This window comes from Solanum lycopersicum, chromosome 4 (genome assembly GCF_036512215.1).
Source record: "Solanum lycopersicum chromosome 4, SLM_r2.1".
Lineage (NCBI taxonomy): Eukaryota > Viridiplantae > Streptophyta > Magnoliopsida > Solanales > Solanaceae > Solanum > Solanum lycopersicum.
In genome coordinates this window covers 15746053-15818141 of record NC_090803.1, presented here as the reverse complement: position 1 = coordinate 15818141, position 72089 = coordinate 15746053, and the positions used below count along the sequence as shown (strand labels likewise).

General features: G+C 35.0%; 1 protein-coding gene across 1 annotated transcript; it reads right to left on the bottom strand.

The window, feature by feature from the left end:
* Positions 1–32569: 32569 nt before the first annotated feature.
* LOC101266411 (lysine-specific demethylase ELF6) lies at positions 32570–56374 on the bottom strand. The gene is made up of 7 exons (XM_010321302.4): positions 55034–56374; positions 49665–49743; positions 49452–49519; positions 42599–42749; positions 41508–42052; positions 34957–35247; positions 32570–34825 (listed from the first exon to the last, which is right to left on the bottom strand). Exons 1-7 carry the CDS (start codon positions 56019–56021, stop codon positions 32880–32882), a joined length of 4068 nt encoding a protein of 1355 aa, XP_010319604.2. The 5' UTR covers positions 56022–56374; the 3' UTR covers positions 32570–32879.
* Positions 56375–72089: the final 15715 nt, after the last annotated feature.

The window sequence follows — 72089 nt, the reverse complement described above, 5'->3', positions numbered from 1 at the left end:
CATCACTATACCAGATTATCAGACACCTAGTTCGACTTGAAGATTTAGGGTAATGCAATGGTGTAACTCTATTTCATGTTTAGAGCCACACAATTATCAGTTACTACGCCTAGTCATGCAACATTTTCCAGTTTTATCAGGATATCATTTTAGCCATCATGCTTCAGAGTTAAACTATGTACAAAAGATATAACGTGCCGATTCAACAGAAAAAGTAATCAGTCTTTCGGGGAAAAAGAACACAAGCAAGAAAACCCCAAAAGAGGATAGTGAGTTGGGCTACTCAGACTTCACCCTAACACTCACTTCCCATTTACCCCACCCCCAACAAAAAAGCATGCAATTGTCCCCAATGCATAAAAAATCTAAATATCAGAGTGGTAGGTGAAGCAAACCTGTGGTGCAAAGCGCCGTCGATTCAACAAGCTAGTGGGTCCGGTTCCCCGGAACCCACATCCTCTGAAATCTGGTCACCCTCAGTGGTGTCCTCAGCAACACCCGCACCACCAGTAGTGCCTCCTGCTGTCTCTATAGTGCGGGAGCTAGATGCCCCAGCCGCTATCTGCGATGCTCTGATTTTATGTGCCTCCGCCTCAGCAAGTGAGGTCCGTCGTGTTGTACTTAGTCTATGTATATATAAAGAACCCTGAAGGAGGGGTCTCTGACCATCATGACGGTTGAGCAGGACGGACCGTCGTCGGTACGACGCTTCATCGTAAGAGTCCGTAGTAAGACACTTGGAAACTGTTGGGAGATCCTTAGCAGAGGGGTCTCTGACCATCATGATGGTCGTGCAGGATGGACCGTCGTGGGTATGACAGTCCGTCGTAGGACACTTAGAAAATTTTGAGAGACCCTTAGAAGCAGGGTCTCTGACAACCAGAACGGTTGTGCAGGACGGACCGTCGTGAAGACAACGGTCCGTCACAGGCGTTGTTGGGACAGGGTGCTAGGGCTTTTGGAATGGACCCTACGACGGTCCGTCGTGTGTGAGACGGTCCGTCATCAGGGTCTCGTTCTGAGTAGTAGTGATAGAGCTGGGGGTACCCTATGCATCCCCGATGAACCCACATGGTCTTGTAGTGTTGTGGACCTATATGTGTCTATCCCAACTACCTAGGAAGCTACCAATGCAAAATCACCTATGCCTAGGGTTATCAACATGGCAAATTCGAACATTTTGAGCCTAGGTTTTGACATAATCATATAAAGGAAACAATATACGACTAAGAACTAAGCTAATACTAACTACTAAACCAAAATGCAAGATAAATGAGTATAAATTTAGAGACACATACCTTGGAAATGGAGAAAAAAACAAATGGAGAATGATTCAGTTGGCAAGGTAGACACCGACAGCAACAACACCGACTAGTAGATGATAATTATAAGGCTTAGGAGGATTTTTGGGGGCAATGATCAGTGGGGGGAAATGTGGAAGTTGAAAAGAGAGGGGAGATGAGAGGAATAAGGAAGTAATGGGGTGAAATATGGAGGGGTGGGGAGTATAAACGATCAGATTTTGAAAAGGGTCCAGTCGGGTCGGGTCGGGTCGGGTAGAATTCATTAATCACGTGATGGTTCCCCGACGACGGTCTGTCGCATTTGTGATGACCCGTCGTAGGTTCCTTCGTGTGTGCCCTAATTTCAAAATGATAGAAAAACGTACCTGGTGTGACGGATGCATACGACGGTCCATTGCATGCGTAACGATCCGTCGATGTATCCGTCAGTGGCTACTGCGGAGTAGTTTTCTGCAGAATTTCTTGGTGATGTGCCTGCAAATTTAAAACCCATAGAAAAATGCTACTACTATTAACAAGATGATAAGTATTGGGTTGCCTCCCAACAAGCACCTGATTTAATGTCGCGGCACGACTGGGGCCACTTGATTACTCAGACTTCATCAAGATGGTATGCCTCGATCACTTCATTCGCCGATTCAACATGCCCGAGATAGATTTTTATGCGCTGTCCATTCACCTTGAACCGCACACCCTCCTTAGTTTCCAACTCAACTGCTTCATGAGGGAATAGTTGGGTAACTATGTAAGGACCAGTCCATTTGGACTTGAGTTTGCCTGGAAACAAGCGCAATATGGAATTGAATAAAAGCACCAAATCCCCAACCATAAACTCTCGTTTTTCAATTTTGTTGTCATGATACTTCTTCATCTTTTCTTTATATAGGGCTGAGCTTTCATAGGCTTTCAAGCGAAATTCATCAAGTTCATTCAACCCATTTAACCGTTGCTCTGCAGCTTCGCTCCAATCCATTTTTAACTTCTTCATAGCCCACATAGCTTTATGCTCTAACTCAACCGGAAGATGACAAGCTTTCCCATATACAAGTTGGTATGGAGACATACCTATGGGAGTCTTATATGCTGTCCGGTAGGCCCAAAGAGCATCATCAAGCCTCTTTGACCAATCCGTTCTACTAGCATTCACTGTTTTGGACAATATCTGTTTGATCTCCCGATTCGATACTTTAACTTGCCCGCTAGTTTGAGGGTGGTAAGGAGTGGCAACATTATGGCGAACCCCGTATTTCTCCAATAACCCCTTGAACAATCTGTTGCAGAAGTCGGAGCCCCCATCACTAATAATGGCCCTTGGGGTGCCAAAACGGGAGAATATATTCTTTTTCAAGAATGCAGTGACACTCTTCCCTTCATTGTTTGCGAGGGCTATGGCTTCGAACCATTTAGATACATAATCAACTACTACTAGAATGTACTTCATCCCATGAGAACTCACGAAAGGGCCCATAAAGTCAATACCCCACATATCAAATAACTCAATCACAAGAATGGGGTTTAGAGGGAGCTCTTGCTTTCTTGAAATACCACCATCTCGTTGACATTTGTCACATGCTTTAGCAAACCCATGAGCATCTTGATGAAGAGTTTGCCAATAGTAACCACATTGCAACATCTTGTGAGCGGTTCGGATACCACTGTGATGTCCGCCAACAGGTGAAGAATGGCATTCCTCCAACACACTCAACATTTCACATTCTGGCACACAACGCTGAATAAGCCCGTCGGCACAACTCCTATACAAGTATGGTTCATCCCAAAAGAACTTCTTCACATCGTACATGAACCTTTTCCTTTGATGAAAGGACAAGTCTGATGGAACAATATCACTAGCCAGATAGTTCAAAATCTACGAACAATGGAATCAAGTCTTGTGAAGCAGCCAATACATGTTCATCGGGGAAAGTATCATCAATGTCAGTCTTATCCCCTAACTCTCTCATAGCTTCATCCTCTAGACGAGACAAATGATCAGCAACTTGATTTTTAGTCCCTTTTCTATCCAGCATTTCAAAGTCAAATTCTTGCAGCAGTAATACCCAACGAATCAGCCTTGGTTTCGCATCCTTCTTCGCCATCAAATATCTCAATGCTGAATGGTCAGTATGCACTATAACTCTAGTACCTAGTAAATAGGAGCGAAATTTCTCAAAAGCAAAGACTACTGCAAGGAGTTCTTGCTCAGTCACTGTGTAGTTCTTCTGAGCTTCATTTAGGGCTTTACTAGCATAGTAAATTGGGTGAAGGATTTTGTTTCTTCTCTGACCCAATACTACACCAAGAGCCACCCCACTAGCATCGCACATTACCTCAAATGGTTCCAATCCGGAGAAATAATGATAGGCGCAGACACTAACTTTTCTTTTAGCTCACCGAATGCTTTAAGACAGGATTCATCAAAACAAAATTTACAATCTTTCTCCAGCAATTTGCACAATGGGTGTGCAATCTTTGAAAAGTCTTTGATGAATCTCCGGTAAAAACCTACATGCCCAAGAAAGCTTCTCACACCTTTCACAGAGATCGGCGGGGGAAGTCTCTTTATTACCTCAACTTTAGCTCGATCAACCTCTATGCCATTTTCTGAAATGCGATGACCCAACACAATACCCTCTTTCACCATGAAATGACACTTTTCCCAGTTTAGTACCAAATTGCAGTCTTCACATCTCTTAAGAACCTCAGATAAATTGGTCAAACATCGCTCGAATGAATCACCAACCACAGAAAAATCATCCATAAAAACTTCTATAGTATCCTCCACCATGTCAGAAAATATTGATATCATACATCTCTGAAAGGTTACGGATGCATTGCACAACCCAAACGACATTCTTCTGAACGCAAAAGTCCCATATGGACAAGTGAAAGTGGTTTTCTCTTGATCTTCTGGTGCAATAGAAATCTGATTATACCTCGAATACCCATCAAGAAAACAATACCACCCTTTTCCGGCAAGTTTATCCAACATCTGATCCATGAAGGGCATAGGAAAATGGTCTTTTTCGGTCCATGAGTTCAGTTTATGGTAATCCATACACACCCTCCATCCAGTAACTGGTCTCATTGGAACAAGTTCATTTTTTCGTTGGGGACCACAGTCATTCCCCCTTTCTTAGGTACACACTGAACCGGGCATACCCAACTACTATCGGCGATTGGATAGATTACTCCGGCATCCAACCACTTGATAATTTCCTTCTTCACAACCTCTTGCATAGGAGGATTCAAGCATCTCTGGTGCTCAATACTCGGCTTATGATCAGGCATGATTTGGATTTTATGAGAGCAAATACCAGGAGGGATCCCAATAATGTCCGCAATGGTCCACCCAATAGCTCTTTTGAACCTTTTTAGTACCTTCACCAAACTCTGAACCTGTTGTTCATCCAGGTCTGATGCAATGATTACCGGCAAAGTGTCACACTTTCCTAAGAATTCATACCTGAGATAAGGTGGGAGAGCTTTTAGTTCTAATTTTGGAGCTTCCTCTATAGATGGTTTAGCGGGTGGGGACTCGCGATTCTTCATATCAAGCTCAAATTTCTTCGGTTTAAACCGAATATCACCTCGGTCAAGAGCCGCGACTAATGACTCATACTCTTCAATGCAATCTCTATCAAAGTTCATTATCACTGCCGCTAATGCTTCTACACCTAGACGTTCTTCTATTTGTGTCTCAAATGTCTCACCCATGTTGTAGGATATAGTAGATGCCGATTGGAGCTCACCACTCTGACTCATGGACCTACAAATATTAAATATCACTTCCTCATTGTTCAACCGAAATTTCATCTACCCCTTTTCCATGTCTACTAAGGCTCTTCCCGTAGCTAGGAATGGCCTCCCAAGGATAATAGGCACTTCAAAATCAACCTCACAATCAAGAATAAACAAATCGGCCGAAAAGATGAATGACTCCACTTTTACTAGCACATCATGAAGTATCCCTATGGGCCATTTTACTTTTCGATCAGCCATCAGTAGCCGCATCACAGTGGGCTTTGGGTCACCCAAACCCAACTTCTTGTAAATCGAGAGGGGCATGAGATTTATGCTTGCCCCCAGATCACATAATGCTTTCGCAAAATGTAATAGCCCAATTGTACAAGGAATAGTGAACGCACCCGGATCTTCTTTCTTTTGGACCAGAGATCTTGTAGCAATAACACTACAATGCTGCATTCTATCATCATCCTCAAAAGTAACCAATCTTTTCTTTGTGACCAAATCTTTCATAAACTTGGCGTAACCGGGCATTTGTTCTAAAGATTCTACCAAAGGGACATTGATAGAAAGTTGCTTCAACATTGTTATAAAACACCGATATTTGCCATCCTCGGTCTTTTTCACTAATCTTTGAGGAAATGGGGGTGGTGGCCTAGGCATGGGAGTTACCTTTTTAGGCACTTCAGCATCTTTTGCAATGTTATCCTCTAAATCAGCATCAACATTTACCACTTTATCAGTATCTTTTGTCACCTCATTCTCATTAGATGGCATAGGTGGGTCAATGGTTTGGTTGCCACCGCGAGTAGTAATTGCCATACAATGTCCATCATTCTTCGGATTTTGGACAGTGTTGCTAGGAAGAGTGCCCGATTGCCGTGTGTTCACAGTTGCAGATAATTGGGCTAATTATAACTCAAGTTGCTTAATCGTCTGTATCAACTTCTTGCCCAATATCCGCTAAATCATTCCTCAACTCTTTATTGTGCTCATCACTAGCATCGAACCTCCTCATCATTTTATGCAACATATCCTCAACTCGCGACATACTACCTCCACCATCCGTAGGAGTAACTTCACGATTTTGAGGAGGAACATAGGGTCCATTCCTGTCGTTTCTATTACCATAGTTACCCCTGTTGAAGTTGTTGTCGCAATTGGAGTTTCCATCTCGGACATAATGACCCTCACGATTGTAGTTACCATAGTTCTGACCTTGGTTCCCTTGACCTTGGCGCCAATTCTCCTGATTAGAGCCTTGGGCACTTGGTCGGAAACCCCCCATTTGTTCATTTACTGCATAGGAATCCTCCTCATAATAACACTCATCGATTGGAGGTGGTGGTTTAGCCAAGTAGTTGACTGCATTAATCTTTTCTGCACCCCAGTGACATGTTTTAGTACCAACCCAAGCTCAGTTCTCATCTGAGCCATTTCTTCACGAATATCATCTGTGGCTGGGTTGTGAGTGGACTGCACTGCGAAGGTCTTTCTCCCTTTATCGGACTTCCTAGTACTCCAAGCTTTGTTGTTACGGGAGATTTTCTCTAATTTCTCAGCAATCTCAGCATAAGGGCATTCTCTATAAGATCCACCTGCTATAGTGTCCAACACCGCTTTATTGTTATCATCCTGTCCCCGATAGAAGTATTCCTTCAGTGACTCATCATCAATACGGTGATTTGGAACACTTCTCAAGAATGAGGTGAATCTATCTCAAGAACTACTAACTGACTCTCCTGGTAGTGCCACAAAGTTATTCACCCTGTCTTTGTGGTTTAATTTCTTGGAGACCGGATAGAAGCGTGCTAAGAAGACATCCCGTAGTTGGTTCCAAGTGAAGATGGAGTTGTATGGGAGCTCAGTAAACCACATAGCAGCCTCTCCCGTCAGTGAGAGAGGAAACACTCTGAGACCTATTACATCTAGATCCAAATCAGGCATCCCACAAAAACTTTTACACACTGCCCTTACCTTAGCTATATGGGCATGTGGGTCCTCAGAAGGTAGCCCTGAAAACAAACCTCTGGCAGTGAGCATTTGCATCAGGCTACTAATTACCACAAAAGTGTGGCCTGTGGGTAGAGGGGGCAAGACAAGTGGCCCATCAGAGTCTGCTATGTTATCATACCCTCTGTAGTATGCTTGGGGCCGTGGAACGGGATTTTGTGCTCTCTGCTGATGTTCACCCGGAGCGTCGGGTAACATCTGACCATGAACATCCATTGGATCTGGGATGTTATGGTTTGGATCCTCATCATTTATTCCCAAGTTTCGATTCATATTGCGCAGTGAGCGCTCTAGCTCGTGATCGTAGGGAAACAAGGGTTCTCTTCCTCTCCGTGTATTGGCATACAAGGAGGATAGTTCTGAAAGGAAATCAAAAACAATAAAATAGAGTAAAATCAAGAAAATATCAACTAAACTTTAGTAATAAGCTCAAGTTAATCTAAAAGCTAAATTCCCCGGCAGCGGCGCCAAAATTTGATACGCTCAAACTTACTTCTCAAATGAGAAGTAAAGAGGTTGCGTCAAGTAAATAAACCAACTAGTGAGGTTGGGATCGTTCCCACGAGGAAAATAGTCTATACTTAACTTCAACTTGTTATTACTATTGTTCGGTTGATGACTTCCTTAGAAAGTAAAAACATAAAAAGGGGGGTTCTATCTCTAAATAATTGAAAATAAACAACGAACTTGAAAGAGACACTTAACCGCTTTTAATTTTGGGTTTTAATCAATTAATCAAAGTAACTAGGGTTTACGTGTTCCCCACAGGTTCATAACTTGATAATTCTAACTATAACAATTCTTTCCTAGTATCTTGCATACAAAGTGATAAGTTATGTATTTCTAAATCCTTGGTCCGGCATCTAGAAAATCTCACTCCGCACCTTGGTCCGGCTACTTGTGTTGCTTTCCTAACCCTTATCTTTACGTCATATTAAGCATCGTATTCGATATTTGACTAAGTTATTACCTCGTACCAATCAATACTAGCCTATTAGATAGTATACACTAAATCTATGTTGATAATTCTTTTCCTATTATCTACCTCCTTTGTCCGGCAAGTAGCATTAAGGCGAGTTCTAACATTGATGATCCGTTAAAAAGACTTCTAAGCGAAAGAATTATTAATACATGCAAGACACTATTCTAGAATTGTTATTTTAGCTAGGGTTTATCTCATTATTTGCCTATGGTTCCCACAACCCTAGTTATGGAGTTTAGTTCCTCATAGACATAAACACAATATTCAAATATATTAAATAAGAATTCATGTACTTCAATGAGAAAGAATAAAGTCCGAAAATTTGCTTGATTAATCACCAAAAATCACTTGTAAGAATCTCCAAGAATCAAACACTAATACACAAAGTCTAATAATATGATGTCTAATCTCCCAGAGTCTAACCTCAAAAATGAGGTTATTCGAACTATTTATAAAAAATAAAAACCTAATTAAACAAGGATTCTAATTACTGGAAATCTGCCAAAACGCGGCTGGGTCGACGGACCACGCGACGGACCGTCGTTGTCACAACGGACCGTCGTGGACTCCGTCATCCCATACTTGGTGCAATTTCTTCTGCTGCTTTCTTCATTCCCCTCGACGGAAAGTGTGACGGACAGTCATAGGCACAACGGTCCGTCGAGGGTCTTCGTTTCAAAATACTTCAACTCTTGGAATCTGGGTACTGGGATCACTTCTCTGATCTTCACGACGAACTTGCAGGACGGACCGTCATAGCCATGACGGACCGTCACAAGCTTCGTAATCCCACACTTGGTCAGATTTCCCCATCTTCCTTCAGCAGCTTCTCTACGCTGCCACCTACGGACCGTCATAAGCTCCATAGGTGGTCTCTTCTACATTTTTTCGCTCAAAATCTCCGCTTTTAGCTTTGGACAGATTTCCTGCAAAACAAAGAGAAACTTATATCAAAATTAGCACAAAAAAGGCTTTCAGACACACTAAACTTAAGGAAAAAGTATTAATTATACCGTGAAACCCCGGTATATCAGGGGTCATCATGAATTCTTCAAGGAATAGATCCAATACTAATAATACATTACCCTAGGCATTCCATGAAGGAATTAGAATAGATAAAACAAGTCTAACAATCAATACATTAATAAATTTCTATCAATTCATAAGCCAGATCCGAGATTTGATAAATTTGGGGAAAGAACATGATCTACATGAAATTCCATCAATTAACATCAATTACCCAATCATATACACTTAATTAGTCATAGGCAATCACAATTAATCATAATCAACCATCAATTTGAAGTTTAGAAGAAAACCCATTAGAATAGAAAAACCTTAGAATTGGGTGATTAAGAAATCAACTTTGAAAGGACCTCTTTAGAAAAGGAATCTTAAGAGTGAAGAACCTATACTTTAATGAAGATTAATCCACGAAATTGAAGTGAAGTCCTAGAGAAATTGATCTTCTTATTCAAGCTTTCTTCTTCCTTCAATGGAGGATGAATAGAGAAAGAAACTAGAGAGAGGTGAGAGCTTTTGGGTTTTGATTTGGGAATTTGATTTGAGTGGGGAAAATGTGAGGGAAAACTTATTGGAAATCAATATATAGACCCTCCATGAAATATCCAGAAGACCTCTCACTTAAGTTGACCTTTTCATGATGTCAAACTTCAAATCCAAATTTCAGATTTTCGTCGGGAAACAAGTCCATGATGTGGAGCTGTTCCCGCATGATTTTCTAAATTAATTTTTAAGACAGTGAAGTCCGCTACCTTTACGCTACGCATACTTGAGTTTTTGCCGAAATCCTCCCAAGTACGCGACGCGAACTCACTCCCCCTATGTGTAGACAGCTTGCTTGGCCAAGTTTGGTGTCCCTTCGAGGACCCCTAGGGCAACCCTTGAGGGGTCGTACCTAGACGTTTTAACTCTATGTACTAGGTTTTACCTATTCAAAGTTATTTTATAAGTTTTAAACATCATACAACACCTCTAAATCTTTTAGAAACTTAATGAAGTTTCACTAGTTAAATTAGACTAGCTTCCGGAAATTATGGATGTTTCTAGATGTCTTGACTCCAAAACTTCCTAAATGGTTTATTAACATTATTTTAGGCTTTATGACAGGTTACTAGCCTTAGATAAACATGTGAGGCTCTATTTAAGGTCATTGACTTTCAGAGTGTTGCATCTAGATCCCTAAATATGCCATTTTTCAACAATAAAAAAAGGTTATGGGATGCCAAAATGGAGTGATAGTATCAATCATTTAGCTTATGTTGACGATACTATTATTTTTTGTAGTATTGAAAAGAAATCTCTTATGTTATTGGTACAACTTCCAAAGGGGTATGAGAATCAGTTTGAGTAGAAAATTAACAAGGATTAAAGTAATTTCTTTGTATTACGCAAGACTTCAAGGCTATTAATTTAGGAGATGAGAAAAGACATAAAGTAACCATTAAAGTTGTCCCGAATTTTTAAGAAGACACTTTAACTTTGTAACTATCCTGTTACCCCACTAAACAATTATGAATCGGTATTATTATGTCATTTTTTGATCAGCCCCAAATTTTAAGAAGCAAGTGTGTTCACACACCAATCAAAACATAACACGTGTTAATTTAATTAAAATATATTATTTTTCATTTTAAGTTTTTTCTTTATCTTTCTTTTTTGTTTCTTTCTTTCTTACTTTTTGGATTTTAATTTTGATTTATTTTAAATTTCGTTTCATCTTCCATCTTTCTTCATTTTATTCTTTTTTCCTTGACCTCTCAACCCTCATGTCAAATTGAATCTCACTCTCACTCTCACTTTTATTTTCTTTTGTTTTGTTTTTCTTCTTCTCCGGTCAAATCTGTTCATAATATTATTTATACTTTACTAAATTATTGATAAGAAAATTAATTATTTTTCTAAATAATTTATAATTTAGAAGTATCATTAACTACTCATCTATATATCCAAAATTAGAATCATAATTTTTTTAAAAAATAATTTCTGAAAATTGAAAGAACTTAATTGAAATCGGATATAAAAAAAATTAGATGATACTCCCTAGTCATCTCGTTAATTTAGCACATTTTCATATAATTTCAAAACTAGAAATGATAATTTTGAAAAAGATTATAGTTCTTTGAAATTTGAAAAAGTTTAATTATAATTTTGATTTAAAAAACTAAATAATACCTACTAATCATCTTGAAATCTAACGTGCTTATAAAATTGTTCAAATGTAATATAATGTTTAGATATAGCTTTAAATTAAAGATACAGTTAAACTAATAGCAGTAAAAGGGGAGATGAAATTGTGATAAAAAGTGACATTTAAAATTAGGAGTTCCAATTAAGATGAAAATGATTTTTTGAAGAAGAAGGAATAAAGAAAAAGAAAAAAATAATAAGGAGAAAAAGTTAAAATAATAAGAAAACAAGAAAATGTATTTTATAGCAAAATACTTGCAAAATAAAATTATATTTGTTTTTTTGTTTGTTCACGCTCTTTAAGAGAGTGCATACACTCTCCATGCCAGATGGACAATAAATGATGTAATAATATCAGTTCAGAATTGTTTGGGGGTAATAGGACGCTTGTATAGTTTAGGTATTTTTTTTGAAAATACGAAACAACTTCAGGTGTCATTTTATGTCATTTTTCTTAGGAGATTGAAGATTTCACTGGTTTTAGCAGAGGTAGTTTCCATTAATGTATCTAGGGTGTCCAATTGGACATGCTAAGAAAAGAAAAATGAATTTTATTGAGTTAGTGAAGAGGGTGCAAAATAAGTTACAAACATGGAAAGGTAAGATATTGTCCTTTTGAGGAAAACATGTACAAATTACTTATATCCTTTAAAGAATTCCAATATACCTACTATATGTCGTTGTCCCTCCTAAATGTGTGATTCATGACCTCCATAGAGTATTTGGAATATTTTTATAGAATTTCAAGGAGGAAGGAAATAATGAACATTGGGTAGCCTGGTGTGAGGCCTGTTGCTCAAAGAATGAAGTGGTTTGGGATTTAGGTCTGTTTTTGATGTATCAAAAACCCTTTTGCAAAATTATGGTGGAATTTTGGGACAAGAAAATCACTATGGGAAAACTACACGTGGAAAAAATATTGTAAGAGACATAGGCCACAATTGAGAAATGGAAGGGGGATCACAAACATGAAAATACATTCTACAAGCAAGAGATTAGTTTGGCTAGTAAATATGACGGTAACCAAGATGTGATAGTGCTAGCACACGGCATGATAATTGGACTCAATTGGGTGTTTTGTGTTATGTGCTACTTGTTACTCATGTTATAAATAAAGGTATTGAGGAGGTTAAGTCCTTAATGGTGGGTAATAGTTGGAATATTCCTCTGTTGAATCAATTTCCCTAAGGAGGTTATTAGTCACATCCTTGAAAAAGTTAGAGTGGTGCAAATTAATGCGGGATGGGATAACCCATGTTGGAAGTTATCTAGAAATGGAAAATTCACGATGGAAACTACATGGGATCCAGTAAGATCTGAAAATGTAAAAGAAAGAAATATTCTCAAATATTTGGGTCAAGATCTTACCATTTACAATTGCCTTTCTAATGTGGAGTGTGTGTAAAAGTAAATCCGGTGATTATACAAATGAGGGTTGTGAAAAGTGTTACATGTTGTAGTTGTAGCACATACGCTATGGAGACATTTTAAAGCTTATTTTGTGATTGTCCTAATACTCAAATAGTATGGAAGTCTATGACATCTGCATTTGGTGTTCAAGGACCATTTCAACAATTAAGGGACAATATTGATAAGTGTGGCATGCAGAGTGTGCTCCTAAACTAAAGATTGTCTTTAGAATCATACCTGCCATGGTGATGTGGAACATATGGAAGAGAAAGAGTGTGATATATCATGGAGGGAGGATATATATTCACTACATGTTGTCAGAAATTATTAGGAACATTTATTTGTTCACTATTAATAAGTATCCTTGGCTAATGGATATTCCTAAGATTTGACCTTGCATTGTCCAATACTTAGGGGAGTATAGTCCACTTCTAATCACAAAAAGTTGTTAGTTCAAATGTCCCTATGAGGGAAACTTACAAATGCAAATCTGATGGAGAGTGTGACGGCTACCCAGGTCCTATATCCAGTGCCTTTTGTGTGAGGAGTGACAGTGGAGAATTCGTATATGCTAGGGGAAGGGGATGTATTTCTAGCTGAAGTAATCGCAATGAGATTTGGGCTTGAACATTGTATAAATCAAAAATCACTGCCTGTAACACTAGAGAAAGATAGATTCATTAACTCTTAAGGACATCATTATTAGAGTATGGGGAATTCCTTGGACCATGTCAATGGAGGTGAACAAGATCAATATGCTGAGATAAAAGGTCCCAAATCAAGTGGAGGTGACACATGATCTAAAATAGGGGAACAAAGTTGTAGATTTTTTTTTCCAGACATAGTTTTCTATTTTACAGGTACAAATCATATTGCATATACTAGTTTCAAGCAGGTTCCTATTGCAGAAAGAGCAATCATACAAATGGAAAAACTTAGGATCCCAAACTTGCGCATAAGAAATTTTTTTTTTAAAAAAAGCAGGGTATAGATAAAGCAACAAGTAGTTGAATAGCTAGTATATGATAAGCCTCATCACTGAATAGTAGTATTAGCTTTATTGGGAGATCAATTTATTAAACGGTGAGTTAAATTAGATCAGATGAAATTATCAAGTGTTTAAGGGATTAGGGGTAGCGGTTCTCACTGATACAAAGCTTTGTGGTCATATAAAGCTATGCTAAAGGAGTCCTCAACGAGTTAGTGCCATAGCACTTGTGAAAATTTTTAGTGTCTTCAATGTCTTTTACTCAAGCTAGATTCCTCTTGAACAATGAGGTTAACAAGATCTGGAGTTACAACTGCCTTCTCCTTTTGGATCATCGCCGAACCATAGCCCGAGCTTGTGACGAAGACAGAGAATTCAAAGGGTGGTCTTTCCAGTTCCTTGGGTTTCTAGAGAAAATTAAGCGAAAGGTGTTAAATAAGTCTCGTTTTTGTTTTTAGTGACAAATTGATCAAGAGCCGGTCAAATTCTTTTCAAAATGTAATTAATAAACTATGGGATCAAATTAATATGTTCAAAACTTTCTAATCTTTTAAAAAAATACAAAAAGCACACTTTTATAATTCAAACTAAATCATTTAAAAAGAAAAATCTTTTCATCTTCGCTCCTCTCTTCTCACTCTTCTTTTTTTCATCTTCTTCCTTAGAAATTCGAAAATCCATCGTTAATTTTCCTCTACAATTGTTACTCTTCCTCTCTAGTCCTCCATTACTCTCTCATCTTTCTGATTTATAATCGTGTTCGACTAAAAATGGGTAAGTTATTTTTTGAAATACTTCAAATTTTCGAAGTATTTTTCTTGGATTAATGAACAATAAAATGTTTTGTAGGTGTAAAATCTGAATAATCGACTTAATGTTGTGTATTATTTATTATTTTGAAAAAAAATCAGCCAACTCAAAAAATCCTTATTTTGAGGTAATGTATCTGTAATGTTATCATTAAGTGAAAAGTCAATTTTTATTGCTGATGTTCTTGGCTATTTTGTTAATATGATTTTAGTAATATAGTGTTGTTCAGGTGTCCAAAATATATTTAGCGTATGTTGCCACATTTTAATGATATGTTCGTCATCTATTGCCACATATGATTCAAATGTTGCAATAATCTGTATAGATGTATCAACATATGATGTATATGTCACTACATAAGATGTATATGTTGCGCAACAGCAGGTATATATGTGGAAACATAATATTAATTTATCGCAACAAACTATCCATCGGTTGCAACATACTGCTATTATTATTTTATAATAAATTGTAAATTGATATGTTGGTCATCTGTTGCCACCTAAGATTCAGATGTTGCAATAATCTGTACAGATGTATCAACATATGATGCATCTGTTGCTACATAAGATGTATATGTTGCGCAAAAGCAGGTACATATGTGGCAACATAATGTTAATTTATTGCAACAGACTATCCATCGGTAGCAACATACTACTATTATTATTTTATAATGAATTGTAAAATCTCCATATTCTTTTACTTACCTTGTAGATGAAATCATACAAGAAGCTTCATTCATGACAACAACTCAATCTTCTAACATGAAATGCTCTTTTTGTCTATGCGAAAAATGCGAGCAACAACATGATTATTTTATAGATCGTGTTAAAAACTCACTGATATTTTTAAGAAAATGTCTCATAATATTGATGTGCAAAGATCCAAGAAAACATCACAACCTTTGAAATGTAGGAGGTTGAAAAAATCTATTTCTCAAACACTTTCTATGATTATTGAGAAGAAAGAAAAGGAGAAGAATGCAAAGGAGGAGAAGGAAAAGGAGAAGAATGCAAAGGGGGAGAAGGAGAAGAAGGCAAAGAAGGAAAAGGAGAGGGAGAAGAAGGCAAATGAAGAGAAGGAGAAGGAGAAGGAGAAGAAGGAAAAGCAGGAGAAGGAGAAGGAAAAAAAGAAGAAGGCAAATTAAGATAAGGAGAAGGAGAAGAAGGCAAAATAGGAGAAAGAGAAGGAGAAGAAGAAGGCAAAGGAGATGGAGAAGCATAAGGAGAAGGAGAAGGAGAAGCAGAAAGAAAAAGCGAAAGTGAAAAAGAAAGGGAAGAAATTCGAAGTTGTCAGTTGTGATGTGAAGCGACAATATCCATTTGAAGGTTTTAACATTTACGGCAATGGTCCAACTAAACTAATGTCATCCTTCTCGCAATGGATAAACGAGGGTCTTACAAGCATCATGCAAAAAAGTAAGTAAAGTAAGGTTGTTCAACTATTATTGGAATTTCTTCATGTTGTCCAACAAATAATAATTTATAATATTAAGGTATAATAATTGCAGAGGAAACAAAGAGGATCACTACTTAGCCAACTGCTCAAAACTTGAATTTGACTAGCTTGATTTAGTGGTTGCATTTTCAATGAATAAGGGCTGGTTCTACGTAATGTCTCAACCCAATAGGTGCTGGAATAATGAGGTAAATTAATTCCCACTTTTATATGTATTGTTTAGTACATTAATATATACAATTAAATTGATACACTTGTTTCATCTATGTGTGCAGTATGTGGATGTCATATTTTACTGTTTGCGTAAGAAGTCGAAGCAGCAGATTCATTCTAAACATCAATATACCACCACTAGTTTTTTTAAAAAAACATACATTGACAATTCTAGTGAATATGAGGATAAAATCATTGACATAATGAAAGGGTATGCTATACATTCAAAAATGCCTTGGCACTTGACCGATGATGCTTAGGTCCCTATAAATAGTAATGCGGAATTCCATTGGGTCTTGGCAGTCGTTGCATTGAAGGAATGTTTCATAAAACTGTATGATTCCATGTCCTCAAATAGGTCTAATAGAAAACTATCCTCCGAGATTCAAAAGATGGCTACAATGTTGCCAAAGTACCTTGAGTTGAGTGGATTTTTTGAGCAAAATAAGCGAATCAACTGGTCAGTTATTAAAAGTTACCAAGGAAAGAACAAATCTCACCCATTCGAAGTCAATCATGTTACTAGTATACCCCAACACGAAAGCAGTAGTCTGCAAGTATCACAATATCATTTTTATTTCGACTATCGAAATGTGATGTTATTATATTTTCTGATTGATTATATACCATGCAGAAATTGTGGAATTTTTTTGTTGCATATGCTGAGTATTTGAGTGATGGATTACAAGTACCATTATGTGGAATTAGTGTTGACACCCTTCGCTTGAGATATGTTTCACTCCTATGAAATTATGGAATTGTAAAGGCTCGAAATGGTTATGTTAGTGACAATGAAGACCTAGAGATGCGTAGAACTTAAAAAAAGCTAAGATCGATGAAAATGTTGTGTTTACAACCATTGATTAGATAGGTGGTTATGTATTAAAATGTTTTTTATGATTATTTCGATTTTGTTCAAACAAATGTCAATTATGATGGAAAGGATCAAAATTATATGTGGCAGCAGAGCGAATCATCTGTAGAAACTGATAGTATATGTGTCGTAACATATGTAATTTCTGTAGTAATAAACACGACACGATTATATGTGGAAACAGATCGTATATATGTAGCAACATATAATATATATGTGGCAACATATTAAAAAATTAAACGACTTTAATTTTCATTTTTCTGTCCCCTATCCTCCTCTCTCCTCTTTTCTATAAATGTGTCATTGCGTATTCCAAGATTTATTTATTTATTATACTAACAATTAATTTCAGTTTTCTCCTCTCCTCTCCCTTTGCCAGTACAGTACACTTCTCCTTCTGTTCCTTCTTTCGCAGATCATCTTCTACAGGGCGGTGTTGTGTTGTCTTCATAATTTCAACTTTATATTTGATATATATCTTATAACGTAATATTTAATTAGGATTTGAAATGCATTTGCTTGCTTATCTCCTTATTATCCTGTTTTGACTTGTGGTAAAAGATACAAATATAATGGCTCCTGTCAAAAGAAAACTTGATATTGATACATCTGACCAAACAAAGATCCAGAAGAAGGCTAGGTCTAAAATTGCTAGGAAGAGGAATGAAAATACTACACTTTTAAAAAATCTTGCAAGTGAAGCAGTTTCTTCTTCTCAAACAGAAGTAGAATTATCTCAAAAGGAATATGAACAAAGACAAGTAGCGGAGGAAGAATATGGAAAACAAGAAGGAATTGAGGAACAAAGGAAAATAAATAAAGTTTAGGAAGAAGAAGGGAAAATACAGAAGTAGTAGTTGTGGCACAACAAGAAAAAATAAATAAAGTTGATGACGAAGAACAAGAACTTCATGAAGAGTTCAATGCTAGTGGTGATGATGAGAATAAAATCATCAATGCAGACACTTTTTCTGTGCATCTGCTGCATGATGCTGATGGTGACAACATTATTAGGTTAGCCCTGGAAGACCTTTCGTCGAATTCAGGGATATCCTCAAGAAATCAATTGGAAGATTTTTTTTCAGAAATAGCTTTTTTGGTTATTTTCTTGATTTACCCATTGATCCACTTCCACGTTTTCAAATGACCATTGTGTATGAACTTCTGAAAAGAAGGTTCATTTTTTAAATCCCAATAAAAAGAATGAGATTCTAAGTAATTATTGTGGCATGCCAGTTTTCTTTGGCATAAGAGAGTTTTCCATAGTAACAGGGATAAAATGTCATCCTCCTGTTAAGCCTATCCCTGAATACATTGTTAAAATATAACCACGAAGAAATAAAGTAGTTAAGGAAGTAAAAGAAGCAGGACAACAGTCACTGCCAATTGAAGATTAGGACTTGATGTCCCTTGTTGGCAAAACTTTAAAATTCTTACTTATTAAGTTTTTTTGGAACGAGAGGATACACCAAGGAAGCATAAGGAGTCATTATGCTTACTTTGATTTACACATAATATACTTTTGCCGAAGGATCCAAGCAATAACATACTTTTAAAGTATGTCAACTTCTGTCAGGATATTGAAGCTTTCAAGAACTACCCATGGGGTCATAAGAGCTTTCATCTAACTGTCGACTACATGTTGAGGCCTTTAAGAGAAAAGACCAGTAACTTGTTTGGGTTTCCATGGGCTTTCATATTAAAATTGAATGTTTTTAATTTTTTTATATTATATTAAGTAATAATTCAACATTTGATTATTGACGGATTTTTCTTTTTTACAGGCCTGGAATTTTAAGTCATTGCTTATTTGACCTATCAAGTAATTGCAGAAAAAGAGAGATCATCCCCTAAGATGATGAGATGGTAGATGGCAAGAACAAAAACTACCAAAGAAGGTCATATTCCAAATCTTTTTAACCCTTCTTTTTGTTGATGGCAAGAACAAAAATTACCAAAGAAGGGCATATTCTAGATCTTTTTAACCCTTCTTTTGATGCAGTAAGTTATTATTAGTATATTGCGGCCATGTGTGGATACATTTGTGTCACATGTTGCTACAGATGATTTATTTGTTGCTACATGTGACACAAATATTTCTACAAACGAATCATGTGTTGTGACATGTGCCATAAATGTTGCTACAGATGACTCGTCTGTTGCGACATATGCCACAAATGTTGCTATAGACGAGTCATGCATTGCGACTTGTGACACATGTTGCTAAAGATGATTCATCTGTAGCAACAGTTGTAGCACATGTCGCAACCCATGATTCCTCTGTAGCAACATTTGTGTCACATGCTGCTACAGACGAGTCATGTGTTGCAACATGTGACACATGTTGCTATAGATGAATCATCTGTAGCAATATTTGTAACACATGTTACTACAGATGAATCATCTGTAGCAATATTTATGAAATATATTGCGATAGACACTTCATCTGTAGAAACATTTGTAACAGATGTTGCGATAGACAATCATCTGTACCAACAAATAATTCTTACTGATGACTCATTTTTACAATTTTAGGTTGTCCATCCATGGATTACACCAACAAAAGAGGAATTACAAATGTCATATCTAATAACTCTAGGGTTGGTTGAAACCATTTTTGATCCTGTTGAGGATAGAGTTAAAATGGTGTTGGCTGGAGCAACAATTATCAGAAGAGAGAGAGTTCCTAATGAAGTCAATAATGAATTAGTAGTTTTTTATGGTACTGCTGCTGCTGATGGTGCTGGTGTTGGTGCTGCTGCTGCTGGTAGTGCAAGACAACACGAAGGGGCTACCTCTTGTAGAAGATGTTGTGGCTTTCTCTGTGAGAAGTGTAAGAAACATGATGAAGATTTTATCATGTATCTACAAAAATTGAGTGAAGCTGTCAATGAATTAAAAAAAAAGAGGGGTGTGAAGGATATTGTATCAAAGAATGTGCGACATGCATATACTCCAAAGGCCAAGCGGAGAAAATAATAATTTGCCAAGGCAATGCAAAATTTGAAGAGGAAGATGTTTGGAGAAATTCCAAGAGCCGTAATGGAGGAAGTGGTGACGGAGTATAAAAAATGCGTCCTTCTGTAGCTGAAAAAGAAGCAGTAATTAAGGTGACCAGTGCAAAGGATATTCGAATGGAATACGACATGCATATTTTTATCGGTCAAGATTTTTGGAACATGACAAGCCTAACAATTTGGTGAGAAGATTGGTAATCCTAATTTTTATATTATTAACTATTTCTTATGTCTTTTCAGTGACTACTCTTCCTAACTATTTAATATTATTTTTTATTTCAGTATATTGACGAAATACTTAACCTCATGTGTCAGAGGCATTGGAAATACCCGGACTACTATGATTCCAGAGATAGAATCCTTGATCTCAACTTATATACGAACTTACTACATAGATATAATCAAATGAGCGATGAGGCAACAATGTCAGGTGGTAAAAGCATGAGTCAGTTACTAGATGACTTTGTATGGGATGATGATATGATTTACTATGTCAGGGGTATTAGGCCAACTCCTGGAGGCATGGATTGGATTGATGCAAAAAGGATTTTGACAGTCATGAACACGTCGGGTAACCATTCGTGACTCTCGAAATTCTCTTGCACAAGGGATTGATCAATGTTTATGACTTCAACGTGATGGTTACGAAACATGAAAATTTTTTAACATTCATACAAGCAGAGTGGAATAATGAATCATTTGTCAGATCAATGAAGAGATGTAGCATATGTTGCTTCATATGATTATGACACAACATGTGGCATATGTTGCTACATATGATTATCTGTAGCAACATTTGACTCATATGTTTCTACAAATGATTTTATGTAGCAACATTTGAGTCATATGTTGCTAGAACTGATTATATGTAGCAACATTTAAGTCATATATTTCTACAGATAATTTTGTTTAGCAAGAATTGAGTCATATGTTTCTACAACTGATTATATGTAGCAACATTCGTCTGTCACAACATGTGGCATATGTTGCTACATACGATTATATGTAGCAATATTTGACTCATATGTTTCTACAGATGATTTTATGTAGCAACATTTGAGTCATATGTTGCTACAACTGATTATATGTAGCAACATTTAAGTTATATATTTCTACAGATGATTTTGTTTAGCAAGAATTGAGTCATATGTTTCTATAGATGATTTTATGTAGCAAAATTTGAGTCATATGTTTCTCTACAGATGATTTTATATAGCAAGATTTGAGTCATGTGTTACTACAACTGATATATGTAGCAACATTTGAATCATATGTTGCTACAAATGATTATATGTAGCAATATTTGAGTCATATGTTGCTACTGCTGAAGCATATATTGCAACATTCGTCCGTCATGACTACATAATAATTTTTTATTTGATCAGGAGTGCAACACTTTGTCTATTTAATTCCACAACTATGATAATTGTATTGGTTGTACACAACTACATAATAATTTTGTATCCTCTACAATATTCTTCTTGGTATTGCTTAAAAATACAAGAAAAAAAACAAAGAACACCAACATTAGCTTCCAGATGCTACAACCTTTGGTCTTTTTTTTATCCTTCATCCCCCATTCGGTACTTCTTTTGATATGACTTTCATCAAAAGTGTCCAACTCCTTCATTTTGTTTGCAATCGAGAATAACGAACTTGGATCGTATATCTACATTTTCACGATGCCTCCATCTAAAGAAGATGCGTGAATTCTCCTAAAATACCACAAAGAAATAAATTTTAACTAAAAAATAAAGAAATCTGAAATCTCCAAATATTTTAGAAATAAACATACATGCACGATATCGTGGACAAGACCAAAATCTACGATGTGGATTGTCTTTTGATCATGAAGTTTGCATTGAAAGTAGACTCTCAATCTTTCCAGTACATTTTAATATTCAACATAGTATCATTTTCATCATCACAAATTCGACTTAGTATAGCATTTGACATCATACTATGGGAGTACCGAAATTTGATTTAATCAAAGGCGAATCAAATATAGAATAGTGTGATTGACAGAAAATCAAATAAGATCATTACATTTGATGGGAAGCGATAGGTACTATCTAGGACATCCAAGGAGAGAGAGAGTGAAAAAAGGCACCAAAACTAAAGCGGCAAAGATGAAAAATTTGAAAACCCTATTCTTGAAATGAAAATGAAAACGTATTCTAGAATGGGTTCGGCCTATTTTACTTTTTGTTAAAAAGAATGGGCTTTGTCTATCATTGGGTCACTTTTAAAAAATATGAATTTGTTATAATTATATGTTGCGAATTTAACAACAAAAACTTCATATGTTGCTGCATATGAATAATCAAGGAGACACTAATAGACGATTTGATCGATTTAGGAAAGCAAAAACTAAAATTTGAACCAAATTTTAGTGATTTAGAACATAAATAATCAATAATAAAAAGGTATAACATTTGGAACAACAATTTAGAAGGGTGTTATATAACTATCATATGGATTTACTAGGTCAATGTATGATGAACGAGTGAAATGATTGTCTTTATAAATGTAATTGCTATAATCCAAAGGAGAGTGTTGTTAATGACCATAATTTGTTACTTAGACATGTTGTAGGACTATATATTGGTGTTACATATCGAATTACGTGACAATTTTTTGAATTAATTCCCAAAAGAGTCATTTGTTATAATTATATGTTGCAACAGTTTGGTTATATGTTGCGAATTTAACAACAAAAACTTCATATGTTGCTACAGATGAAAAATCAATGAGACACTAATAGACGATTTGACGATTTAGGAAAGCAAAAATGGAAATTTGAATCAAATTTTAGTGATTTAGAATATAAATAATCAATATTAATAAGGTATAACATTTGGAACAACGATTTAGAAGGGTGTTATATACCTATCATATGGATTTACTAGGACAATGTATGATGAACTAGTGAGATGATAGTCTTTATAAATATAATTGCAATAATTCAATGGAGAGTGTTGTTAACGACCATAATTTGTTACTCAGATATGTTGTAGGACTATATATTGGTGTTACATATCGAATTACGTGACAATTTTATTGAATTAAGCCCCAAAAGAGTCATTTGTTATAATTATATGTTGCAACAATTTGGTTATATGTTGCGAATTTAAAAACAGAAACTGCATATGTTGCTACAAATGAAAAATCAATGAGACATTAATAGACGATTAGATTGATTTAGGAAAGCAAAAATGGAAATTTGAACCAAATTTTAGTGACTAGAACACAAATAATCAATAATAATAAGGTATAACAGTTGGAACAATGATTTATAAGTGTGTTGTATAAATATCATATGGATTTACTAGGACAATGTATGATGAACTGGTGAGAGAGTTATCCTTATAAATACAATTGCTATAATCCAATGGAGAGTGTTGTTAACGATCATAATTTATTACTTAGACATGTTGTAGGACTATATATTGGTGTTACATATCGAATTACGTGACAATTTAATTGAATTAAGATCCAAATGAGTCACGTGTTATAATTAAATATTGCAACAGTTTGATTATATGTTTCGAATTTAACAACAGAAACTGCATATGTTGCTACATATGAAAAATCAAGGAGACACTAATAGACAATTTGATCGATTTGGGAAAGGAAAATGGAAATTTGAATCAAAATTTAGTGATTTAGAACATAAATAATAAAAAAAAATAAGGTATAACATTTGAAACAACAATTTAGAAGGGTATTATATAACTATCATATGGATTTACTAGGACAATGTATGATGAACTAGTAAGATGATTGTCTTTATAAATATAATTGCTATAATTCAATGGATAGTGTTGTTAACGACTATAATTTGTTACTTAGATGTTTTGTAGGACTATATATTGGTGTTACATATCCAATTACATGACAATTATATTGAATTAAACCCCAAAAGAGTCATTTGTTGTAATTATATGTTGCAACAATTCGGTTATATGCTGCGAATTTAACAACAGAAACTGCATATGTTGCTATAGATGAAAAATTAAGGAGACACTTATAGACGATTTGATCGATTTAGGAAAGGAAAAATAGAAATTGGAACCAAATTTTAGTGATTTAGAACATAAATAATCAATAATAAGCTATAACATTTGGAACAACAATTTAGAAGGGTGTTATACAACTATCATATGGATTTACTAGGACAATGTATGATGAACTAGTGAGATTATTGTATTTATAAATATAATTGCTATATTCCAATGGACAATGTTGTTAATGACCATAAGTTTCTATTTAGACATGTTGTAGGACTATATATTGGTGCTACATATCGAATTACATGACAATTTAATTGAATTAAGCCCCAAAATAGTCATTTGTTATAATTATATGTTGCAACAGTTTGATTGTTTGTTGCGAATTTAACAACAGAGACTGCATATGTTGCTACAGATGAAAAATCAAGGAGACACTAATTAGACGATTTTATCGATTTAGGAAAACAAAAATGGAAATTTGTTAGAACATAAATAATCAATATTAATAAGGTATAACATTTGGAACAACGATTTAAAAGGGTGTTATATAACTATCATTAGATTTACTAGTACAATGTATGATGAACTAGTGAGAAGAGTATTGTTAACAACCATAATTTGTTACTTATGCATGTTGTAGGATGATATATTTGTGTTACATATCAAATTACGTGATAATTTAATTGAATTAAGATCCAAAAGAGTCATTTGTTATAATTATATATTGCAACAGGTCGATTATATGTTGCGAATTTAACAACAGAACCTGCATATGTTGCTACAGATGAAAAATCAAGGAGACACTAATAGACGATTTGATCTATTTAGGAAAGGAAAATAGAAATTTGAACCAAATATATAATATAATATGTTGCAACATATATAATTTCAAAATAAATACAAAAAATAATAAAATCAACATCGTCTTCCACACAAATTAAATTAAATTATTCCCACATAGTAGTATGCGGAAGAAATTTAACTAGATACTCTAGTTCTAAATCACAAATACACAATTCACAATGAATATCGTCTTCACTTCATTTCCTCTGGGCCAACCAATCCTGCGGGCATTTTGTTGGCGTTGATGCACAGTGCAACAAATGGGATTGATTTAAAATGCACCGCAAATGGTGTCGACATCTTCTCACTATTAATGACATGTTTTTTATGGTGGCAATGTACATCAAGCGTTCTCTCATGGAAATACCGCCTTCAAAGATTGAAATTACGGCAATCACATACTCTGCACCACAATTTCCATCTTCTACTATTTTTTTAACCATTCTCAGTGCAGTTGGATCATTACGGTTGAAAAAATCAAACTATAAAAGAAACAACACATTAAGATTACAAAATAAATTGATGCAAGGTGAAAAAGAAGTAAAAACAGTAAAATTACCATCCTTTTTCTGTATAAGGCTTTTAAGTTCTCCGATGCTATGCAAATATTCATGAAAGACACGACATGTTGATTCATGTTCATGTAGCTTAAGTGGGAAAGCTGGCCAATGTAACCTTCTGATATACAGAACGTTCATTACTAACTTCATTGAGGAACCTAGAACAAATTTAACACTAACTAAATCTTCCAAGAGTAGGAAGCAACCCTTTCAATGATAGGAATTACTAGTTCAGTCGGGAGGGATTCCAAGAGGTTTAAACTAGTTGAAGCCATTTTTGAGAACGAAGAAGAGGACAACTTTTGACTTATCTCTTTCTTCTTGTGTTCTTATAAAGGCCAACAATTTTGAAATGTTGCAAGACATGACGTTTCAACAGAGTGAACTGAAGTGTCGTAATTATTAAACAAAAGTTATTATCTAATATCTCACTCCCACGTAATCATTAAGTTAAAAGTATATTGGGACAGAAGATTATATGTAGCAACATTTGAGTCATATGTTGCTATAGCGGATTCGCCTGTAGCAACTTTTGTTGCATATGTTGCCACATCTAATATATATAAAAACACTCTCTCATGTAATCATTATTTAAAAGTATATGTTGCTACAGATGATTATATGTAGCAACATTCGTCTGTCACAACATGTGGTATATGTTGCTATAGCTGATTCATCTGTAGCAACATTTATTGCATATCTTGTCACATCTAATATATCTAAAAGTACACTCCCACGTAATCATTATTTAAAAGTATATGTTGTTACAGTTGATTCGCCTGTAGAAACATTTGTTACAAATGTTGCCACATCTAATATATATAAAAGCACTCTCCCACCTAATCATTATTTAAAAGTATATGTTTCTATAGATGATAATATGTAGCAATCATTGAGTCAAATGTTGCTACAGCTGATGCGTATATCGCAACATTTGTCCGTCACAATATTTGAGTCATATGTTGCTACAAATGATTATATGTAGGCAACATTTGAGTCATATGCTTCTACATATAATAATATGTGGCAACATATACTTTTAAATAATGATTACGTTGGAGTGTGCTTTTAGATATATTATATGTGGCAACATATGCAACAAATGTTGCTACAGACGAATCACATCATGTGGTAGGTTGCTATAGATGATTCGCATGTAGCGAAATTTGTTGCATATGTTGCTACATCTAGTATATCCTGTAGCAACATTTGACATGAGTTGACACAGAAACAAAGACGAGCAACAAATCACTCATTAGGGAATTTCTAAATAAGATTATATAATAGATATTATCCTCAAATAAGAAAGAACATTCATTAAAATTCAACAAAATAACGCTTAACAGTTCTTATGGGGGCATTTCGATTTGGGCATGTAGTTTTTTTGTGGCTTAAGTCCCTACATACTGAACACTTATTTTTTCTTGTTTGAAATGATTCACCAACTCCACACCATCTCTTATATGTCCTTCTTCCAGATTTACTTGGATCAACATATGGAAGAGGTATTTCTCTCTGTATGATATCCAAAGAGACAAGAATCTTCAGTTGGCACCGGGTGAATTTTCTGACAATATGTCATTATGTATTTTTCCACTGAATAATATGGAGAGGAGTACAAGTAAATATAATTTAAAAAATTATCACCATGTTGGGATCGAATGACTGCCATGGCATGTGGACAAGGTATTTTGTCCAAATAAAAAATTCTACAAGTACAAGTTCTTTGTAGATCCACGGCATGTGGACAAGGTATTTTGTCCAAATAAAAAATTCTACAAGTACAAGTTCTTTGTAGATCCACAGTAGCAACATCTCCATGACTAGTGACACTGAACTTGTAGTTAGCGATTTGATGGGCCAATAACTTATTTTCCGCATTGACATACTCTGATATGTCTTTTTCAATTGAAGGAACAAATATATTTGCAGAGTGCACCAGTATCATATGCCTCTTGTGAAATAACAATGCAAATCTCTTATTTATTTCATCAAATAGAGCGACAACGGGAAATTCTCTTTCAACATCAAACTTAGCATTCACCGATTTCGTGATGTTTGACGTCATAATGTTATATCTACACAACAACAGATAAAAATAAAACAAAACACATGAAGTAAAAATAAACTCAATTGAGATGATACCTATTTCCCTGGCAAAATGCCCTACTCCATGTGTGAAATCCAATAAGTTCAAGAGCTTCAACGGCCTTTGGTACCAAATCTCTTATTCAATTAAAATGGTCATTGAACTCACATATATCGTATGTCTTTGCTGTTTTATAAAAATGGGACACTACCTTTGAATTGTGAAAGTTATTTTGAATATTTTCCCAAGGTGTCTCATGCAACAACCATAATGAGATGCAAGGTAGATTCTCGAAACCATCTTTCGAATACTTGGATGTCTATCATAGATAATGCACAACTCATCAGAATCATCTACAAAGCTTTTCATATTTTAAAAAAAGTATTCATATGAGGCATCGCATTCCTTGTCCACGACACAGAAAGCCACTGGAAATATATGATTTTTGGCATATTGTGCCACCGTCGATAGCAGAACTCCTCCATACTTGCTCCTTAGAAATGTTCCATCAACGGCTATTAATTTTCTCATTTCTTGACAACCAATTATCCAAGCAGCATATGATACAAAGAAGTACTGGAACCTCCCATTTTCATCGAGCGACAATGTCGTCTTGCTTTCTGGATTCACAACTTCAAGCATATACCGATACGCATTAAGCACTGTATACCCATGCTAATGTGTTACCCTAACATTAGACTTAGCATGCTCCATGAACTTATAAATCTTCCAATAGCTTACCTTACAATCCAATTCTGTGCGGAGTTGATTTGACATGTCTCTTGTGGATGGGCCTTTACCATTGAAAAACCTATTTTCAAAGTACTTACCTATGACTTTTGTCGTGGCGTGGAGATTATGGCTTGTAAGATGCTATGAACCACACGTATTGTACTTTTCATATATTCTAATGGCAAACCTGTCACTCTTGTAAATTTCACAACCCTCAGCCACCAATTGCAATCCATATATGAACATTTAAAGGAAAACACATTACGAGAATTGATCACCTTTTTCAGTCTAAAATATTTTTTCAAGCAAGCAGTTTTCAATGAATTTGCCAGTTTTTGATTGTTCTAGAATGTCATTCCCTTATACAATCCTGTTTCATCATCTCTAACATTATTCATACATGAATTTTGAGAAGCAAATGGATTGTTGATGCCAACTATAGGCGTGGGAGGAAACTTGCTCTCAAGGTCCGACCCTTCAGCTTGAGCTTCCCCTTCACCTTCACCTATTCCAATTTCATCATCAGGATTATTCATGTCCGCAAGATTAAATTCATCATTAAACATATCTTGTTGGCCTTGGTCTACATTGTGATCCTCCTCGATAGGAGTTTCTTCCACGTAGACTCTTAATATTGACAGTTTCTCTGTTCCTCCCAAATAAACACTCAAACTAGATTGATCAGTTATTCTAAAAGGTAAAACCTTCTCATTATGAAAAAATGGGGAATGTAACTCATGACAAGATCTTGTGGTTTACAATTGTATCCAGACTTTTGCACGACTAAATTGAAGAACTCATAATACAAAATGTTTCTTTCGACATACATCCCTACTGAATCGGCTACTCGTTTTTTACTATCCTCCCAACGCCGTATGAATCAATATTTCTTCTCGACCCATTCACCATGACAATCAATCCCTACAAATAATGGCATTGTACCTGAAGAAAATAATTACTAATTATGAAGAATAAGCATATGTAGCAACATAAGACTATTCTGTGGTGATATTTGAGTCATATGTTGCTACATATGACTGTTCTCTTGTGAAAAATAAATCACATGTTGCTACATATTTTAGTTATATCATATGTAGCAACCTATGTCCATTTTGTTGCGAGGTGTAAGTCATATGTTCTATATATGACTGTTCTCTTGTTAAAAATTAATCACATGTTGATACATTTTTTAGTTATATCATATGTAGACACATATAACTATTCTGTTGCGAGACTAAGTCATATGTTGCTGCATATGACTGTTCTGTTTTGAAAATAAATCACATGTTGCTACATATGACTATTCTGTTGCTACATATGACTGTTCTGTTGTGAAAAAAAATCACATGTTGCTACATATGACTATAATATGTTATAATAGTCAACTATTGTAACATATATAACAATATGTTGGACATGCGAATGCAAATTATAGAAAAAATTGCAGGTACCCAGATCAGATGATAATGAATTGATTTCAAATAACTATTAATTGTACTTACCAGAAACAATGGTGTATAACGCTTATGCAGTAATTCCAATTGAAAAAATGAAATTCGGTCCACCACTTACAGATTAGGTAAAAAACGAATTCAAGAAGAAGAAATCACAAGCACTACCAGCGAAGACCCGCAATGTAGGAAAATCAGAAGAAGAAGAAGAGTAAGAGGAAGATAGCAGGAAGAAAGGAAAGCAAGCAAGCAAAGACGAGAGCAGAAGAAGAAGAGGACGACTACGACGGCTGGAGACGGGTTTATTTCCTCTTTTGGCTAGATATTTCCAATCAAAATTGGTTAAATTAGGTTTGGTATAGTCAATTTACCATTTTACACCTCATTTTATTCCCACCAAAAGTTGATTAAATTAGGTATTGTGAAATTACCCTTTTACCCTTCATTTAATTCAGTGGACCAAACTGTCAACTTATAAACTTGAGAAAAACTCCACAATCATTAATCACATAATTGTCACCTACACCCAATACTTAAGACTTATGTCACCACCCATTTATTTTAAAACCTTAATGTCACTTTTTTAAAAAAAAATCCCGAATTTCTATATGTTTTGTTTGGGTCCAGAAATGGACAAGTTCTATTTAGTTTTGTTTTTTTCTGTTATTTTTCCTATATCAAAAAAATGAACTCATGGCCTTCCGGTTTAAAAAAACAAAAATAAAAACAAACTAAGAAACTCACTTCCACCAAGGTGGCACTCTTCTAGTGTTCCTATATGAAATTAGTTTCTGAACACGTGCCCATGTGATGTCCTATAGATCAATTAAATGATTAAAATTACAAAGCTACGACATTTGAAAATTCATAGAAAATCAAATTACACAAGTCTAATAATGATAAAAAATAAATATAAATACAAAAGAAAAAGGAAAAAGGGTCAAAAATGCCCTTAAACTATGTAAAAGGAACAAAAATGCCCCTTGTGTATAATTTGACTCAAAAATGTCCTTACCGTCAATATTTTAATTCAAATATGCCCTTAAACTATGGGAGATGAACAAAAATGCCCTCCATTTGTAGTTTCGTCAAAAAATGTCCTTCTCGTCAATAATGTGGTCCAAAATGTCATTATTGTTATTTAATGGGTCAAAAATGCTCATCTTTTAAATAAATATATTATTATTTTATTTCTAACACCATTCTTTTTCTAATGATATATTTAAAAAAATTTAGCAAATATTTATTTTATTTCAATTTTAAAAAATAAAATATTTCTTACTTTTATCGTTATATCAATATAAATTAATGATAGATATACTATGATCTTATACATATGATACAAATTATATGTCAAAAGGGTACATGGAATTATTTTATTTTAATTGATAAAATGAGATTAAGAAGAAAAATAATGTTTCCTACGTTTTTATTTGTTAAAGTGATTTTAAAGTGATTTTGGGAGAAAGAAAACAAGAATAGTGTTCTTTAATAATATTTTAATTAGGAAAAAAAATGTGTTTAAAAAGAAAAAAAATAGTAATGTGTGTGTGTGTGTGTGTGTGTATATATATATACACCCCCGATTCAATCGGGGAATCGAATTGATTGTAGAAACGTGAGTTTAATTAGCCAATTTATTAGTGAACACGGAAAAATATTGTCAAGACGTGTGAATAGATTGACCTTGAAACAATAACGATTAATTACTCTTGCTATAAAACAAGTTCGTACTTTATCTTTGTTACCTTTTCTCAATAATGAGAAACAATTTGAAAGAAACGAGTCGACCGCTAGAACTATTGATTTTAAAGCCCGAAATAAATAGGCTTACTTTTTCTTCACTTCAATATATATATATATATATATATATATATATATGAAAAAGGCATTTTTAACTCATTTTTTAATTATGGGGGCAGTTTTGAACCAAATATTGATTGTAACGGTCTTTTTGAACCAAAGTATTAACAATAAGGATATTATCTAGTCAAACTATAAATTGTGGACATTTTTGTTCCTTTCACATAGTTTTAGGCATATACATAATATTTCGGATTCTTATCAACATCTGCTTCCACAGTCAAGAAAAATTCAAGAAACTTCTCACTAAGTCAAATTAAAACATGAATCAAATAGTAAAAAATAATACTATTAGTTTCATGTTAACTTATAAATATAAGCTCTTAAACACAAAAGAAAATAAAATTACTTGATGTCGTAATTTACTACTCTTTTCTAAACCTTTGTATAGTGCATGCAAAAGGAGAGTAATAGATAAATGTTAATACTAATTACTACAGGTAAAAGCTCAAAGGATAAAATAAATGAGGTTGAAATATGAAAAGATTAAACACAAATATTGTATTTTAAAACTTTTATAGGTAGAATCTCTTAATGATTTAAAGTTATGAATATGAAAAGAGTAAGAGTTATATTATGAAAAACAAACAAATATATGACTAAATATGAGTGAAGATGAATTTAAAATAAATAAAGGAGAATACTAAATAAAGAAGAGAAGAACTAGTATGATATTAAGTGCAATTAAAGTAAATACCAAAAAAAAAAAAGATAAAAAGATCAATTTTTCAAAAATATTAAAAAAGTAATTAATTAATTTTTTCAAAAATAAAAATATGTCTATCTCTCTATTAATATTTCCGTTTTTCTTCATTTAACTTTGACACATTTTCACGTTTAATATTTAATCATAATATGCTATGATTATTGTTTAGTATTTAATTAATTAGATGTTTTATAAAATACTAAATTAAATTTAAGGGTAAAATACTTTTGTAACAGAATATGTAATACGGTTAAAAGTTGTAGAGAGCGAAAATAACTAGTTAGCAGAATTTATTGACAAAAGATAAAAACAGAGTTTCTTCAATTGAAAGCAGAAGCTGCAGTTTCAGTTTGTTGGTTATTATTCTATTGACTGTCTAGTCCAGCATTACCCACGAGACAGACTTTCTTCATAGATGAAGAAATTCGAAAGAATGACATGCAATTTTCATTTTAATTTTAATTGAAAGATGATCCTGCACACAGCTACTCTACTACCACCCCATGCTAAAACTGATAAGTTTACATGATTGCCTTTTCAACCCCAGTCTAGTATTTGGTACATTACACAACCCATCGATCTGATGAAAGTAACTAATATCAATTGGCCGCATCTACATAATGCCCAGTTTTTCGTCTATGCCGACTATAATCTGATACAAACCTAAAAGTCAGTCCACAACCCTCAACCTTGCACTTGTATGGCCGTTCACCAGTATGTACACGAAAATGTTCAGTTCTTGCCCAGGCCCACTTGAATGTCATGGTGCACCCCTTCCATGGACATTTCAGCGGACGATCATTTTTATGAACACGTTGATGAACCACAGCATATTTGTGAGAGGTAAATTTCTTCTCACACCCTTCAACAGGGCACCGGTTCTGTTTGTGCAGTTGCAGCTCTACCTTTGTCTGAAAACTCATCCAGCACCCTTCCAAGTTACACCTATGACTTCCCTTCTCTTCTTTCTTATCCTTGGGAATGATGGAACTATATAAAGACCTTTTTACCTTATTTCCTATAGGTTTCTTCTCAAGAAATTCCTTACTTTCAACTCTGCTCCCACGTACATTTTTCTTAACTCGTGGCCTTAAACCTTCACATGGACTTCTAACAAAACCACTAACACTACATCCATAATCAGTTAAGAGGTCTAGCTCACACCCACCATTTTTTCCAGTCGGCCATAATAATACTGCAGAAGTAGTATCATTGTTTGACTCTTTCGTATGCTGCTCAGAGATGTCATCGCCACTCTGTGAGTGCTTAGTACTAGATGTGACATGGTCACAGACAACTATGTCTTTAACTGAGTTATGAATTTGGATTTCTTGCTCCATAGATTTGAGTAAAGTTTCACCATCAGATGTCTCGCCACCTAAGCCAAATTGTTGAGAGTCTTGATCCTCAATCTTCTTATCACAACTTCTTGATGGACCATCAATGCAAGATCCTGAGGAGTTGACAGGCATGGGAGATCTGGTCATAATAGCTTTATCATCCCCACTATGATGATATCTTTCAAAATCTTCTTCCGTCGGATGATCAGATTTATCTCTGATGACAGTTTCCGTCATGTCATTCTCCTCCAAATTTTCATTATATGCAGTGCTTTGAACCACATATATGGATGTACATGCAGGAGTATGCACATGTGCTATGTCTGTTTCTCCACTAGTCTCTGCAGCCATGGTCTTATTCTCTGTATGGCAACTATTTGAATTTGTATCACAAGTTTTATCCTTCAAGGAGAATTTCTCAGTCGTACAAAGTTCAGCCTGGGCTTCATCGAATTCCACCATTAAAGATGGCGTCACAAGTAAATTTTGTTCTTGTGGTGCAAGGAGATCCCCATTTCGGTCTTTGTTTTGTAAAAGCATCTCATGTTCATATCGCAATCGGGGTTTCCCATCAGAAGAATTAAAGAACCTTTCCTCTAAAGAAGCGGTGCCTGCATTTTCATCCCTGAGGCGGCGAGTACTTCCCAATATTTTTGCATCTGCAAGTGAAACTTCTTTTGGAACATTAAATGGGTCCATGAAAACCCTGGAGATCTGTGCAGAACTACAATCCTTGGGCTTGTATTTTTTCCTGGAATACTGGATTGTTATATTCCCCTTTCTGACATTCTGCATGTCCACTGTAGACCCTGAAACTACCTTTGCTATTTGAACATTTGCAAATAGTGTACTTTCTGTTGAATGATTCAACTTTCTCTTTGAGCGCACTTTTCTGGACCGCCACTTGAGGAGACTCAAGGAATCTGAACTATGAGTTGTATCAGAGAATAATCCACCCAAAATCAATGCATGTTTTAATTTCTTAAGTGGACAGTTCCTTTGCACCTTCACACAGTGCCTTAAATTAATATTTAATTTCAGTGTCCAATCTTCTGCACATTTGTTTTGTTCTTCTTGCCCGATTGCAAGATCAATCAATGAAAGATGTCCTTGAGATGCATTAGCCAGCGGAATCTCATTATATTTGAATGCCGTGCCAATTTCCTCTGCAACAACAGCAGCATGTCCCCTAATTTTTTGGAAGTCTACATGAAATCAGAAGTTTTAACAACCGTTCAATACACCAAGAACTAGAACAAACTGAAAACTTAAGTAGTTTCTTTGGTATTATCATCATTAAGACAATTGAAACGAGGTTGTACATGAGGAACATTACCTGAATGACAGATCACAAGAACATTTGCTCCACCTTTAGAATGCAGCAGTTCTTCAGTCTGAATTGCGTGCTCAAGGCAAAATATCTGTGGTCTTACAAGACCTCTAGAAACATCACATTCCTCCTCAAGGTCAACTTTTGAAGTTGGGGCTGCATTATCTGTATGTGAAAGATGATGAGACTGTGATGTTTGACCCTCGTGCGGAGAAACTGCAGACTCGCTTGGCTGGGCATACAAAGGCACTTCATCATGGTTAAGGGAATGCACTCCATTTCTTTGAATTCTGTCAACTGCGTGAAGAGGAAATTCAGTATTCCACAGGCAAGTCCAATCATTCTGATAAATTTGCAGTACCTCCCAGACATGAGAATAACAATTATTTGACTGGACAAATGTTACCAAATAGTTAGGTAAGTGACAATTAAACAGATAAATTGCATTAGACCAGGTGTCCAGATTGTTAACGACTATGCAGGGATTCGGCGTAACTCAAACCCCAAAAGTTTCATGGGATGACTGTTGCCAAGACCATTTAAAGAGACAAAAATCCATTTTCTGATCCAATGTGAGGTACTTCACACCTCGTCTATGTTGCTCGGACCCTTCAAATCCCAGCCAAATCCATGTCGATCCAACCCGATTTGCGTGTGGGTGTGGTCAACTTACCTTGGGTACTTGACTACATCTATGACCAAGAAGTACAGATTGATTAGGTATTTGATTATGATCTTTTGGTTTATGTCATAAACATATAGTCGTATAAAGTATGAGATACTTTGCTATTATACGAGATTGTTTTACTGTAGTATCTGTTCTGTTGCCATTTGTTGTTTTTTATACATCGGACTGTTATTTCTTTTGCAGGACTGTTTTGCTTTTTTATCCTTGAGTCGAGGGTTTATCGTAAACATTCTCTCTACTTCTAAGGTAGGGGGGTAAGGTCCGCACACACTCTATTCACCCCAAATCCGACTTTTTCAGATTACAGTCTTACACAGGGTATTTGATGTCATATTAATTAGTTTTGGTTCCATCACTTTTTAATTAAAATATATACTTATCTATGCCGTAAGATACATTTATTGGTTGTATCCCAGCATCCGTATCTACACTCATACCAACATCCTCGAATCCTCAAGGGTATGTGATGAAGAATTCAACCTGTAGATCTGCACCTGAGTTCGAGCAACATAGAGGCAACCTAAGTTGCTCAGACTATCCAAAATTGTTGCCGCACCCCTGTCAAATCCTCCAACATTGCTCTACTTTTGAAGGATCCGACACACGCCCAATAACATTTTTGAAGACTTCGAGCAACAAAGGTGGCAACATAGCATTAGACCTAAATTGAGTAAACCAAGAATATAAAGAGGTCTAGCTATGACACTGTGTTGAAAAATGGACCTTGAATAAGGTTCCAGGTTCGAGTCTCACTGCAACCAATTAGAATTTCCACATACTTAGGCTCAAGAAAAAGAACCTGACCTGCATGTGTGGGGCGTCACAAATACATAATTAAGCAAATAAAAGCTTTTGGTGAAATGGTCACACATTTTAACATTGATACTAACCTACAGGCACACAGCATCATCGTCAATCAGTTGGTTGAGTTGACAATTTGCTTGATAAATTATTGTGGGTAACAATCTGGTCAAATGATTTAAGCTTTCTGTTACTTAATACCAGGTGTCTAGATGCATACCTATAGGACAGGCCACAAAGCATGGTCAATCAGTCAGTTACAAACTGTATACTTATCTAAATATTGGGCCGATTTTTGTATATTGGGCCTTTTTGGGGTCCAAAACAATTACTTTTTATTTACAAAATGACCATTTATGGTCTCTGTGATTTAAAAAAAGAGTAGGTAATTTCATTTCATCTAAATAAACGTGAAAACAACTATTTCCATCCAGTGATACAACTCTCTTTTCATTGAAACCAGCTTAACTAACATGTACCTATTTAATTGACTTAATAGAAGAAGAGTGAAAAAATGATTACAAAATGTGCAAATTGGTCATGCCATTGGAGGTGAACTAATATTCCCAGACTGTACTCCAATCCAATGAGTGTGCCAGCATATGAAGATATGTGTATTTAAATATAGAAAAAACTTCTTAATAACTTATAGGCAACAAGAGGTGCTCCTTACTTAAGAGTTTTACGCTACGTACAATACGGTGGGTTATTGATTTCCATGATATAAGTTGAATAAATATTCTATATAATTTAGTACAGAGAATATATCATTCAAGGACTATGAAGCTAGACACATGTACATAGATGCATATTCACTTGATATTCTAACATGCTCCGTCAAACTCAAAGTGAGAAACCATCTTGAGTTTGTGTTGGTAAAAACAAAACTTGATGGTTAGATAGACAATGTTATTCAGAGTATATGGCACAATAGATGGATGGGAAAGATCCAAACGGAGGCGCAGGGGAGCAGTGGGGGAATCCTAGTTCTTTGGGATAAAAGAACTTGGAATGGGGAGATGGTGGTGGATGGCAACCAATGCATAACTGGCAAGTTCACCAGTTTAAATGATAACTGGAGCTGGCATTTGACAGGTGTGTATGATGATTGCAATAGAATGACTAGGAGGATACTATGGCAAGAGTTGATCAACGTGAGAAGTACATGTCTTGGACCATGGATAGTATGTGGTGACTTTAATGTCACTAGATATCCCTCAGAGAGAACAAACTGCCGCAGGTTAAGTGCTGGCATGGCTGAATTTTCCAATTGCATAGAAGAATTAGAATTGGTGTGTCCTACACTTGGAGAGGGGGTGAGGATTTTGATTGTGCCTCAAGAATTGATAGATTCTTACACTGCAGAATGGGGGGAGAGCTTCTCCCAAATCAAACAAACCATTCTCCCAAAGTTGATATCTGATCATAACCCCATTTTGTTGACTTGTGAAAACTGGGAAGGAAAGAAATCTTATTTCAAATTTGGAACTTGGTGGCTAGAAGTTGATGGTTTCAAGCAAAAAGTCATAGAATGGCGGGTTTCTTCCAATATAAATGGCAGACCAGGCTATGTGTTGGTAGAAAAGCTGAAATTGCTCAAAGGGAAGTTGAAGGAGTGGAGCAGAGAAAATAGGGAAAACTGGAGGCAAAGAAAAGAGGATATTTGGCCCAAATATCAAACTGGGAAGCTGTGCATGAAGTAAGACCACTTGGAATATGAAGACTTAGCAAAATATGAGGAGATCGTGTGGAGACAAAGGTTAAGGATCCAATGGCTGTAACAGGGAGACCAAAATACAAAGTCTTTTCATAGAATTGCTACTACAAATAGAAGGTTCAATTCTATAGATCAAATAAATGTGGATGACATCGAAATAAATAATCCTAACAGTATTAAAGAAACGGTTCAAAGTTTCTACAAAGAGCTATATAAAGAGACTGAGCAATGGAGACCGGATCTAAATCTACATGGAGGAACAAAAATTTCGGTCGAAGAACAGGCATGGCTGCAGAGATCATTTGAAGAAGAGGAAATCGTGAAATGTCTTAACATGTGCGCTATGGAGAAGGCTCCTGGTCCAGATGGTTTCCAATGGTTTCTTCAAAACTTTCTGGGACACCTTGAAGAAGGACATTATAGATACGGTCAATTTTTTCCACACCAGTCAAACAATTGAGAAAAGATTCAATGCAACCTTCATAGCATTAATTCCAAAGAAACCAGGTGCCACAGAGTTAAAAGACGATAGACCTTCTTAGCTGGATCAGAAGAGGGGGAAGTAAGAGCTAAAAGAGATGGTGGAGATTGATTCCCTCATGTATACGGTGGTCAGTATGGAGGGAGAGAAATGCAAGATGTTTCAAAGATAGGTCTTATCCCATTCACGAAGTCAAATGGAAATGTATTGTATCTTTACTCTTTTGGTGTAAACAACTATGTATAGAAGATACTGATCAGATTATAGATCTGAGAGGGAGTCTGTAGTTTAACTTTTTGGTGGTGATCAGCATATCCTTAATGCTGGAGAATACAAACTTACCTATTTCAAAAAAAAAAGAAAAAAAAAAGAAGAAGAAACCATTTTGAGTTTGGTTATTCTCGAAAAATAGAAAGTTGAAGCATCTCTCTAGAACAATGCACAATTACCATAAGAAAATTGGAGCTGGAATTCTTTCCTCCAGAAAGTCTTGGGTTACAGTACAACAAAGGAAAGTGCTTCTTGCATTGCACACAAAAGAAAATCCATTCTTAATCACTGGAAAGATATATGGTGTTTGCAAAGTTCCAGAATATGATCAACGTACTGTAGAATGAAAAGAAACTCAAAGTTTAGAGGATGCTGGTCGGTTAAAAAGTAGCCGTGCCATTAACTTTGAACTCTAATAGTCATAGATTTTATTTTCCTAAGCTCCCAGGCATATCTTACGAGGCACAGACCTCTTTAAGATATGCCTCTGGGTGTTGAGTTCAAATTCACTGAAATCTGGAATGGGGTAGTTGAAAACTTGAAAAGAGGTTGGCAACATGGCAAATGCAATACCTCTCCCTTGCTAGCAGGCCAACACTTATCAATAGTGTCCTAGACAGCTTGCCCACTTGTTACATGGCCGTATTTCCAATGCCAACAGAGGTCCTTCAGCAGATTGACAAGATAAGAAGAGTCTTCTTGTGGGAAGGCAACAACCAGAAGCACAAATTTCACCTTCTCAAGTGGGAGATCATCCCACAGAACTATCATAAAGGTCTTGGTATCAAGAACCTTGCTTTCCATAACAAAAGTATGAGGGTGAAGTGGCCTTGGAGATTCAACTAGGAAGATCCAGAGCCCTGGAAAGATGTCATCATAGATAAGCTGGAAGACTGAATCAATGGTGCACAGAGACCTCTACTCTTCCTCATGGTGTGGGACTCCGGAAGGGTATTAGACAGCTGAGGGACACTTTGATCAGCATGCTCACTTCAAAATCTAATGGTGCACTGCTAGGGTTTTGGACAGTTAGCTTGGCAATACAACTCTTCAGGATGATTGTTAAGAATTGTACAGAATTTCTCAAGATCCCAATTTTGGTATTGCTGCAAATAGAGAAGGGACTAACTGGTATCTGCATTCAGAAGAGACATGCAGATTGGGAAGTGAATGATTTGATTGATCTTCTGGCAAGACTCCAGTATTGCCACATAAATCCCCAGACAGGTGACAAGCTTAAATGGGGATACCACAAAGATCAATTCATGGGGCATCAACCTCTTTAGGTAATTTCAAGGCTCTTGGTCAATTTGTTTAGTTGGTCCAGTCAGTACCCTGCTGTTTACGCAGAGTTCAGGACTTGCTCTGCGTTAACTAGTTCTGGCTTGGAGAGTTTGTACAGTCAGCCAGTGACATTTTGTAAGCTACAATGCCACATTTTGTAATTATAGGAATTCAGCATCCTCTCGATGCCTATATTAATACCACTTACTTCATCAAAAAAAAAAAAAAAAAGTAGCAGTGCTAGTTGCTGAAGAGATGGATGGTGCTTGAATGATCTTAAAGAGAGGAGTGGCACCTGAACCTTCGTTTGATTATGGGGGCAGTGCTCTTTAATAGGAGCTTAGGCTATCTATAATATGGTAGGGAAATAGTTTACATACTAATAAGGTGATATCTATTCATGATTAAGTAGAGAATATTCTCCAAAATATTCTAGGTGGTTTTCCTTACCATGTACAATGAGACAAGCCATTTAAGACTAGACATTCTAACCATGTGTATCTTATTATTTCAGGCAGAAATGAAAATTATAAATCAACAGCTGTAGTTCATAAACATACACAAATGGACTCATTACTACATATTCAAAATTAGAGAATTTAAAGGATAGACCTCCACACATGTGAATGCAGCATAATTAACATGATTTGCTCAGCTTAGAAATGAACTGGTAGTAAGCGAGCAGCCACTAACAGAAACAACAAACTGAAGCAATTCTCTTCTTTTTCTATCAGTGAAACTTATTCTCTTTTCTTTTATTAGTATTCAGCTGAAACACAAGCAAATCTCATTGGAGAAAAAAGGTGTCAAAAAGGAGAATAATGACAGAAAGATTATGCATAGGTACTCCTTTGTAGCAAAGAAGAGGAAGAAGAACTAGTACTGCTATGTTCAAAGAGTTGGGATTATTTCTCACAAAGTCATATGTTGATCAGACACAAGAAGTTTCATAAATCAATTTGCATTACCTTTTACAAGCAGTAAAATTAGCACATTTAGAGCTTGTTTGGATTGACTTATTTTGAGTGCTTTTAGCCAAAATAGCTTTGAAGAACTTTTTTAGTGTTTGGACAAGATAAAAAAGTGTGTAAGCACTTGGCGTTAAGCCAAACTAATAAAAATCAGCCAAAAGCCATAAGTTAGAATTTCTAACTTATGACTTTTGGCTTATAAGTCAGTCATAAGCCCAAAGTCAATCCAAACAAGCAATTATTACAGAGGAAGATATCATCAACTAGAGAAATTCACTTAGTTAGTCATCAAGATAACAGAACAGACAACTCAACACGGGAGAAAAGTTATAAAAGGCCTCCTACCTCTATTGTAGTCCTCAAACATGCACCTATGGTTATCCGACTCCACATGTTTCAGCACCCCGGATTCTTCTTTATTCTGAAATTCCTCAGGAAAAAGGTGTTTTGCAGACTTTTCCGATGGTTGCACCAGAGCCATAAATGGAAAACCAAGAATCCCACAAGCTATACAGGGTAATGTCCCAGTATCGATTTCAAATTCACATGACACATCATCATCCACATAGAAGTCACTGTAATTCTCCATGTTTAAGCTCATTTGGTCTAAGACATCCTGACTATCGTTGTTGTCAGACTGATCGTTCCCTTTAGAAGCATCCGCAGAAACATTCTTGTGCAGTTCAGATTCTTTACCTGAAGATGGAAGCATATCCACATCCCACAACATTGCATAGTCAGAGAAGCTTTTCTGAAGTAAAACTGTTACCAGGTCGCTCTCCTTTTCTATATCCTCAACGAAGGCTTTCTTTACCAGAAACTCCCTTTCTTCCTTCTGACGATCTCTCAGACGAGAGCTTCGAACCCCAGGCAGCAGGGATCTTGGCACACTGTCATCACAAACATAGAAGTAAAGAAACCAAAAGATATTTCTATGTTTACTAAAGTAAAAGGAAATGTAACCATAAGCCTGTCCGTTCCTAGGTTTTGGTTTTTGAATGACGGGAAAGCAACAAAATGGAGTAAAACAAAGCTTAAATATCCCCATATCACACATTAACTATCCTCACTCAGTTTTTCAAAAGTCACTCCATTCCACAGCCCAATATTTCCATTATTGCAGGAACAGTAGCAGACTACAGAAACTCACCTTTTAAAGTAACAAAAAAGTATACCTTAACCTCATTACCCACATAACTCTAAAAAGATGTCTACAATTTCACTTCTGACCTAAATAATGTATTGTGAGCATGGAAAAAACAGATTTGTACAGCTGGACAAAAAGTAGTTCTTACAAAAACAGATCAATAAAAGATAAATTAAGATAAAGCCTACAAAATTTCAATCCGGGAATGCAAAAGAAACACCTAATTCTCATCTCCTAGAGGGGACATGTTGGGCTGATCCACATATGCAACAAGAGCTGATAAGCAGACCTTGAAACAAAAGACATTGTCAACAAATAAAGCAACTGCTGATGAGAGAGCATAGGCAGATAGTTCATGGCAGCTCGACGAACAGCAGCTTCTTTGGCTACTGCAAGCCACTGTGGAGTACCGAAGTTGGCAGCCTCGCCACAATTGAAGCCTGCATTTACAAGTGGAGCTTTGAAACCAGGATAAAATTGAAACAAACTCATTGTGTTATCAACACATGTTTCACTTCATACCACACTATGAACACGAGAATTTGGGAGGAGGCACAGTACAAGAAAAAATTGGTCACTCAACCACAATAAAGGATCCAGACTCACACGCAACTCGACTGAAACAGAATTTCTTTTATAGATGATAAAATAAATTCATTGAATATCTCATCAAGGCAGTATCATCTATTCATTATTAGGCTCCCAATACTTCCATTATAAAAGAATGAATTCTCTCACTCCAACAAATACAACAACAAACTCAGTTTAATCCCATGAGTGACCTTATCCCTACCTTTCTGGGTAGGGACGTTGTTTCCAATAGACCCTCAGCTCAAAAGAGGAGTATTTAAAGCATGGATGCAAGAACATATGACAGCAATAGCAAGATACAAAGTAAATGAAGCAGCAGACACTAATACATATTGAAGAATAAGAAACCACAGGTTTACTAAATACTGCTAATAAGGAGGAAAGGGGATGAGTATGTAAGTTTTGATACCAAAATTGTACAACTCTATTCATCCATAGAGATGCAAATTTTTAGCATAGAAAAATAAACTAGCTAGCAATCAGATCCCCTGATTCTAGGATATTTGAGAATCAATGGATGATTCTAATATCCTAACCTATTCAATAGCACATCAGATTTGATTCTGTGAGATCAATTAGAATCCTACTAAAACATATCTAATCACACCTAGATATTTACAAATCAACACTCCCCTCGATATGGCATGTATATATCTTTCATGCCCAACTTGCTTACAAGAATTTCAAACTTTGGTTTAAACAAACCTTTTGTGAAAATATCTTAAATTATTGATTTGTTGTGACGAAAGGCATGCACACATTTCCTTCTTCAATCTTCTCTTTTATGAAGTGCCTATCCACTTCAAAATGCTTTGTTTTGTCATGTTAAACTGGATTGTGAGCAATATTTATGGCGGCTTTGTTGTCACAGTACTATCTCATTGGTAACACAAACAGTATTTTAGTTCTTCCATTATCTTCTTGAGCCAAATCCTGTCACATATCCATGGGCCATATATCAATATTCAGCATCAACACTGCTACGGGCTACAACATTTTGCTTTTTACTCCTCCAAGTCACGAGTTTTTCCTAGATAAAAGTACAATATCCTGATGTAGACCTTGTATCAACAGTAGAACCTTCCCAATCCGCATTTACAAAGCTTTCAATGCATCTATCTTGAGCTTCTCCGAAAAACAATCCTAGCCCTGATGAACTTTCAGATATCTTAAAATCTTGTAAACCACTTCTTGGCGCTATTCTTCAGAGAGTGCATAAACTGACTCTTTAAGTAGGCAAAAGCTATATCAGGTCGAGCGAGTGAAAAGTAGATCCATTTCCCCACTAGTCTCTTATATTGACTTTGGTCAAGTGAATTTCCTTCTTTGTTCTGGATTTTATAATTAGGATCAATAGGTGTTTTAGCTGGATGACAACCACTCATGCATGTCTCTTTTAGAAGAACTAGTATATACTTCCTCTGTGACACCATAGTGCCTTCATTTGATCTTGCTACTTCCATGCCAAGAAGATCTTTCAACTGACCCAAATCTTTGATCTCGAATTCCGAGGCTAACTATTTCTTTTTTCGGGCAAGTTATCCCCTTTAAGTATGATATCATCAATATACACAACGAGGATAGTTGTCTTTCCCTAAAGAGAGTGCCAAATGAACATGGTATATCTGCTGAGTGTACCCTTGTTCTTTTACAAACTGAGTAAATCTCGCAAACCAAGCTCTTGGAGATTGTTTGAGCCTGTAGGAGGATTACTTTAACTTGCACGCTCTCGTTTCATACCTTTCTTCAAAACCCGGAAGAGGATCCATGCAGACTTCTTCAAGTTTTCTGTTCAAGAATGCATTCTTCACATCTAGTTGTTGAAGGGGCAAATCAAGATTGGCAGCAATGGTCAAAAGAACCCTGACTGAATTCAACTTGTCAAGTGGAGCGAATGTCTCAAGATAGTCAATTCCATAGGTCTGGGTGAACCCTTTTGCTACTAAATGTGTCTTATACCTCTCCAAGGACCCATCTGACTTAAATTTGATGGTAAACACCCACTTGCAGCCCATTGTTTTCATTCCACGTGGTAGTTTCACCATTTTCTAGGTTTCATTTCTCTTAGGAGCATTCATCTCCTCTAAAATTGCCTCTTTCCACTTGGGAACATTCAAAGCATTCTGCATATTACTGCGAACTCCCTGTCTATCCCACATAAAGTGCGGCAACATTCAGATCCACCAAAATACAACTTTAATGAAAATTCACTTTTAAACTTCATATAAATTTATGTATTCCTTTTAAACATATACCATTTTTTTTCACCAAATTGTCCAAACAAGCAAATAGGAGTTAACGTTCATTAAACCTTTTTCTTAACTTCCATTTTTTCAACAAGAAAATCATCGAGAATAGTGGCACACAATTCAAAAGTAGGTGGATAACAAATTCGCTCGTCTACTCCACAATGCACACTTAGAAGTTTCTTAGTGCTTTAGTTTTGATATTAGATTCCATGTGTGTTTCGAATCCCACAATTGATCAAGCAAAAAACATTTAGTCATCTCCTATTTATATTATTATATCTCATCTTCCCTTACCTGGAACGTACTCTCAAAGACATTTTTCAAGGAACTCGCTCCTTCTCTCCTAATCATTTCAGCTAATTTGGCACCATTATCCATAGTTAAAGTGAATGTTCATGAAAATCTTTAACATTAGGCCACCATATAATGCATCTCATCACAAAAGGATCTTACATCACACTCAGAAGTGTGGCCTAATGGTATAAAATGAATGAAAACCATGAGATCTCAAGTTCAATTCTCAATGGACACAATTACACTAGATGATTTCTTCTCATCTGTCCAAACCTTGGTGGATAAAGTTATCCACTTTGTGTTTCTTGGAGGTAGCAAGTACCCTGGAACTAGTAGAAGTACGTAATAGCTAGCCTGACACCATGATTATTTAATAAAGGATCTTGTATTGCATTTCCACTGTGATTCACAAATGTGGATCTTAAAAATCACACTTCCCCCTCATGACTTTCTTCCACACAATTACATCATATGAGGTTACAACATCTTCCTATAACCGATAGTGCTTATAGAATTTATATTTTGTACACACCCTCTAAAATGGTAGACATTCTTTCTTTGCCAAATATGTATAATCACGTTTTCAATAAGTCTATGAATGTAGAATATGCATATGCCAAACCTCATTCTCCCTTTGATAGCATCACCTTCTCTATCTCATCATACCAAGAATACTTCTAGTTTCCATTGGCTCCATCTCATAAAGTTATCCGTTAGTTTTCCCAACCTCTTAGAGTTGAAGATGGGATGTGAGAGACATAAATTATATTCCTTTGATGTATGTTTTATTGGGTGAACTTTATAAAAGTAACCTTTGCGTTTTTCAGTTAAGAATTATTATGTAGTCATCGGTCATATCTAAATAATTCTATTGCTTTCTTAGATTTTGTTGTCTCTTTTTTTTTAACTCTAAACCGTCCATAGTTATGTTTAAGACTCCTCTAGGTTTTTTTTTATTTTGTGGTTGGCTCCCGAATCTTAACTTTTATCACATAATAAAGCTAGCATATCTACTTTTCTACTCTTTGCATCTTCTTGATACCGCAGCTAATGAAACAATTTACTTCATCAAGAAAAAGTTGAAGGCTATCTTTAACTGGAAATAAATTATTAATTCCATGACCTGTCTACTCACCACCTCCCATAATTATTGAAACAACTATAGTGGACCGATCCGATTCATGGGCTTTTACCACCTCATCTTCCTAAAAATTCATTCCAAATTCCATCTCTCCACTAACATGCATCCCCCCCCCAAACACTTGGAGTAGCTCTTGCACCTATGAAACTTCTACTCTTTCAACGTAATGATCACTTTCTTCGTATTTCCTATAACATATAAGACAAGATGGCTGTTAAATATTTTTTCCTTCACACTCTGAATGTCTTAAAATATATTGTGAATTTCCTTCAACGATGTGAATTTCTAATTCATGCAAGAAGAATAAGTGGAGTTATTCCTCCTATCGTCTTCCCTAAATAGCTTTTTTACAATTTTACTCAAGTGCTATTTTTGGTTTAAACACCTTTTGATGGAATGTTGATAATTTGAGTAAAGAGCTAGAAGAATGCAATCTTTGATTTTCTTCTTTAAAATGTTACTTTGTCTAAAGTCAGTATATTGATCAGTATTTACAACATGTACTTCAAATTCTACTATTTTTACTAAATTGAGTCTAATACATCAATTAAGGAGATAGTATCATTTGTCTGTAATTGATTCCACCAAAACATAGTAGCATAAGACAATTTAGTTTGACTTTTTGCATACTATTCTCAACACTATCGAAAGCTCTAGAGTTCCCTTCCTTCCATATTGCCCACCATATGCTAGCTGGGACAATTCTCCATCTGCCTCTATTCTTGGATTGCTTTCCTGCTTCCTCCCAACTCTGGATTGTTTCAGTGATCTTGGTAAGCATGGTCCATGCCATACCCTTAAGACTCAGGAATAACCTCCATAGTTGACTTGTGATCTTGTATTGTAAAAAGAGATGGTTAACAGTCTCAGCAGTTTCCCCACAAAATAAACATCTAAAACATAATGGTATCCCCCATTTCTGTAAGTTGTCTTGAGTCAGTAAAACCTCCTTGGCTAACAACCAGGCAAAACATGCCACTTTGAGTGGAATTTTTGACTTCCAGATTCCTCTCCATGGCCAGTGATTTAAATGCTGATTGGTGTGGTTCAACTAGTTGTATGCACAACCCACCTTAAAGCTGCCCTTTCGATTGCCTTCCCACCACAAAATGTCCTGACCTCATTCCAGTCCATTAAATTGCCCAATGGTGTTGAAAAAATTTGCTACCCTTTGAATCTCCCAATCAGTTTAATTGTCTTCTAAAGATGAAGTTCCACCCTTGAAGAGTCCATTGATCTACTATAGTCTTCAGTTGATTTGCTTGAAACTGAACCTTTTGACATTGTCCTTTCTTCTTCCTTGTCATAAAACTTATGGTACAACACCAAGATCTCTTCACAGATTATAATTTGCATGCAGAAGTCACTGTTATTTGATGTGAAGCCTCTATATTAAAACTACAACTTCCTTAGCACTTGCCTTTAATGAAAAGCATGGTGTTTGTCCCCTTCCATAGCCAACTAATTTGAGACTTTTGCTCCACTCTTGTGCAACCAATACTAATTCAAATCGTCTATTAGTACCCCACTTCTTTTATTGCAGTTTTTGTTTTTAGGTAAATTTGCACACATCCAAATTAATCCAATAGGAACGCACATTATCATTTCCTTTCCTTGTATCATTTCAGTTTTTCAGATGTTGTTCGTGGTTTAGGGATTGGCCTAAACACATTACGGATACTTGAGGCTAACGGCAGACTTATTGTGTTTTTGCATTATTTCAGTGTTGTTTTCATATTATTGTTGTGAATCATAGTGTCATATTCATGTCTAGTGGATTGTGTAGGCCTCTCGGTGTCCTATTTGTCATTTCACGTCTAGGGGGTAGTTTGGGTTGTGACACATCTTCATCGAGATCATGCTTATCTTCTTTCTTCTGCAATACAACTAGTACCTTTAAGCTATGTTGCGCGGACTCTTCATATATGCAGGTAAACCCATCTCGACGCGACTCTGGTGCGGGGTGCGTGTCGGATTCGGTCAATCCAATTCAGACACTTTGACTTAAGCCGAGAAAAGATTGGGGAAGAAAGAATCAATTCCAGCAACGTAAAGAGGACAAAGCTTGAAAAAGTACAGAGAAGAGAGAAGAGAAGAAGAGAAAAACAGGTCCGGTGACGGCGACGGCGACAAAAAGAGGAGAAAGTTGAAAAACTACAAAGAAGAGAAGAAGAAGAGTTTACAGAGAAGAGAAGAAGGGAGAGTTTTTTTCCTTTACAAGTAAAGGAAATACAGAGCCTCTTTTTTTATCTTTCTTGAAAAAGTACATGGCCTTTTTAATATTTCTTGAAAAAGTACATACTCGAATTCGAACCCACGAATCTTAAAATTTGGATTTTGCCGAATCCAACTCTCAGACTCGCATCCGTCTTAGATACCCGCACCCGAGTCCGAGCAACTTAGCCTTTAAGAGAGGCAATTTTATTTGTTTTGTTTACCAACTACCACTCACTTCAAAATCTTTATATCGTCATTCAACAGTCTTAGCACCTTCACCATTCTAAGACTAGGATCACCTTCCCATGAATAGCTTATCGTCCCTCAGCTCCTCACCATCACCTTAGGACCTCCATAGAGAATCGTATGTTCTTAAGCCTATGAAGATTTCTGTTTCTGCATCATTTATAGAAAGAGAAAGCTGCTAATGATGGATAGAAGATCTCTGATGTACTGTAAAAGGAAAAACTTAAATGTCACAACAGAAAGAAACATATATATTCATATCCGAGACAAAAGGGGGGAAAAACTTAGTCAACTTATCACGGAGAAAGATGATAATAAAATAAAATAAAAAGAAGCTATATCTGCATAAATTGTTGAAGTTCATCACAATAACAACATCTTTACAGAAGATCAGAAGCAATTACCATGGCTGAAACCTACATGGTAGGCCCTCGGGAAAGTTACAACAAATTCACCAGGATTCTGTACCAACCTAAGCAAATTAAAAAGAGCACATACATTAGAATGGCTGCAAAAATTTGGATAAGTTAGGAACAGCGAAGGAAACCTCCATTTTAGTATCAGGATATAACCAAGAGAAAAACAAAGTTAAATGGGATCAGAAAAACAGAAACCACCTGCAGCAGGGGATGCCTGATGCTACCAGAACTTCAGGTGATAAAAGAGTGGTCTTCTCGCCCAATAGCGCAAGAGCAGCTGGAGATCAAATATTATATTTATTGAATTGGAGAACAAAGAAAATTTTCAGCGCAGAAACTCCAAAATATCTCCATTTAAAAGTCAATAAGCGAGTTGCCAGATGACTGAACCCAAAGATCTACATTGATAAGTGAAAATTGAGCAGGCCTATGGAAATTGTTTGACTCAAGAACATGGTCACTTCTGAAGACACTTCGAAGAATTAGATCAAATTAAACAGACCATTTTTTTTTGAGAAATCTGAAATTTTCATCACCCCATTTGTTGAAAATATGTCTCGGGATATTGGAGTAATAAATCAGTTAGCTATTTATAGGATTTTAAAATTATTTTATTAGAGTCCTATGTGACTTGGATTTAGGAGTTATTTCTTTAATTTATTATTTGAATTTCACTGATAAGTTAGTAGCATATTTTTATATTTTTAGTTAGAAATTATATTTATAAATGCAAGTCTTTTGATTATTAACAAGATAATTCATTTTGATAATATTGCAGTATTTTTTCTCTCGAAGTCATTCTCTGTTATTTTCTTAATTTCTTTAATAAAAACCAACAATTGATATCAGAGCCTGCTTCTTGAAGGACCTGTGAGTAGAAAAATGGATTCTGAAAATAGTTTTCCACGAATGGCTCCTCCTATTTTTAATGGCGAGAACTATCTATTATGGGCTGTGAGAAGAGGATTATGAAATTAATCCGCTGCCAAATAATCCCATCGTGGCCCAAATCAATGGTCACAAGGAAAAAGAATATCATTAAGTCGAAGGCAAAAGCAACTTTGTTTGTTGCTGTTTCGACAACTGTTTTCACGAAAATCACGACTCTCACATCACCAAAAAATATTTGGAATTATATGAAGAAAGAATATGCTAGAGATGAAAGTATACGAGGAATAACGGTACAAAATTTAACGAGGGAATTCGAATTGCTGAGAATGAAAGAGTCAAAAACAGTCAAGGATTACTTTGACAGATTACTTGATATTGTCAACAAGATAAGATTACTAGGCACAGAAAAGATACAAGAATTGTTGAAAAAGTTCTTGTTACAGTGCCGAAAAGATATGAAGGATGTATAACTACCTTGGAAAAAACACAAGATCTGTCCAAAATTACTTTGGCAGAACTGTTAAATTCTTTGCAGGCACAGGAACAAAGGAGGCTTATGAGGCAAGATGGGATTGGTGAAGGACCATTCGTAGTCCGCCACAAAACTCAAAGTAAGGGTAAATTTTTGAAAAATTACCCACCTTGTCAGCACTGTGGAGAAAATGGACATCCTCCTTATAAATGTTGAAAAATACCAGATGCACAGTGCAAGATCTGCAAACAACTTGGTCATGAAGTTGTGATTTACAAAAGCAAATTTTAAAAAGATGACACAGCTACCCAAGTTAGTACTGAAGAAGAAGAAGACCACTTATTTGTGGCAACTTGTTTTTCAACCAAAAAATCTGAATTTTGGATGCTTGACAGTGGTTGTAAAAACCACATGACATATGAAAGAAATTTTTTTAAAGAGTTCATTCCTTTGAAAAATAAGAAAGTCAGAATTGGAAATGATGATTATATTCTTGCTAAAGGAAAAGGGTTTGTTTCACTTAAAACAAATTCATGTACAAAAATAATTTCAGACGTTCTTATGTGCCTGATATTGATAAAAGGTTGTTTAGTTTTGGTCAGTTAATAGAAAAAGGATTTAAATTGTTATTTGGAGACAAATATTGTCGAATATTTGATTCTATTGAGCAAGAGATTTTACAAGTCGAAATGAGAGGTAAGAGCTTCTCATTTAGTCCATCAGAAGATGCACACAAGTCTTGCAAGACAAAGGATGAATTGGCAAATTTGTTCACAAGGTCAATTTCAGATGAGACTGCAATCTACAATTTATGATTCAAGAAAGATTGTTGAGAATATGTCTCGGGATATTGCAGTAATAAATTAGTTAGCAATTTTTAGGATTTTTAAATTATTTTATTAGTTCTATGTGACTTGAATTTAGGAGTTAGTTCTTTTATATATTATTTGAATTTTACTAATAAGTTAGTAGCATATTTTTCTATTTTAAGTTAGAAATTATATCTATAAATGTAAGTCTTGTGATTATTAATAATATAATTCCCTTGGATAATACTGCAGTATTTTTTCTCTCAAAGTCTTTCTTTGTTATTTTCTTAATTTTTGTATTAAAAAAACAAAACCATTGATAAAGGGAATCTGTATAAATAAGGAGGGGGAATATATCCAACCCAAACAAAGAACTGCTGATATTTTAACAAGAGGGATAAATACAGATCATGCAAGGGTCATTATTTACACTTCTGAGTTTTCAATTGGTGTTTTGGTTTTAGTTTCAACATTCACTTAGTGAAGACAAGTTCCAAAACCCCACAAAGAAGCAGATCAGAATTTCTTTCAACAGACCACACAAGAAATTCATACTCTTCATTAGAATATTTACTGTCTAACTTATGAAGAGATAGTTACACTACAAATGCATGTAAACTTCCTACCATGGGTCATATTTCATAACTGCCAGCATACCGCCCCTAAACATATACAAATTGAACACGACTGCCAAAAAACTTGTAAGCAATAAGTGCAATATGTAATTGTACACCATTCAAAGCAATATGACTTTTGCTTATCCCTGATGGAATAGTGACTCCAATTTACAAAACATGAGAGGTAATTTTCTTAACTGATATGGTAAATTCCACCTACTACGAAAGAACCCAAAGGTAACATCTTCACACACAGCTACCTTGTTCACCCAGACATCCAATTTCATGGTTGGAGGTACATAATCTTACAACAAAGTCTTCCTGCCTTACCAATAAGATGTGAATAATACAGAGACAACAAACTAGAGAAAAAGGTTGGTGGTATTTAGCCTCCCAGATAGGAGAACCAGTAAAAGGAATATCAAAGAAAAGAAAAACAAAAAGTGAAATTCCATTTTTTTTCTGAATTTACAAAAGAGTAGAAGATCGAGCACAATTAGATTGCAGCCAAAACGAAAAGCTTATGGCAAGAAGCTCTTGACGCAATTAAAAAGGGAAACCTACAATTGGATTCTTCGGATGCCCATTATCTTCTTGCCTCGGCTCAAAAAAATTCCATGCTTTCAGCTTCTTATTTAGAGCCACACTAAGTCATTATTCATTTTCCTAAATAGAATACCTTATCTCACATTACACAGGGTTGCCGAAGGTGCACTTAAGCCCTGAAGCGAGACTCAAGACATGTTGAGCAATTTGCCTCGCTTAATGTGTGCGTCAGCAAGGCTCTAAGACAAACTTTTTCGTGTGAAAGAGACTAGTGTTTCCTGAAAAGGCGACACTAAACAATAAATATTTCACTTTATCCTAAAAAAATACAATTTGTTTTTCCATATGTTTGTCATTCATACTTATGGTTATTCTTGAACTAAACATATACATATTTGTATACTTCCTATCACTTGCACCTCCTTTCATTTAAGCTCACATTTTATTTGTGTTTCGCTTAAAACCCCAGCTGATCATAGAGCCTTTTTTGCGCTTTTAACTTTTGAACACAAATATTACATAGGATTTTAAAATAGCTTACATCTCTGCATATCTATATTTACCTCATTGTCATCAACTAAACCTCAAACTAGTAGGAGACATCTTTTATATGAATCCTCTGTACCCATTCCACCAAATAATCAGTATTTTGAATCTATATAATAACTTGGACAATCTTTACACTGAACACTAAACCACCTCAAAATCTGCTACGCCTTTGCTCATGAGAAACAAACATTATATTGATGCAGTAGCCAGTAAAGGAAATTTCACATTCAAAATGTACACTATATGTAAGATCAAAATGTCAAATAAAAACATCATTCATTACAAAGATCATTTTGTCGTCTATACTGACTGAATTATCCTACTTGCTCCCAAAGTATAAAAGAATAGGAAGTCCCACTAATTTAACAAGAGAGTTTCAACTCTTCAGAAAATTCTTCTTATTACAGTTTACGACATAGACTACATGTGAATGTCACCTTTTCCACGTAAATTACTAATATTGATTTGGGAAAAGTCTCATTAAGTGCTAATTGGTTCCTTGATAATTAGTTGAGTAGTTTTTTCTTTGGATAGGTTAACTTGTTTAGTTTTTTGCGGAAATCAAAGTTTTTCTTATGTTAGTTTAAGTTATTCACCTAAGGGGAAACACAACTTTTAAAAGGGATCTTTAAAAATCCTTAAAAGAAGGAATACTAAAAGGTCAGGTGTATGACATGTTGTTCGGTATAAGTGGCTTTGGCTTTTCCACTTGCGAATTTCAAAGCTTTATGTCCCAAATTTACTATAATTTAATAAAAAGTATTTCAAGTAGCAATCAGAATCTTTGAGTTAAATACTAGTGTAAGTTGATTTGTAGGATCATATCCTAAATTAAGTTTCTTTTATCATAGTTTCCAAAGAAGGGAGAAAAATAGAAGAGACATGTCAAGCTACGAAAGAAAAGAAAGGAAACAACTCAACAGGGTTTTCTTCAATTGCACTAAATAAGGGATGATATGGTAGTGAAAAACAACTCATACACCTAAAATTGACAAGATACTCAACAATAAGTGATGGTGTTAAGGAGCTGCTGACTGGATTTTCTGAGTCATTGAACATAGACGGGAGGTATTCTTAAAGACGGGAGAGACAGTCCACTGGATGTCAAACATCATTTAAAACCAACAACAAAACAACAAAAAATAAAACTAATTGGAAGAAATATATCCTAATTCTGAATACCTTCCTACTATTTGTTGTATCTTTATAATAAACAGGATAATTACTTCTCTAGCTAATTGCATGGGGTTTGGAAGCTAAACGTTAAGTTATTTGTAAATGAAGTTATCAACCATATTAAATAAAAACATCTCGAAGGTTTCTCCCTGAAAGAAGTGCAATGCGGCAGAGAATAAGCTTTCATGGCTTAAAAATATCCAACTCCGAGAGCAACGGACATTATACTGTGACTATCCACCATACATTTCATGATTTCTTTCCATTTGCAATAGCAACAGAGTAATGACAAAGGACAATCATTGGGTAAAAGAGAAGTATCAGCATAACCTGATGATTACCAATTATGAAATAACTGCCAAAGAGCACTAGTTCTTTCCGTCTTTTGTAAGATGATATAAAATAATTTCATGAAGCTAAAGAAGATGTTGTGGAAGAAAATAAAATATGCCTTTCATTCTTTTGTAAATTTCACATTGTTGTTGACAAAAAAGTATGTATTCATACCTAATCGATCAGTAGTTTCTCCATAAGCATGACAACGAATGACTTCTTCAAAACTAAATGCATAATCTCCTGGCACTGCATACCAAGTCTTAGGAGATCCTGTATGAAGAAAATTTAGACTGTGAAGCTCATGATCCTCAACATGCCAAGCAAACCAGCTAAACAGCATCCCTATATAGACCATTGGAGAAGTAACACCAGGGATATCATCAGGCATGAAGCGAGTGAGTGACCCAGGGGACCGCGCAATTACTTGCAAATTCCAAGGACTGTTTGCAAGCTTCCAACCAGCACTACCTTCCATTTCAGCGGCATTACTACAACCTTTTGGCCTAAAAGGGGATGAGTTTGATAAAGGGGTTAACAAAGAAGAGGATGGTGTGTCTACACTATGATGAGACCGACCTTTGTCCACACTAGTAGTCGAACTTGTTCTATCAAGAATTTTCCTGTTACGTGGTCTTTTTGTCCTGCAAAAATTCTCCTCTGGCTCCCCAAAGGCAGAACCAGGCACGTCATTTGCATACTCGACGTAGATAGGGTGGTCAAAAGCGGTTTTCCAAAACATTGCCTCGACAAGGAAAGGAGAAATGTCCTTAACGATGCCGAATTGAGTCCTGGCAAAGTTCTTGGACTTGGTTTCGAACTGGTCTAGCGTATAAAGTTGTCCACTTTGCCAGACTTGCTTCTGTGCTCCAAATGGGAATTTCTTCTTTTCAGTATGACCCAATTCCTGATGTCGGGTGGTAAAAACAGGGGCACCAGCAGAATTGAGGTCAGGGCACTTTGATAGAGAGTTGTTCAAGTTATGAAGGACATACTTCTTTGAAGGTTTAGGCAATGGCGGAATGACCTTACATATACCAAAAGCACTAGCTTCCTTCTCGATTTTTGATATATAGGCAATGGGGTCAGCAAATTCAGTATCAGTAGGTCGAAATTCAGGTGCGAGGGGCAACCCTTTAAGCCATTCAGGTATATCATCCATCACAATTCAAAAACCTAATTCCTTCCACTTCTCTCTATCTCTTCTAGGTTATTTTTTTATATATATTATATATATTACAAGGGGCCACTAGGCGTAATATAGCACCTTTTCCTTAACCCACGTCTATCCACCCCAACTTTTGCACGCCGGCCGCCGCCTCACACTAGCTGCCTTCGCCGTCCATCATTTCATCAGTTTTTTTATTTTTTAAAACGGAAACGCCCAATTTCTCAACACCTTGTTCGGACAATGTTCTCAAATACATTCTCTCCATGTTATGTTATTTTGTTTTGTTTTTGTTTTTTTCAAAAAAATCATCAGAACACATAAGTAATTTATTTAAGCCAAATATTGCGTTCATCTATCTTCTTCTTATATATAAATATAATATAATATAATTACTATACATATTATACACAAAAAAAAAAAGACCTAAAATATCTTTTAAGTATTGGAAATACTATAGAATTATCCTTGATTCATTTATTGGCTTCAAAATACTCTTCTCACACACTTATTGGTATAAAATACCCTTGTCATTCAAATTTTTGTCAAAATTGATCACTTATTTAACGGTTTTATACTTAAACTATTTAAACATATTTTTAAATACGTAGCGCTAAACTATTTGTTATAATTTAACTTATTAGTATAACTTATAAATCAATTCACTACCCACCCATTACTAATTAAACCCCTCCAAATTAATAAACGTGTCACATTATTAATGGAACAACATAAAAGCTACTGTCAATTGAGTGTTTTAAAAAATTTGAGACGAAATATCTACAGAATTAATCATCATACATTCAAGTGTCTAAATAAAAATTACCGATAAACTTAAAAGTCTGACTATGTTCATCTTAATTATTGTTACGTATCAATTATGTGATTTTACTTCATAGGTAACTTTTTTCGAAATAATATAATAAAGGTTTAAAACAAATCATAAATATTTATTAAATTATATTTAAAAAAAGTGCATTAATTAATTTGGGATGTATTACTTCTTTACCTTTAATTATAAATTTCTAATTCAATTTTGAAAGAGAATCCTATTGAAAGTGTCCTTCTAAATAAGAGGCTCAACCTAAATTTAATTGGGGCTTCGATTCGGACTCGAACAATTTTGGATGTCATTTTCTGGAATCTATAATTTCATCATGTTTTAGTAGTGTTTATGACTATTTTGATATTATAATTGGATTAATAATTAAATGGTGGTTCAGTTAGTAATGAACGGGTAGTGGGTTGGTTTATAAATTATAATCAATAGTTGAACACCAAGTATTTTAAAAAATATTTAAAGAGTTCAATTTTTAAATAATTAAAGAAGTGGTCAATTTTAAACTCAAAGATGGATGACAAGGGTATTTTGGAGTCAATAGGTGGATGAAAAGCGCATTTTGGAGTCAATAGATGGATTAACGGTAATTTTGTATCCTTTTCAATACTTCAAGGATATTTTAGACCATTTTCCGTATATTATATACTTGTTACAATCGTCCGTGCAAGTAAGAGCCCAATATATGTTACTTTATTTGATTTAATTTGTGGCACATATGAAATTAGCAAAATCAATAAAAAATTTAAATACTTAAATTGTTACTTATTGTGCTTTATATTACTTTCAACGTAATTTTTAAAAAAGTATATGTGACTCCCTATCTCTCAATTTATGTGACGCGTGTAAAGTCTTGACAATTAACCAAAATTTTAAGTTAATTTTTTTTTAAGTTGTTGAATTTTAAGTAATTTAGTTTGTTGTATTATTTATTAAAATTTATAATACCTTTAAAGTAATTTTCAAGTAATTTAATTATTGTATTATTTATTATGATTTATAATACTTTTAAACTAACTTTCAAGTTAAATTTTAAGTTTTTTTGTATTACTGTATTATTTATTGATTTATAATACTTTAAAAGTATTTTTCAATTAATATATATGACTAATTCTGTCGCAGTTTATCCGGCACATACAATTTTAAGATTCAATTAAATTTTTAATTTTTGTAAGAAAAAAAACAAAAATGAATTGTTAACTATGTAATTTATTAATTTAAATGTAATTGTCAAATAATATTGTTATTCTTTTTGTCTCAATTTATGTAGCACGTGTAAACTTTGAAATTCAATCAAGTTCTAATATATTTTTTCAATATAGTATATTGTTAATTATTGTGACTTATAATATATATTATAACATTATTTTCACTCTTCCTATTAATGTGACAAATAAAATTTTAAAGTTAGTTTTTGTTTTGTATTAAACATCATATGGAGAGAGTAGCATAAAACAATATAGAATAAAAACGCACGTATAAGGCACTACATACACGCGTAGTTTAATGAAGACACCCATCAAATTAGGAACAAGTTCCACTATTTGTAATTAAGCATGTTTTTGTCTATAATTTTGAAATCCTCTATTTATAATTTTGGAACTTGACCCCAAGCTGCTGATATTCCCTTTGATATTATCGAGTAATTTAAATATGAAAATAAATGTTGATTGACAAAAATAACATTTAAATATTAAATGCTTTTTATACCCTTAAGAGTCATTGGTGTGAGGTATGAGATATAATAATCATAAGATATTATATTGTGTTTGATTAGAAGTATTAAATAGATGTGGATCACTAGGTGTGAGGCCCTCCTTTTTTTTCTTGCATAATATACATAATGTGGCATAACATGGTTATATGAGGTTTTATATGACTTTGTATATTATATCGGAAGAATAAGACAACTAATGGGTGGTATATCAAGAAACTAAGAGTAAATACATAAAATCCCTCTAAACTTTTCCACGAAACTTACGTTAGCACGACAACTTTACGGGTAATTATTCCCTCTCTATTGTTGTTCAAAGTGAATTATTATTAATTTAATGACCCTCCATGTCAGTAAAATTATTTTTGACTTAATAACCATTCATGTCATTTCCTCTTTAGTGCATTCCTTTCCGCATTTACACTGTTCTTATTATAATTCCAAGTCATTTACCTGGTCGTTCTTTTAGTTTTTGTGCAAGTTTTCACATTTTTGAGTTTTTGAATCTTGAACGGTTGACTTCAGTATAAACTTTAGGTAAACTACCTCAAAATATAATTTTAATGGTTTTGTTAACTCAAAATGTCAACTTTGGTATGGAAGGACCTTTGGTGTGAATCCCAAGTTTGGCAGCTCACTGCCTCAAGTTCATGGACCACTTCACGGCCAGTGGAATTGACCACGGTCCGTGAAGGAAGTCGTGGACCTTCTTTAGCCTCTTGGAGGATTCGCAAGGCAATTTGTCCATTGCCTCAAGGACCACAACCCATCAACATGGGTGTGAACCACCTTCACGGTCCGTGAAGGTGGGCTTGGTCCCTAGACGGGCTGCCTAAAAATGGGGCATTTGAGTAATTTTATTTTAATTGTTTATTAATTGGGGTCGATTTTAATAGGTTCATATCATTAGTATATATAGTTTTAAGTCCTAAAACTAGTCTTCAACTCATTATTTCTAAAGACCCAAGTCAAAAATCCTTTCTCCCAAAACCCTCTAAAAGACACAAGGAAGAAGATGAAGATGGAGATGGGAGCTCGACTCATGGAACATTCTTCTTAAATTCTCATGGTCTTTCTTCTCATAAGGTATGGGAGTTCTTTATTAAATGCTTGTTATCACTTTAGATCCAATTGCAAAGTGGTTTCAAAGATCTTCAAGTATATGAAAAAATTCAATTTCTACTCTAAGTCATGGGTTGCATGAAACATTTTCAAATGTTAAGATATGATGTTATTGATGTATAATTGATGTTTTACAATGAAATTCTCCATGAACTTTTGACCTTCTAAAATCTCTGAATTTGACTATAATGTGGGTGAACTGATTATGACTTGATAGTAGTGAATTCATGTTTAGATTGCTTTGGGCTATTGATTTATGTAAAGATCATGATTGTATTGTTTATAGGATGCCTTAGTTTGATTATGTTCATATTGTATATTGTTGGATTGTTCGTTTGGAATTGTGTTGATGGCTATTGGTAAGAGCCTTTGTGAATGGAATTGATTGAAATGGCTAAGGATTGTTGATGGTGATGATGGAAAGGTGGCCAGTTGACTTTATCTCTCTATATTGTGTAGAATTGTTATTAAATTGTATTGATTTGTATGATTCACTTATACTGGAGGTGTTTATGTGTTGATTATTGATGAACATTGCCTTGTCGGCATTATTATTTTGTACATTGTAGTAGTATCATGCTAGCTTATACGAAGATATTATGTGAAGACATAAAATGTGGTACTCTTGTGATTCTTATGTTGTCTTGTATGAGTGATGATGTTATTATCCTTCTTAAGTGATGATATATGATGATGTTGTATATGTATGTGTGATGTTTAAGCATGTTGTCCTTTAAATGACTATATGTGGCTGTGGTAGTATATGATGAGCCTCTATATGTGTTAATGTATCTTGTATGGTAGATATACTTTCCCTACTTGGTACTTGGATGATAATGAACATTTGATATAATGATTGTTGTGTCTTGATTTTGTAGAACTAAGTCCTTCTTCTTGATGCATGAAACTTATGTGAATATGTGATCCCTTAACTTGGTAGGCTAAATCACCCTTGTCTTGTATGCATGACCTTGAAATACATAAAGAATGTTATGATATCCTTGGAGTTGAAAAACGTATGTCACCACCCACACATATACCTAGAAGTTAGGGCATTCTTAGGTCGCAACTGGCGTACTGGACCTCTTGGAGGTCTTGTATAAGCACTTTCGCATTATTCATTGCATATACACATATGAAAAATACTGCAGAATTAAAACTTTTCACAACAATCGAATAGTCTTTCAAAAACTCTTCAATTTAAAAATTATAGGAAATACTAAGTCTCATGTCATCAAATATTAGTCTCTAAATATAATAGGGACACGGCCCATACAATCGAAATACAATACTACTAAGTCTATTAAAATACTTCAATAAAGAAACTCTAAGATAATGATGCACTCGAGTCAAATAAGGACATACTTCAAACTTGCTTGAAAGATCCTATAATTCAAGCTTCGCTCCCAATAAGCACTTTCACCTATGGATCACTTTAGAGATAGAAAATATATGGAATTAGTACAAACACATGTATTAAGTATGACTTAATGCATAAAAATCATGACGACGGACATTTAATGGAAATATGCTCTTTTTTATTAAAACATCATTGTATAAGCATAAGAACAACATTTAACACCATAGAAACACATAAGACATCGCATATGCATTTTATCATATTTAAAGGAACATTACAGTGAACTAAGACAATGTTACAGTGAACTACTTTAACATTAGGGTGAACCCTTTCATCATGCACCGATCTCACTTAAAGCTATCCTAAGACCCACTTAAGTAAGACAAAGAGAAACTTCCCATACACTCTCTCAAAGCACACCTAAATGATCTTCAAGACTACTCATAATGATATGCATACACTTACAATACCCAAAACACATAACATATATAATATTACATTCTCCTTACCAAGGTTATCAAAAGTCTTACTTCAGTAATTCTAGAAGAGAACGCCCATACAGCCTCTTCAAGGTTACCTAAATATTCCTTAAGACTTTGTAAGTTTAAATCATTCCGAAGGTATCAACCAATTTCCCTACCTAGAGTCATTCTTAAGACTTCCTTAGATAAGACATGAAGAGATCATCCTTTATGCCCCCTTCACACTTTAACTAGGAAATCCTTAAAGTTACTCTAGACTAGGCAATCATTTATTTACATGCTTTCTAATCTTAAATCATCACTTCATTAGTTCATTAAGAGATATTCATCACATAAGGACATTCAAGTAATGGGTCTTGGAGAAGACCTAGGGACTCATAACTAATATCTTCAAAGCTTATTGTGCAATGTCTAATTAGCGTCCTATAACACCACCTAAACTTCATAGGCTTTCTCAAATACTAGTAGGTATCCCATATGATGAGAATAGTCAATGACCGACAATATAAAATGGTAGCAAAGCATGGAATCCGGAGATGTAACCTACTTCGATAGAGGGTGTTCTACTTGCCAATGATAGAACTTGGACATGTCCCATGTACGCATATGGTTAAGGAATAGGGTGAGTTTCTTTGTCCTCTATTCTCATAATACAAATAGAGCTACTTCTCATACCATACTCACACGGTTCTAGCCTTTGTTCTCATAGAGTAATTCACATAGAGGATCACATGAATGTGTCACATCCATGGAACACCCCCTAGAAGTAACATGGCGTACTTGACCTCTCGGAGGTCTTATACAAGCCCATAGTTATCATTCATCGCATCGACATAATAAATTTAATGAAATATTTAAAAAAATTTATAGCACCTCATATGCTAGAAACTTTACTTCCATAAGTCGTAATACATTGTTAGACCCTAAGACTCTTTTCCATCTTAGACTCAACAGCTTTGGAGTACATTAAGGACACGACCCTTAAGAAATAAACGTAAGTATAATATTTAAGACTTTACTATAAACCATAACATAGGAAATCCTTATACTTAAGGATTCCTTTTCTTGAGCTTGGGAATCACATCTCAAGCTCCTCAATCATAGACACCCTTTAAGCATCCATAACCTACATTTTATGTAAGAATTAGAGAAGAATGAGATTAGTACAAGAATGCACTAAGTATGACAACCATGCAAAAACATGCATTTAAAAGGGACATTTTCTTGAAATCATACTTCATTCCCTTTTGAGTAAATCTTTATAAAACCTTGAAACAATAACATTTATATCATTCATACAATTCATATAAACATATTCAAAGGACAAACATTTCATAGGTTCACATATAGGGTTTATTACATTTTTGAGTCACATTATAGTAAGCTCTTGTTCCCTTAACGGTGAGCTAATTTCCTTTTTATTCATTAACTTCCCCAGTAACCCTTTAGTGATACTTGGTGCAATGCATCACCTTAAGGACACAAGAAACATACATAAAATCTATACAAGACAACACATACCATCATAGAAGTATAGTACAACATAGACATAGTTAAGTCATCATATAGTCAACAAGATCAACATCATGCATAAAGACTCATATGATGCACATCTTCATAAAAAGTAGACAAATACTACAATGTCATACAAAAAGAACACATACATAGTGATATGCATTGGAACACCTTCCTAAGGAGAACTTCCTAAGGAGCTACTTGTGCAATGTCTAGATGGGTTCATTACTTCCACCTATCCTAAGTAACCTCCCTTAAATCCTTCTAGTTAGGGTCCTAGTAATTTACTTCGATTGTCCATTTTACTTTAGGGAAACTATAGCCTTAACTGACATAGACCATGTGATGCTAAACATGGAATTCGGTTTCATAAAACCCCACACCAAAAAAGGGTGGTCTACCGGCCAAAGTAGAACCAGGCATAACATAGATTTCTAGGTGGATCCACTAGCTAGTATCCTATGGTGGCAACATAGTTATGGAACGTGGAGGTATATGTGAAAACCCTCTTTATGCCAAGATTAGGCATTGTAGATATTCACTTAGTGAAACCCTATTTATGCCTATTGAGGAATTGTAGTTATCCGCCTCATGAGATTTATAGTGACCTACCTTCCTACTATTGGAAGGGACACCTACTCATATTCAAGTTCACTCGGTGCTAAGCTAAGTTCCCTTCATTTAAAACCTTTATTATATTTTTACTTTATAAAACATAGGTTTAGGAGAGTCATCCCCTTATATGCTTAACTCATAGGTCATAGATGAAAGTTCATCAACCTAAATCATGTAAATAATCCCTTCACATGAACATAACATATGTAAAGCATCATCTAGTTTAGGGTACACATGAACACACCATTCAAGACCCCTCTCTTGACTAGGTCTTTATATATGTATGTATGTATACATATATGTGAGCAAACCTTTCACATAACACATTAAGACACACATGTTCTACATTCATATTCATACATATAGAAACCAAAACTAGAACTATCCTATCAAGGTACACATGTGCAATGCATAGGCAAAGTCCCATACCCTTGCCCATACTAGTAAACCCATCAAGTCATCCTATCTAAGGAAACACATATCATGCTTTCATAAACATCATCTTATCATGCATAGTAGTAGACACTAGTGAATATGAGAACTACCTTTCATTTAGACACCCTGACCTATACGTCTTGTAACATGCATGTAAAGTGAGTGTGTGTGTACATTGGTCAACATGGTCACATAATGGATATCAAAAATATATTGAGGAAGCCACCCTGTTAATCCATAATACTCTATCAAGCATAACCACACAACACAGAATAGCATAGGAGACAAGTCAACTTCATATTACACTTAAGACTCCTAACTTGTGCTATTCATGAATTCACATAGGGGTACATAGGTAAGGGATTATTAACCATTCTTATCTTATTAATGTAAGAAACTACACTTTACCCTAACATGGATATACACATGCTCATACAATATCCATACAACCTAGATCACAACTAGAATAGGAAAGTAGGCATAATCTTCTCATAGTATCATCATAAGTAGATGTCCATATATTCATCAATTTGCCTTCAAGGCCATTCTCAACACATATATAATCAAAATAAAGTAAATACCGCCACCATAAGGGGAAGATACCACACAATGCCATACAAGGCTTCCTCAACATCACTATAAAGAAATATAGAATTAGAAGAGTAGAGGAGATAAGCATTCTTACCAATTTCTCATCCTTTGATCATCATTGTTAAATACACCTTATTTATCACCAATTAATAAATAAGGCATTAGCTATATATACTTTAGTTATTAAATAAACCATGTACAAGTTGCTACAAGATCACACTATAACATAATACAAGACATCTCACATGTACTTGGAAGTAGAGAGTCCTAGGTCATCAACTAACCTCCCTAGTTTAGTTCATCATTCATCATGTACCAATAATATACATTTAGGGCACCATCCAAATAGATATAAATCAAATCTAAATCATGCTTCATCTACCCTAGAATTAAGATCACATAATGTTCATTACAACATTCAAATTGTAGGTTAGAAGAACCTAAATCAATTCATGCCAAGATTCCTTTTATTTGATCATCAAGAATTCATACCCACAATCCATTAATCATCAATATAAGGCAGTAGATAATTACTGTATAATCTACACAAAATCCTACTATCATTGCTATAACCTTTAGATTACAGTGAACATGTTATTTAAGACATTCATGGAGAGTAGAAGAATCATAGGTTAAACAACCTTGATCAATCATGAAATCACTTATTTAAAATTCATATATAATATCCAATTAATACATTAGATACAATAATCTTTACCCAATCAAAATCTCCTGACAATCACCATGAATCCTAACTTACAGTGAACTAATAAAATATAGGCTAGTTTTGTTCAAATCTTCATACATGGATCATTCATCAATGATTCACCATCAACATACATACTAGACAGTAGACATAATCATATTAACATAATAAAACCAGAAATCAACATGCATAGGATCAAGATCATAAAGCCATAGATAGGCTAAAATTGAGTTTGTGAAAGATTCATGGGTTCATCATGTAATATGATTGAAAATAATGTACAACTCAGTGTATAATCATCAAAAAATTCATATTATGCTTTTAAAATCAATTTAAGAAAGAACCCATGGCTAGAATGAAGAAGAAGAACTTGATCATATATTTCTCTTTGAAAACTTTGAGATTAACTCTCTATATGGAAGGATAACTAGAGATGAAGGATCACCATACCTTTATCTACATTAAAATATCTAAGACTTGATGATTAATCCATGGAAATCAAAGCTCCAAGCTGTTCTTAAGCTTAACCAACAATGGAGGTTCTAGAGAGAATATTTTGGGAGGGAAAAGTCTAATTTGGTGAATTGTATTGGGAGTGGGGTTGATCACGTTTTTACTACCTTATATACACCTAAAAGTATCTAAATAAAAATATTATAATCAGTTTAGGACGTTGGGTGAATTTCCCATTCACCCCTTAATTAAAACAGACGCAGGCAACAATTGACAGACCACCATCGACGGAGCAATCGGCTGGCCGTAGGTCAGTCTACGGGTCATCATTTGTCTTTCGTCGACTTGTACTTAGCCAAATTTTGGGTTGATACCTGAAAAAGATAAGTAGCAATCAACTATAACTCACCAACGGGCCGTTGGTTGACCAACAGGCCGTCATTTGGTCCGTCGATTGACACTGCCAAGGCAGTGTCTCTACCAGCCTCTGGTCCTTCTTGTGAGGCCTTTTGTGGGGCCCTTTAGAAGTCGTAACCGGAAATTTACAACGTAAATACAAACCTTATAAAGTTTTAGACCTTCCACATAAGTTTCACCCAAATCGAAGACCTGCAACTCATCCAAACAGGCTAGGCCCCATCAAGGCACACATTGAGCGTCTTAAGGGCTATCTTTTGAACGCCTTGGACATTCTAGGTCGTTGACCTCCAAACTTATCAAAAATTTATATACCATATTTAAACATCATTATAACTCATTTTAAGACTTAATAAGATCATGAAACACAGTATATAAACACACATGGACACACGAGACACATATGCGACTAGTCATCGAACGTTTTGGTCGTCCCTTGACGTTCGACTTTCAAATCACTTCAAGCTTTACACACTGCCTCTAAACCATATTATAAGTCATTTTAGGACCTTAGAACCTTAAGATGAACATGTTAATTTCTAGACACCCTAACTCATTTTGGGGTCTTACATAAGGGGTTTCTGTCACGACCCGAAAGAACCCCCTAGAAGTTAGGAGGAACCCTCATTTTGTGACCGGGCGTACTTGAATTTTTGGGGTCTTGTGCAATACCTTTAACTATTGTTCATTACATAAGACATGAAATGTAGTGGGGAATTAAAACTCTTCACGAATTATTTAATATAAAAAGAAATCTTTTATAAATACTTAGAATCTCATTATCACAAGCCAAACTTAAAGACACGACATAATTAACTTAGGGACACGACCCTTTATATTGAAAGTAATACATAATAATTCTTTAACATAGAAATTAAGGAACGGACTATGCCCTCAAATATATGAGGACATACTTTGTCTTGAGAGGAACTTTCCCAAGCTTCACCTTCTAGACTTTAACTTTCAAAATGCTTCCAACCTATATTTATAGTATAGAAAAGTATGGGGTTAGTACAAATAATGTACTAAGTATGGCGTATATAAAAACATGCGAAAAGGGACATTTTAGTAAAATAACATTTCATGCCAAATTAGGTAAAATATTCATGAATTTATAAGCAAATCAACATGAGAACCATCATTTAACACTTAGAGAAGAACTCACATAATTTTAACCAAAAAGAGGCATTTATAGTAACATCAAAAAACTTACAGTCAATTAAAAATGCCATTACAGTGAACTATTATGAACCATCACAATGAATCATGTAAAGCATTTACAATGAATTCAACTTGAGCAATTACAATGAATTATCCTATTCTAAATGAGTGAACTTCCAAGGACAAGCGAAAGAGAAAGTGAACTCATTTTCTGTAAGAGTTTCCTTACCTCGGGATTATCCTAAGACTCAATAAGGTAGGACATGAAGGAAGTATGCATATGCCTCCTTTAATACACACGAAAGAAATCCTCAAGACTACCCCTTTCGACTTACTCAACTCGGGAGAAACAAGCCCCTCAATCAATGGCAAGACATTAGAATACACCCACAAACCACCAAAGTCTTCCATTTCAGAATGACTACTTAGTGCAATGAGTATATAGCGTCCCATACCACCACCTACCCTAAGTAATACATTCTTTTAGAAGGTTTGTCACCAATTCTTCCCTTTCGAAAGGTCCTACCTAGTGCAATGAGTAGATAGCGCCCCAAACCACAACCTACCCTGAGTAGTACGTTCTTTTAGAAGACTTAGTTCAATCAATTCTTTTTGTGGAGGGTTAGATTAACCGACAAAGACCATGAGAGCTAGACATGGAATCCCGATTTTAACCCTTATTGGATGAGGGATCCTCACTTTCCTAGAATGAGGTCATTCTTTTTAGATTTTACATGGCTTTCCCATTAGATACACCTATGCGGGCGCATAGTTAAGGGATAAGGAGATTGCTACTAAGTAACTCATTCTCTACTCACGAGGAGTACTCATCTCAAGAGGTACATTGGAATACAACATCTCAACTCACGAAGTGTAACCACCTCTTCTTTATATCCTCTTGGTGCTATACATAACCCCCCACAGATTCTAAACACTTTAAAACTATATGTTAAGGATAACTAATGACACCACATCTCAACTCTCGAAGGGCATTCATCCTCGAACTTATCTTAGAAAGCTCATAGAATGTAGTGGGGTTGATACTAAACACTTTATCTCAACTCACAAAGATTTTTCACCCCAAAACTCCCTTTTAGGACTTAACTTAACTTCATTCATTCATTCAAGTGTAAGTGTGTGTGTACATGTGAGAACGCCTTGCACATAAGCTTCACTTCATTCATAATTAAATCTTATACATGCTTAGACCTTCATTCATAACATCAAACATCTTACATAATTCATATAATCATATAAGTTCTTTATACATAACCCTTAACATACTTCATAACAAGCTTTATAAACAATTAACAAGAATAACTTCATTTAAGCATACACTCTAACATACTTTACATAATATCTTCATAAGACACTTTTAGCAAGAGTAACCTTATCACCATCCTATTTAACCTAACAAGACTTCATCGCCTCATTCACAATAAACAAGTAGCTTCACATTCATACGATTCAAGTAAACACTGCCACCAACAAGGTGGACGATACCACTCAAGAGCATTTCAAAAATTAAAGCTAAACAACATAACCAACTTACCCTTTAATATAAGCTTTCATCACCTATAACCTTTCTCTCAATATTTCACCATAACAAAAAACTTTGGGCAGTATCTAAACAACAATAACCACAATAAGAAACCAAAGCTCAAAGACTACCAATTCATGCTCATTTAACCCATTTCTTAAGCCAACATTAGATGAAAAGCTTTAAAATGATTTAATTGAAGTTTTAACCTTAAAATCGTCAACTAAAATTAGTAATCCCATTATTAAGTCATTATAAACGTTTTCATGCAAGACCATATTCAGATTTGAAGATAGAGAAACTAGGGTTGAAAACTTATTTTGAAAATTCATTAGAAGGAACTCCTTGAATGGAAGAGAGTCAAACGATGGATACCATACCTCACATTGAAGAAATACCAATGATTTTTGATGAAGAAACAAACATCAACAGTCCTCCTAGCATTTCTTCACTTCTAGCATCCACGGTGACTTGAGAGAGAATTGTAAGAGAGAGGGGTATAAAATAAGGTCTTAGGGTTTAGAACAATTTAATATACCTAATAAACACTAAAAATAAAAACCTAGGGTCATAAAAGACTTGGGGTGAATTTACAAAACATCCCAAGCCAAGGCAATCCATTCTACAGCTTTTGGGTAGTCTCACAAACGGATCTTTTATCAAAGGACGAACCGTTGGTGAGGTCTCGTTGGTTGAGACTTAGCTCCATTTTGAGAATGGAAATTTTGACTTGCAGTTCTAATCGACGCCCTAGGTCGACGAACCATTTGTGGACCAATGGACCGTCCTTAGGGTTGTTGTTTGGTCACTGCTTTGGCAGCTTGTTGCCAAGTCTTGAGCCCTCCATCTAGGGCCCCTTGTGGGTCCTAGGCGGGTTCGTTCCCGGACGTTAAATATCTAAACTAAGTCATCTAAGTATTAGGAGCATCTCATGCCATTTTCAAGCAAAACGAACACATAAAACTCATCGAACACCTCAAGACACACAAGCGCTATCTAAGGCACACCTTCCGAATGTCATAGACGTTTGACCTCCAAACATAACTAAACTTCACGCACTGCCTAAGAACACTAAAGTAACTCATTTTAACTTCAAACATAATTCAAGAAACACTCATGAGGATCTGGTTCACCTTAGTTCGTTTGGGGGCGTTACAATTTCATATCTAGTTCACAACCCAATCACATTCACCCCACCAAAGAGGTCTCCAAGCGCTGCCTTACAATGGAGAAGAGGATAGCTTAATGACTTCCCTAAGAATGATTTCATATCTTTCCGTCCAACCATTCATATTTCCATCACTCACACAACCATTATAGCTTTCGACTTCAAACTTGTCTTAACCTTCTTTCTTAAAGGTTCCACATAAATTGATCTTCTGTATGTTCAAGGCCACGTATCATTCATTCATACAAGACTAAGAGGCTTTAGCATCCTAAGTCATGACATCTTATACATACATTCCATAGGTATCAAGTAAGGGAGACAAGTCTACTAAACATGACACACACATACTTCACTTTATCATATATAGAATATCATTCTAAAAGCACATAGAAATAGACATAATCATCTATATGTCACCCTATACACTACTATAACATCATCAATATAGTCATCATAAGACTCAATAACCAAATAGGAAGAATCATGCCTCAACTCTAAGACTACACACAAGATGTCACAATTAAAGTCTAACATGATCACCTAATAACATCAATAGAAGAACCACATACTTTCACATTACTATCATATAGTTAGATATGATCATACTTCAGATAATCAACTGCACAAACAATTATAATACTTCAAGTAGTGCCGGCAGAGACATGATCATCATAATACATAAGGCAACACCAACGAGGCCACATAATTCACAATTAAGGAACATAACACAGCCACTGTAAGTGGACCATAGCAATCACAACATAATTCAAGACCTATATTACATAAAATAAAGAGCAGCGTCCACCAATGCTTTCTCACCACTTCAATCCATATCTAAATCATTCAATACAATACCAAAAAGCCCTTACCCATGGCCATGATTATCAAATCAATACATAAATCATAATACACAATGAATCTATGTTAATTCATTATAGATTTATCAATCTAAGACAACATATAAATCAATCCAATACAATTCTTACATCATTCAATAGCCCATAGAAAAGTACACTAGAATTCATAAATATTGAAACAAGATCATAACATCCAAAATATAGCCAATTTGAAGAGATTATGGTTTGCATGGGTTCATGAAGATTTTAGGTTAGAATCACCTAATTAACATCAATTCAACCATAAATAAATAATCTAAATGTTTTATGCAAAGACCCATGGATAGAATTCAATTTAGAAGATTTCACGGTTTGGATCATATTTGAAATTCATTTGAATTGACTCCTTGAAGAAATAAATTTCAAGTATGAAGAACCAACAAGGCCACATAATTCACAATTAAGGAACATAACACATCCATCATAAGTGGACCATAGCAATCACAACATAATTCAAGACCTATATTTCATAAAATAAAGAGCAGCGTCCACCAATGCTTTCTCACCACTTCAATCCATAGCTAAATCATCCAATACAATATTAAAAAGCCCTTACCCATGGCCATGATTATCAAATCAATACATAAATCATAATACCCAATAAATCTAAGTTAATTCATTATATTTATCAATCTAAGACATATAAATCAATCCAATACAATTCTTACATCATTCAATAGCCCATAGAAAACTACACTAGAATTCATAAGTATTGAAACAAGATCATAACATCCAAAATATAGCCAATTTGAAGAGATTATGTTTTGCATGGGTTCATGAAGATTTTAAGTTATAATCACCTAATTAACATTAATTCAACCATAAATCAATAATCTAAAATGTTTTATGCAAAGACCCATGGATAGAATTCAATTTAGAAGATTTCACGGTTTGGATCATATTTGAAATTCATTGAATTGACTCCTTGAAGAATTATATTTCAAGTATTAAGAACCAGACCTTAGTTGTGTAGAAAATACCACAAGATTAACGGAGAAAAACTTGGAAAATCTATCTTCCTCCTTGGAGCTTCAAAACTTCATCAATGG

Coding starts and splice junctions, on each gene's coding strand:
- LOC101266411 (XM_010321302.4), bottom strand. CDS start 56,021: ATGGATGATATACCTGAATGGCTTAAAGGGTTGCCCCTCGCACCTGAA. Junction 49,744..55,033: donor AGAAACTACTGATCGATTAG/GTATGAATACAT, acceptor TTTGATCTCCAG/CTGCTCTTGCGCTATTGGGC. Junction 34,826..34,956: donor TCTTGTGATCTGTCATTCAG/GTAATGTTCCTC, acceptor GATTTCATGTAG/ACTTCCAAAAAATTAGGGGA.